The sequence below is a fragment of the Cyprinodon tularosa genome, unplaced genomic scaffold (genome assembly GCF_016077235.1).
Source record: "Cyprinodon tularosa strain WSP-4 unplaced genomic scaffold, ASM1607723v1 ctg90, whole genome shotgun sequence".
NCBI classification, from domain to species: domain Eukaryota; kingdom Metazoa; phylum Chordata; class Actinopteri; order Cyprinodontiformes; family Cyprinodontidae; genus Cyprinodon; species Cyprinodon tularosa.
In genome coordinates this window covers 1,957,881-2,029,969 of record NW_024039674.1, presented here as the reverse complement: position 1 = coordinate 2,029,969, position 72,089 = coordinate 1,957,881, and the positions used below count along the sequence as shown (strand labels likewise).

General features: G+C 38.7%; 1 protein-coding gene and 2 non-coding genes across 11 annotated transcripts; all 3 read right to left on the bottom strand.

Moving 5' to 3' along the window:
* Positions 1-23,217: 23,217 nt before the first annotated feature.
* trnai-uau lies at positions 23,218-23,311 on the bottom strand. The gene is made up of 2 exons: positions 23,274-23,311; positions 23,218-23,253 (listed from the first exon to the last, which is right to left on the bottom strand). It is a non-coding gene; the product is annotated as a tRNA-Ile (tRNA).
* Positions 23,312-24,182: 871 nt separating this feature from the next.
* Positions 24,183-24,276, bottom strand: trnai-uau. Its single transcript has 2 exons — positions 24,239-24,276; positions 24,183-24,218 (listed from the first exon to the last, which is right to left on the bottom strand). It is a non-coding gene; the product is annotated as a tRNA-Ile (tRNA).
* A 10,465-nt stretch (positions 24,277-34,741) lies between these two features.
* On the bottom strand, positions 34,742-69,781 carry rhbdf1b (rhomboid 5 homolog 1b (Drosophila)). 9 transcript variants are annotated; one of them, XM_038274204.1, is made up of 20 exons: positions 69,585-69,781; positions 54,873-55,014; positions 54,623-54,789; positions 54,264-54,410; positions 45,907-46,138; positions 44,027-44,233; positions 42,178-42,300; positions 41,834-41,976; positions 41,462-41,716; positions 41,267-41,378; positions 41,109-41,183; positions 39,397-39,558; positions 39,213-39,313; positions 38,208-38,271; positions 37,892-37,986; positions 37,636-37,711; positions 37,355-37,455; positions 37,097-37,250; positions 35,870-36,093; positions 34,742-35,785 (listed from the first exon to the last, which is right to left on the bottom strand). In XM_038274204.1, the coding sequence occupies exons 2-20, from the start codon at positions 54,999-55,001 to the stop codon at positions 35,590-35,592; spliced, it is 2,763 nt and encodes a 920-aa protein (XP_038130132.1). In that variant the 5' UTR covers positions 55,002-55,014; positions 69,585-69,781; the 3' UTR covers positions 34,742-35,589. The 9 variants fall into 9 exon arrangements, with proteins under 9 accessions (XP_038130132.1, XP_038130134.1, XP_038130133.1 ...); XM_038274206.1 differs by having other exon boundaries at positions 46,030-46,138; XM_038274205.1 differs by having other exon boundaries at positions 54,659-54,789.
* Between the last annotated feature and the right edge of the window lie 2,308 nt (positions 69,782-72,089).

Genomic DNA, 72,089 nt, shown 5'->3' with positions numbered 1-72,089 from the left:
TCGAAGCTCTGAGTGTGTGTGTGCGGGGTGTGGGGGTGTCTTTGTGTGTGTCTTGGCATCCCGGATCTGGTCAGTAAAAGACATTCTTACTCTGTAGTTTCTGTCTCTGTGGTGGTGGGGAGAGGTTGATTGTCTCACAGCCACACAGGGGGAGGACACACACACACATGCTCGGTGGGCTGTACGCAGGGCATCGTGTCTGGACATTGGAACGAGGCTTACAGATGGAATCGAGCCAAAGCTACTTGAACGGTGTTGGTGATCACACCAGGGAGAAAACCAGAAAACAAGTCTGGTCTAACCTGTACAATCCATAAGGCCAGTTTTCAGCCAAAAAATTCACTGGTTAAGGTTTTGATAAGATCAATCTTTTAATTTAAAAGGGATCTTTGAACTATCCCTGAAATCAGTGGACTGATTATTATCCATTTTCTACTTTTAATGCCCGTAAGTGTTATGGTCTTGGTTCTGTTAAGTTTTCTTTGAGTTTTCAGTTTCATGATGATTAATGTTTTTCTTTGTTTTCAAGTTTATTGGTTTAATTCCTTTGTTTTTTTTATGTATTTGAGTTCTTGGGCTTTTCTTTGTTGCCCTCTGTTGCCCTCTTGTGTTTTCCTTTTCCCTAGCTCTTTTCTAGAAGCCTCTGTTCACACCTGCTCCCAATCAGCTTGTTAGTCCTGCCTTTGTTCATCCATCCATCCATTTTCTTACACGCTTAATCCCAAGCGGGGACGCGAGGGGTGCTGGTGCCTATCTCCAGCTGTCTATGGGCGAGAGGCAGGGTACACTGTGTACAGGTCGTCAGTAGGATTTTTAAGTAGGATTTTTTTTGGATTCCTGCCTCTGTGACCTGTGATCATTTATTAAACCTTCAAGACCTAAGCCCTGCCTCCCTGCCTCTGCATCTGGGTCCTCAAACCTCAGCAAAACATTGTCCACCCTACAAACTAACATTATGTAGAACTGTGACGTAGAAAGAAAGCAATGCATAGTCTTGTACACTTTAACATTTAGACTGTGCCAACCATTTTACAATCAATAGAAATCAAACATACCGCCCACTAGTGGTTTGGCAAGAAATCTACACAATTCTTAGTAACCTTGTGTCCATCCATGTCGTGATTTTGAGCAAACTTTTAAAAATTTCAGAAAAAAGAAAATGTAAATAAGACGCATTCAATCCATTGGAGCAATTAATGAGGCGATGCAAACCAGGAACAGGAAGTAGAGGTAGTAAACTATGGACCACAGATCATTATAGGGCTGAGATTTGTCATGCAATCAGACGAGTTGCACCTGCTTTATCATGTCAGCAGGTATTTGTGATGGTACATTATATCCAAGACCGAGGAACCCAGCAGACAGGATAAGGAGCAGGTTCTGGTTCAGTCTGGTTCTAAAACAATCTCCCAAGCTTTGAATATTTCCTAAAGCTCTGATCAATCTATCAGTTAGACCAGAGACAATGGACTAACTGCTTGGATGTCCATCTAGATTGAGAGGCTGGAGGAGGAGAAGCAGCAAAGATGCAACAAATATGTGATGGAAGATGCTTTGATTTTTCTGACCATCTGCTGAAACTCAAATTATTATAGTTAGCTATAACTGCACATCACCCTTAATCATCAGTCTCTATAGAGAATCAGGAGTAACATAGTGGATACAGGGTCATGCTGTGGGGATGTGTTTCTTAGGCAGGGACAAGGAAGAAGGATAAAGCTGAATCGTCAGTCCTGGAAGAATTATTGCTAAGATTAAGTTTATACTTGTCGCCCTGAACAGGTGTGTGAGTGCACACGCTAACAGTGACGCAATTGCATGACCCCAGTGTATTGGTTGGTACCTCTAGGTCAGGCACTTCAGATTTCTTTATATATTTTATAGGTTTTAAATATAGATTTTTTTTACTATTTTTCAAGGCTGCACTTTAAAGAAAATATGAAATTGTCCAGAGAGCTGTTCCAAATTAAATTTATTTTGGTTTTACACTTGTGTAAACAAAATGACAAATAAATCTGTCTAAGTCTTTATGTAACTCAATAAGGGTTGGACACACTGCGCCGTATTAGAAAAAAAACAATATGCAAAGACTTTACACAGACATAAATACTTACATGGTGAACAGAAGGATGACAATAAAAGTAAACTGAAGCAACAAACAGAAAAAGGTAATATGAACATAAATGTGAGTTATACCGACCACCGTTTGTAGGAATACTGTACTAATGTCGGCATTAAGGATAAATGCCTGCAGTTCTTGTTCAGACTCGCACATCAAACTCTGTGACCTTTCAGCACGACAACCACACCAAACATCCAGCCAGAAATACAACGGATGGATTAGATCAGAGTAGATTTATGGGATATTACAGCCTAAAAGTCTAGACGTTAATCCAGCAGCGAATCTATGGTACATTTTTTTTTTTTAAGATTGATATAAGAAGATGTATATCATCATTTCTGTGGGCATAAAAAAATGAAGGTTCTGATCTTATTCAGGCTTGTAAAATCTTAAATATGTAAAGTTTTCAGGTGTAATCTAGACTGAGTGAAAAAAGCTTTACTTACTTATGATAAATGTACTTTTATTCTCTCTGGGTAGTGAAGGCCAAGGAATTGGACTAAAAAACAAAAGCTCACGGAAGTCAGAGAAAAAGCTAATGGATATATGCTTCATTTATCTGCTGTACCAAAGAAAATGAATCAGTGCTCATGTGGAGGTGTATATGTCCTTCAACCCTTCAGTCTCGATCTCTCTAGAAGCCACTACACTGCCTCCTCCACCCTTATATGCGGCGCTTTCATTTGTCATCCTGCGTCTGTGAGCTGCTGAGGGCTCTTATTTGATTAGCTGAGATTTGCTTTGTGAAGCAGTGGAGCATTTGGCTCAACGGGAAGATGGACACAGCAGATTAATATGTGCACTTTCTAATAATCACACACGTAAATCCAAATACAGGATGTATGCCCAACAGTAGCACCATTTGGTCCTAACATCCTGCCCTCATTGAATGCTGTGTGAGCAGTCAAGCAAAATAAGGGATGAAGTAAACCTGCAGAGAAGAGCAGTTTGGTTAACAATGCTGTGTCATTTAACATGCAGGGCTGAGAAAAAAAGTATTTGCCCCCTTTCTTCCTAAATCAAAATAAGAAGCCCTTAGCATAGCAAAAAAGCAACTAAAAAAATTTAAGCTATATACATATCTAAATGATCAAATAAAGCTATTATTTGGAATATTAGGTCAATATACATTCATAATTTAGGAATTTTACATACTTTTAACTTAACTTAAAATTACAGTTTTCCATAAAATCAGAATTACAACTCAAGAAAAACTGATTAATTGAGGTGTAAAAAATTTGTAAGTATTTTTTTGTTTTGAAAAAAACATTTAGCAGATGAAAACTTGGATCCTATCTCAATACCACTGAAGCTATCAGCTTTTTGTTTTTATATAATTAGTGAAAATTTAAAATGTAAAATATTTTTAAGAAAAAAAGGAAATAAAACCAAAGGACCTATCAGTGGCCATGTCTGTTCCAGCACAAATCATCATTAGAATTTCTTTTAGGATCATGTCTTCGGTACAGGGGCCATAACAGGGGCCAGGACATGATCTTCAGGGGCACTGGAACCCGTTGGCCCCTGTTTAGACTCGCCCATGAGACCAGTTGGAAGAGCGAGATGCATGAGAATTCTGGGACCCTTTTTCCTCCTGGATCCACACTCTTTTTCACCCAAACTTGCCCCTTGCGTTTTTCCACTTCCTCTCCGCCTCTAGACCCACAGCTAGTTCTTGATTGTCCTTCTTGCGTTGTGGCGTGGAATAACATAGCGCAGACCATGCTTCACTACTGGGCATAAATCAAAAATGTCTGCGTCATACCTGCAACAAGCTCACCGCGACACACTGCTGTGGGAGTATAACCAGCACTTAATAGGACTCGTCTAGCAACATGAAGTAGGCAGAGATATATAAGATCAGATGAAAGACAACGTCTTTGACATCTACCAGTACAGAGAGGGTTAAAAAAATCATGTAGGCTTTGGGTCTCCATAGAACCACAGACAGACTACACATGGATAAAAAACGGAATGGTGAAGAACCTTCCCAGGAGGGGCTGCCCCTCCAAAATCATAAACTTAACAACTCATCCAGAAGCTCCCAAAAGAACCAAGAGCATCTAAAGTTCAGGAGGCATAACTGCTTCGGTTAAAGTCAGAATCCACATTTTATGGGTCTGCTGTTCTGAGGCAGAATGTCCATCAACAGGCAGGTGCTTGGGTTTGACATTCAACAAGCACTTTATAGCAAATCATAATTTTGAAAATGCATTTTATATTTCTTCAGATCCTCTGTATTTAGTTTCAAAAGTATTTCAACAGAAACTTTTGAGAGGGACAAAAATTCTAAATTAATATGAAAGAGGGGAAGATATTTTGCATTGGCCATAGTTCCTCTATCTGAGAGGACTGACAGAGGAACTCATCTGTTCTTTAACATCCATGACCTCATCCTGGTTTGTCCTTGAAAGAATCTCTGATTACGTCAGGATGATTATGGGCTGACACTCGATCTGCTGCTGGAGCCTCACCAACAATCAGTCCTTCAATAATGGATGGAGGATCAAAGTTAGTGACGATATGTGTCTTAGAGTGTCACAACAACACAGGCTATGTGTCAATGTCAAACTCCATGCATTGTTATGAGACCCCCCTCTCTCACACACACACGCACATACCTATTAGATGAGTAAACCTAAAAAACGTAAGTATAGAAGCTTTTTAGAAAACTTAAGTATCAAATGATGGTGTTTTTTTTTATTGGCCCTTTTAATACTTTCTGTCTTCACTTTGCATTTTTAAATATGAATTTTTATTCTAATCCCTCAACTCCAGCTGTAGCAATAAAAGTTTATCTTTTTGCAAAACTATCAGCAAAGCCAATTTTGGTCATTTTATTATCTTACCTTTTTTTTTCAAAACATTGCTTTTGTTTAATCCCATACATATTAAGATTATTTTGTGTTGGAATATTATTATATTCCAACACAAGGCAAAAAGAAACCAAGCAAAAACAAATCAGGCTGCAATGATACAGTCAAAACTGCATTTTGCAAAAAAAAAAAGATTATCTGTTTAGTTTAAACCGAATTGTAAAGACTCGAAGAAATAAACAAAAATAAATTAAATGTTTTTCTTTTTATCTAAACACATCTAGAAACATGAGGAAATAGAAAAAGAAATGTCCAAGGACCCTACAGGAGGATTTTTAAGTGTCAGTAATCCAGGACTTCATTTTTCAGTGGGTTTCTCTTGCCTACTCTATAAAATGGGAACGGTTATCTGATCATCCTAAAAAATTATCAGTATTTGACTTCCAAGAAACTATAATACAAAAATGATTCTCTGTCAGAGTTTAAACAACATCTGGACTTCCTCCATTCTGCGTATAAGTAATGAATGTTAAAGCTTTTGTTCACTCCCATCACCTGCAAAGGGTTCTGTATAAAATAGGAGAGGGGGATATTTTCATCCATTCTACTCCAGGTGTGTCCAAATAAAGATTCTTCTCCTCTTTTGGTCTTTTACCCTCTCATCCCTCATCCTTCCATCTCTCCTACCTCCATCACCCATCCTCCACCCTCCCTAAACCACCAGGGGTTAATTAAAACTGATTGGGTCCTCAGAGACCACAGCGGCCTCTGACAGGTAAGGTATCAAGCTCATATGAGCCATGTGTACTCGCGTGTGCATGTGACCGTGTGTGTTTCTGTGCTCAGCATGTTAAACCATAGGAACATTGTGTACTCTGGTGCTCATCCCCTTGGAGCACCTCAGTGATGAGTGTGTGTGCTAGCTTATGCATATGCATTGGAGTGTGGCCTTCCGTATTTAACTCTGGATTTGCATTTTGTGTTAATTCATCTCATTTGTGTGTGTGTGTGTGTGTGTTCTTTCTTTTCAGAGCCTCTTAAGGATCTCGTGCTTGATTAGATTCTGCTGACTGGAACCAATTGCTGCTTTCCTTTACCTTCACACCTGTCTGTCTGCTAGAGAGCCACTGGAGGGGGAGGCAAATCCTCAGCTTAAAGCTCATATGATCAATTTTACCTTTGCTCTGATTACAAAAACACCATAAAGTGCCATATGCTGAAGTATTCTTCAGTTCTATTCTGAAAGATAACAGATTAAGCCTGCACACATCCATATCAACAATTCAATGCATGAAAGAATCAATGATAAAAGCTGTTTATAGTACATGCATGCATGCATATGGGTATGTCTGCTGGCAACTGAGGTGTTTGTGTGCAGAGGTAAAAGCAAGTGTTGTATAACAGGAGGCTGGCAGGGGAGACGTGTAATACACACACATGCAAGAGAGCTCCCACTGCTAAACTGGCAAGTAGAACAGTCAAATTAGCCACTGGAGAACAAAGCCATCCACAATCTCCACTGGGAAAGGGAGAAGACAGAAAAAGTAGGAGTTGGAGAGCATCAGATTGAAAGGAGAATTTATTTATTTTTTTTTTTTAGAAAGAACAAGGTACGATAGAGAGGGGATGAGAGACAGCCCCGTGAGGTCCAGGTATGACTGAGAGCTACAGATGTATCCAAGATAATAAAAAGAGCACAAGTGGAAGAATATGAGAAAAATAAACTGCTGAAGGCAGGGATGCAGGGAAAATAAGAGGAACATTTCTATTCATGTACAACATGATGCACAAACGGACTAAAACTAATAAATTATTGTCATCCCAGGTAATTCCACACCACCTGTATGCTTTCCTTAAAACTAAAGACATTTTCAATTGACCAGCTCTGCCCTGGGTTGGTTTCACCCATAGAACCCAATGAAATATGCAGATTTTTGAGGATGTAACATAAGGAAAAGTGAAAAAGGTTTAGCTGGTTTGAATGTTTGACTGTTTACATCAGTTTGAAGAATACCTGTAGAACAAAAGCAGAAAACTAAAGCCAGAGGCAATTATTTCAATAGAAACTTCTGTTCTAAGACATTGTATACATTAAATTACACAGGATTCAGTGTTAAAAATAATATACCACCAGTTGAAAAAAAAAGAAAGTAAACTCTGGGATTGAACATACTTTCCAAACATCTTGGTGTTTTATGGGATGTGCATTGTTTGTTTATTTTATGTTTTTTGAGGAACATTTTTTTCTTCTACCTTCAGGAAGCCTTTTTTCAAACACATTGCTGAATTTATCTCTCACAACTTTGCAAGGCATTCTTGTAAGTTTTAAATCTCTTTAGAAGCAGTTAAATGACAGTGTTTATTGGAGCTGAGGACATTTTAGAGTTCTTGATGAGTTTCCGGGTCTGTACTCCTCCTAAATATTATATTGTCTGGGTTACAAAATAAACAAAAAATGATTGGCAACAACGATGCAAGGTGAAAAATCAGGGTGCAGCATTTTAATGTTAGCCATACAATGCTGTGATATACATCATTCCATCAGCTCTACGATGTCAGCACATCTGGGTAAATATAAATTGGTCTCTAGCGATCAGAACTGGGATGTCTGAAAACCCAAGAGCAGCAGATTTGCTTTTCTGTCTAATATCAGCCAACTGGTGTTGTTTAAAAACAACCTGATTTTGTTAATCAGTAACAATTTATTTTTTTTGTTATTGCAACTTTATCTACTTTTAAGAATAGGATTAAAACCTGGCATTACATCAACCCTTATATTTAGAGTGGCTCAGGTTATCCCAAGTTATATCTATAGTTATGCTGCTATAGGCTCAGACCGCTGGAGGACATAAACACAGCTCTACTTCATTGTGCTTCATTTTATCTCTATCTCCCAATTATGCCTTTTTTTTTAGTTCAAACCCTGACTTTGTGTTCTCTCTGCTTTGCTCTTGTCCTTGTAGCTTCATCAGGTCTTTTCCTGTTTGGCTGTGACACCATACTAGAAAGACATATCAAACAGCCATCAACACCTTTGAGGCTTCAATTATAGATGATAGACTTTGGCCTTTATCTCAGTGCTCTCCTAGACATGGCGATGATCTCAGCTTTTGCTATGACTAACTATATGTGCTCTCTTTCATCTCGTTTGGCATAAAATCCAGCACATCTCTTTAACTGTTTATTATTTAGACAGAGCCACCTTTTGGGGCTAGTTTACTGTTAACATTTCTAACATAGAAAGTATTTGTGGATCAGTGCTTCTATGTTCCTCATTTTTGTCTGTTCCTGTCACCTCAGTCAACCTCAGCAGTAGGGCACGTACACTGAGCCTGTTTATGCTGAAGGTTTCTTCCTCTTAAAAGGAAGTTTTTCCTCTCCATTGTCGTTGCATGCATGCTTGGTGTGAGGGATTGCTGTAGAGTTAACGATAAAACACAAAGTCCATGACTAGATATTATTCATGGTTTTATGTTTTTTTTACGTTTTTTGCCCTAACCATCCCTAGCTACTACAAAATATTTTTATAATGACAAATAATTATCTGGGCTAGTAAATAACTCTCATTTATAGAAAGCAGATGGAATTTTTTCAAATACTGACAGATCCTCTATAAACTTCTTCCTTGTCCTACTATGAACTTTTGTTTGATGTTTCAAAAATGTGTTTAATACTATGTGCAGTGTAATGAACTTAATTTATCATCTTAATTTTTTTCAATTATTCTTATTCTAGGTGTGAATTAGTTCCATTGTTGTCAACATCGTATGTGCATTTTTTGTGCAAGGAGAAGTGAATTGGGAAAAAGTTATGTTTGAATGATATCTTCAAATAATGCACACTAAAAAAAGGAAAGTGACTTTTTGGTCGGTAGAGATGAGCTTTTCTGATTTTCGATCTTTTAACCAGTTTGTTCAAAATGTAAAAAAAAATAAAATAAAAATAAAAGGTATGTTTGTATCAGAATCAGAATCAGAATCAATTTTATTGCCAAGTAGGTTTGCACTTACAAGGAATTTGACTTGGTGTTGTTGGTGCAGACAAAAAACAAAACAAAATAGCAAAATAAGATAGAATATATATAAAATAAATATATATATATACACAGAAGCTATATACAAACAGTAGACTGTGCGTTAATGTAACGCAGAAATCCTGAATGGGGGAGAGAAACATTGTCCAGTGTCACGGGCGGGTCTTGGCCTTGTTGATAAGGCCGATAGCAGATGGGAAAAAACTGTTTTTGTGACGGGAGGTTCTGGTCCTGATGGACCGCAGTCTCCTGCCAGAGGGTAGTGACTGAAATAGTTTGTGACTGGGGTGGGAGGGATCAGCCACAATCTTCCCTGCACGCCTCAGAGTCCTGGAGGCGTGCAGCTCCTGGAGAGATGGGAGGTTGCAGCCAATCACCTTCTCTGCAGACCGGATGACACGCTGCAGTCTGCTCTTGTCCTTGGCGGTGGCACCAGCGTACCAGATGGTGATGGAGGAAGTGAGGATGGACTCAATGATGGAGGAGTAGAACTGCACCATCATTGTCCTGGGCAGGTTGAATTTCTTCAGCTGCCGCAGGAAGTACATCCTCTGCTGGGCTTTCTTGGTGAGGGAGTCGATGTTAAGCTCCCACTTTAGGTCCTGAGAGATGATAGATCCCAGGAAGCGGAAAGACTCCACAGTGTCAATGGTGGAGTCACAGAGGGTGATGGGGGTAGCTGGGGCTGCGCTCTTTCTAAAGTCTACAACCAACTCCACTGTTTTTAGAGCGTTGAGCTCCAGGTTGTTCTCCCTGCACCAGGTCACCAGATGGTCAGCCTCCCACCTGTAGGCGGACTCGTCACCATCGGAGATCAGTCCGATGAGAGTGGTGTCGTCTGCGAACTTCAGGAGCTTGACAGACTGATGACTGGAGGTGCAGCTGTTGGTGTACAGGGAGAAGAGCAGAGGAGAAAGAACACAGCCCTGGGGGGAACCAGTGCTGATGAGCTGTGAGTCAGAGAACTGTGTTCCCAGCTTTATGTGCTGCTTCCTGTCCGATAGGAAGTCTGTGATCCACCTGCAGGTGGAGTCAGGCACATTCAGCTGGGAGAGCTTCTCCTGGAGCAGAGCTGGGATGATTGTGTTTTTATCATTTCATAATAAAAAATCTATTTCATTTGTAACCTTGCATCGTCCTTGATCCAGACCCTTAACCCTAGACTGCTTCTCTGGCGCCGCACATTAACTGGCAGCCCCAAAAAATATATTAATAAAAAAAGTTTTCATTGTGCCCCCCTGGGCGCCCCACGATGGCAGCCCAGTACTCCCCAAGGGGATGGGTTAAATGCAGAGGTAAATTTCCCAAATTTGAGAACAAAACATTTCTTTTATTATTATTTAAAAAATAATAATAAAACAAAATGAATATTATGCAAATTGTTGCACAAATTTTGTTTTGTTTTACAAAAGTAAAGAAAATTAGTAGGATGTTCATTTCCAAAATATTTTTGTGTGTTTCTGGAGTTCTTCTTTAGAGATTATCCTCTTGTGCTGAACAAATCTTCATGACGGTTCTAAGTTGGCTCTGAATCAGTACAGCTGTCTCTCTTTTTATGTCAGCCCTTTAGTGGACCAAAGATTCGTCCCCCTGGACAAACATCAGGTCCTGTGAAGGAGCTTCAGCCAGCTGGGATGCACGGTTCTGTCTTTTAACTCATTTAAAACCACAGAACCAGCATTTAAAACCCTGGAGATGAAAGAAAAGAAGCAATGGAGAAAAACACTGCAGAATAGACGAGCATTTACTGTGTGAAGACGGAGGCTGAACCAGAGCCAGAACTGGACTAGAACCAATGTTGCTATATCCAACTAATTATTCAACATTTCAGACAGCTTAGTCAGACCGAAGGCCAATAGCAGAAAAAAAGGACAGAAGACAGACAAACAGGGAGACGACTGAGACAGAGTAGGTGACATAAATAGTGGGGAAAGAGGAAGATGTGGGGAGAGATGAGGTAGCAGAGAGGGGACAGGGGAGGAGCCAAAGCAGGGGAGTTCATTCATTGGTTGTCTGCTGTTGCAAAAGCTCTCTGCCTGTTTACTCCTTAATAAAAAGGAGACAGCTGGGACATGTCCAAGCTGTCCTACTGGTCAAACTGTACATTTTCTCTTAGAGTCAGTAAGGAGAACAAAAACATGTTTTATATGAACAGATATACAGTTTATAACATTTCTTTCTTGTGGGAAAGTTTCCCTTGTAAATGAGAACTTCGAGAGAACTACGTCTCTGTAATGCTAAGTTTACACCATAGCAAAAAGCATCAAAAAAGTGCCTGCTGCTTCATTTTTGATGTTTGTACACAAAAAGGTCAGACACGGCTCAACAGCATATTTGACGCCCCTGAATCCGTCTAGTAAAATGTGTCCAGATGCGTCTGATTCTTCTGCTGCTCCTGTGTTCAATGGCAGAGAGCCTCTTTGCTTTATTTGTGGGTAAAAATTAGTTTTAATATATTTACATGTGAGAAAGTCAACCTCAAAATGTCGTCTTGACGGTGCACTGTCACTGGGAATCCCCAGCAGGGGCTTCAGGCCCTGTAGATTTTCGCCTATTGTTCATGTCAACTGGAAGTAGATGTTTGAGTTTTTCAGGTATGTGGTCCAAACTGCAGGCACCAGGATAAGAAAAGCAAACATATTTTGGTTGCATGTGTCGACATTTTAGGTTAATTTAGGTGTTAATAAACCATTTCAGGGAAGTGATCATAGCAACCTGCATCAGAAGTGCTGTGTCTGTCTCCCTGCCAGCTTACAAATCAGATTCTCTGATTGGTTGATGTGGTGAGTTGAGCAGCAAAAATTAAATTCTTGTGACATGCTTCTTGTGAAGTCACATGCCTCAGATGCGTCAAGATGCACCGCTCAAGCTGCTCAAGTTTGTGCGACAACGGAGGGACAATGAGGGCGAAAAAGAGCGAGGATCCAGGTGGAAAAAGGGTCCCAGCGTTCTTGCGCACCTCGCTCTTCTAGCTGGTCCATCTTCACGAGTTGTTTTCCACAATGGCGGTCATACAAACAAAACAAACCAGTAAGGTACCTAACAGGAAATACGGATAATGTAGAGCGGACGTAGATTTGACCAATTTGACCAATCAGAGGCCTCCTGTCTGCGGTCAGCTACAATTTCGTAGAGGTGCACCAGAATCTCTGCAGATGGAGCGGGGGCAAATTTGCGTTCACTACGACACACACGCAGACAACCTGGTTTCTGAGTATAAATCAGTCTTTAGTAATTAAAGATATTTTTGACTGAGAAGGAGCAGATTTTAAGTTGCATGAACTAAGTTGGTGACTCCAGATATATGTTTCTATTTTCATCAGCCAGACACAGTTATTAATCTTGAAGCAAGCAGCAGCTTTAACTCATACAGGAAGCATCTCTGCTCAGCCTGACCAGAATTCATGAAGACTAAGCTATTTATAGTCAGCATAATGGTGAGCCCTAAACATAAGGAAGGGAATAGAGAAAAAGTAAAAAAAAAAAAAAAGAGTCTTTCTGTTGCTGTGTAACGAACAGCAGGAGTAAATTAGACGTAGAATTTAAAAAAATGACCCGCAGGACCTCAGCTGGAGGTTTACCCAGACAGCATCTTCAGGTTTGTCTTGTGAGGAGAGAGAGCAGAGGACATTCGACCTGAGCTCTAGGTAGTTACTGGTAAGAGTCAAGGGAGCCATCGAAACATAATGATGTAAAGAAACTTATTGCCATTTATGCTGTTAAATGTATATATAGAGTAAACATTTCAATACAAAGGGAGTAGAACATGTAAATAAATTATTCAGATCAGCATATAGCCTCTTGTTGCTCTAGCTAAACAAAAACAAATGGATCAGAGGAAACCTGGAAAACACAACTAGGCCTAATCAACAAAGGTTTAAAATCCCTGCATAATAAAGAGAGAGTATTCTCTTTTCAGCAGCTTTGTCTGTTCCTTTGATAAAATCATGGCACACATTTTCTCCATATCCCATAAGGAAACAAAAGGCAGGCTCTACACTTGAAGGTCTGGTTTCTCCATGTCATCCTCACCGTGCTTCCCTGTGATTAGGTTCAGAGCACGTCGCATGGGGGCGAGGGGCGTGAAACAATTTGTGGTTATAATTATGGCTTCTCCTCTCCAGAGCAATAATGAGCTATTAAAAGCCACCCTTAACTCATCACGACCAACAATACCAGTTAACATCGATGTTCCCCAGGGAGGCTGTGGGGACCAGATGAATTACCTGCACATGGCTCCACAGCCCTGGATACGCCTATGAGGAAACAGGTAACATTTAAGAAAGAAAATCTGGAATTAAAACAGAAGGAAAGCGTTGCCTATGCTAGAATTCCAATTATTCTACCTGTTGCCTTAAAGAACTTGAGACAAAGTTAGGTACTGAAAAGCAGGGAGCTATAGAAGGACAGGAAGTTGCAAGCAGCAGCAGTCCAGCTGATGCCGTCCTCTAGCCCTAAGAATAAAGGCTCCATTTTACAGCAACAAAGCTAAAACTAATGAATATAAGACAGAGACTTCAATTAAAGCTTATATCCAATCCGGTAAAGTCCATGGACATTTTAACAGTAACAGATTTTGCAAGTACATCTCAGACCAGTTTTGTTCTTTTTTTAGATATGAGAGGAGAGGAGAAGCGACACACGACAGACATGAATAAAACTGTCTTTTCTGACCATTAACTTTTTTTCTCTCACTTTTTCCCCCTGAAACTTAATCATGATTTTAAGTCAGCTAGATTTAAAGCTTATTTATTAAACAGCTTTTTATGGTTGATGGTGATTGATTTATCTGTGCTCCAGAATATAAACTGCAGTCTAATTGCAGGAGAAGAGAACTCTGGATCCTGCAGCAGTTTCCATGGTGGAAATGTTCCCGTTGTTGGCGAACCCAGAGAAATGCTTGGAAGGTTTCACTTGATTCATATTTCTATGAAACCCCCGCTCTCCTGTTAAAACTCTGACTTCAGTTTTAAACACGTTGCTTTTGCTGAAAATAGCTAAGTGACACCTGGTACCACTTAACTATGAAGGGTTTACCAACTGGGTTCCAAATGGCCAGTCACCAATCAGGGTCAGTCAAGCTGAAAATGGTCCAATTTGTTTCACTGCAGGAATATTATTTTTTCACATCTGCCATCCTGACAGCCTGGGCCACTCATGGCTCTTCATTCTCTTCACACTGGCTCCTTATATCTTTGGTCTAAAATGATATACAACTGAGTGTCTCTAGGCTAGTGTCATGCAATATATATGTGGTGTTTACACAACAGAATGGCCCTAATGGTAGAAGGAACTGTTGTTTTTTCTCCTTTTTTTGTCATTTTCTTTCTCATTAAATTCCAAACAAACCACATTCTCCCAATATTATAGAAAAATAAAAGCCCCCTTTGAATTAGTTCAAAAGAAACAATACATTTATAAATGTATGACTTTCAAAAGTCTGGATGCTGTGGAGGAAAAATATAATTCAATTCAATTCAGTTTATTTATATAGCGCCAACTCACAACACATGTAATCTCAAGACACTTTACAGTTCAACCAGATCATACAGTCAAATTGACTTAAAGTTTTCTATCTAAGGAAAACCAGTTGTTTGCATCGACTCATTGACTCAAATGCAATCCCTCAGACTAAGCAGGCTTGTAGCGACAGTGGAGAGGAAAAACTCCCTTTTAACAGGAAGAAACCTCCAGCAGAATCAGGCTCAGTGTGAGCGGCCATCTGCCGAGGCCGACTGGGGTTCAAGAAGACAGAAGCAGTGATACAAAAAGCAGCTGTAAAAGGCAGCCTGGTCCAAGAAACACACAGCCATGCAGACGTGCTCCGAGCCAGCTCCCATGTCAGAGGATGAAGAGAGCACATCCAGCCAGTCACAGTCAGAGAAACCGGACTTCACTGGAAAACAGGCCGATCTGCAGCAAAATATAAATATGGCTCATTACGCTGTGCATGTTGCTCTTGACAACCTGGGGGTTTAGAATTGAAATATTTACACTGATGTATGATGGAAATCATTCAACAATAATTTTAGGCAACATAAAGGAGTTGTTACCAAAATGAGCAAAAGTATAACCATCTAATGTGACCTGATTAGCATGGAGCTAGAAGCAGCAGATTTCATCTTCATTATGAATTGATTCAGAAAAAGGATTTTTTGTCACATTATTGAGAAGTCAGTAATCTATGCCAGACCAGAGTCAGACATGTCCACAATTATTGGGCCAGATCAGCGCACCATTGCAGTAACCCAGGGATGCACGATATAATCGGCCCCCTATCGGTATCGGCCTTAAAACTGAATATCGGACATTGGCCACCCCACCGATATTTAACCCAATATTTGACCAGCTTCTGAGTTTCTAAAGTCTAAATAAATAAATAAAAAATACTACTTCTTCTTCTTCCTCAAAAACTTCTTTTTTACAGACTTAAAAACTTCTAAAGACGAGGGAAAAAATATTGATACATTAAAATATCGCAATATCTTAATATGCTGATATATTGCCATTTAAAAACACCATATCAATCTCTTTTACTAATGAAATATTGCTATATGTCATCGTTATGCTACGAAATCTCCCCAAAATTCACGAAATTTTGCCATATTTTTATATGTTGATATATTGACGCGGTATCGATCTATTTTACTAACAAAGTCTCACAAGAACTTGCAAAATATCACGAGAGTTTGTAACAGAACGATGAAATTTCACAAGATTTTGAAAGTAAAATAGATCGATACCACGTTTTTAAAAATCAATTTGATATCAGCATATGAAAATATATTTGAGTATATTATTTTTCAAAGTGTCAGAAATGGATAACAAAACTGCTATTTTCAATGACTACTTATTTTTGTCCAGCTTTAACATCGGTATCGATATTGGTTATCGGCTAAATGAGTTTTAAAATATCGGCATATCGGATATCGGCCAAAATCCCAATATCGTGCATTCCTACAGTAACCGTAACCTTTTATTCTTGGACGCAGCAGAAGAGTGACTGGTTGTCCTGTATAAGTTTGACATGTCTGAATCCTTTTTCTTTTTGCGATGCAACAGCAGAAACAACAACGCAGCAGCATCATGGGAGCACTTTAAAGCCACTTGTAGGGTAGAGCTTTAAAAGCTGACTGTTTTTGGCCAGTATTTACCTTAAATGGCAGTCGCTGTGTCACAGCGATAACTGCAAAGCAATGAAGGAGAATTAATGTGTGCGTTTACTTTATTGAAGAAGAACCTTTGAAAGTTTGTGACTGTAAAAGCACAGCAGGATGCAGGAGAAAATGAGCTTCAAAAAAGAAAAGGAGTCTGAGGAAGAGAGGGGAGGGGGGGCGACGAGGAATCTAAGGAGGGAGGTTTATTCTGTTTTTTTCCCTCCTCTGCTCTGTCCTTTCCCTCTTTCTTCACCCTTTTTAAAGTGTGTGTATGTGTGGCATACTTGAGTCTTTTACTGATTAGCTTGCACACATCACATCTGTCAGGAGGGCCCTTAAACCTGGAGGATTATCAGGCAGCCCGGGGCCTTTTAACTGTTGGCTGTTTTCGCTTTCTCCCTGTTTCCTCCAAGCAGCTGATAAGAAAGCGTCTGTTCCATCTGAATCGATATGAAACTTTTACTTTCACAGCAAATAAACACCAAGCTTCAAGGTGGCTCAGTGAGACCAGAGAGCCCAAAATGATTCATACCCAGAATTAGGTGTAGAATTATCATTATGGCTACTGATAGGAAGTGATGATAAAGTAATGAAAAATTAGGACAGATTTAGAATCTATGAATGTGCATTTAGATTATATAATAAATAGAAAGTCAAACATTTTCTAAATAATCAGATATACTTTTTTTCAGCTTCACAGCAATCAGAAATTTCTTTTAACAGCTGAGCAGCATTTTTCCCTCTGGGTTCTGAAGACGTTTCATTGGTGATGAGCTCCATGTCTTTCAGGCTGAGCTCCTTACCATCACCCTAATCCTTGGCTCCCTCCTCAGGTTCAGATCCAAGTTAGAACTCAGACTGGACCTCTTTAAATAATTCAAATTAGTCTTGAAACATGTGAGTCACATTGAAGGATTACAATAAACCTAAATCCAGTAATCGTATGAGTAACTCAGGCTTTATGTTTGTGATCCAGACTTACAGGTAGAGTTAAAGTCTATTTCTTTTGGAAATAATTATTTGAATTTCACTTTTTTTTACATCACAAATGTGTCTTATTATTATTTTTTGAATGAATAATGAGTAGAGTGTATATTCATCTGGATCAGAACGAGTGTATCTCTGCCATCTGACATGTGTGCCATCTCTGAGGTGGTCGGGTTGTTTGTCCGCCCTCCCTCCCCGTCCTCCTCTATTTTATGTGTGTGCGTCCTGCCCATCCTCTTCCATTCAAAACCCAGTTTACCATGACAATAGCTGCCTGCCGAGAACCTCTCCTGTGTATAACTGGACCACTGCTGGCTACTGGCAGGGGCCCATTCACTACTGCAACCCATCCCAGGCAATAAAGAGGCTGGCAAGGCGACAAGGCCCCCCTGTAAACTCCGTACGCTGGACTTGTTGTGTCTGTCTGCCACGCCACCAGTGAGCTGGACTTGCTGGGTTTATGTACTGGGTTTTGTCAAGAGATGAAACAGGAGGAGTTTGAGTTTATATACCTGGCTGTGCATGGAGACAGTCTGAATGGAGAGGAAAACTGCTGAGGACATATTGTTCAAAGCAGGAGGAGGAACAAGAGGAACAGAGAATATTTTTTTTTTCTTTAAGCAGATCTTTAAACATTAGTGCTCCTTATTACTGCAATGCTGGCTATGCTAAGTGAAAAATCTGAGCAGCAGAAGGCATTAAAAATATCCCTGAATCTTGAATCTTAAAAGACAACTCAGCAGGTGTAGAGTTGGAGCAATGTAGAGAGGAGGATAAGCACCAGGAAGCAAGCAGATCTAACAGACCAGTGAACCCAAACCAGTCTGCACCAGAATTTGTTTAGGTTACATTTTAAAATGACCAGTGTTGTATTTTAACCTGGACCCAAATCCAGAATATTCTTTTTTCTCATAGAGGACCTGATATCTAGTGGAATTTTACCTTATTTTTCTTAAGTGTAAAACATATATTTTAAATTCAATCATATCATCATCCAGGCATTAATATGATGGGTGCTTCTTTGATAAATCAGTGGGTAGGTTTCTGCTGTTAAACTAACTTATAGACAGCAGCATGTAATGTTTTTCTACTCTACTCTACTCTATTATTAATCTGTATAACAACAATATATATAATAATCTGCATCCTTCTCTGCATCACATATTCTGGAATCTGAGTCCTTTAGCCTTTCAGTAAAACTTTCTGAAAAATCGATGTCGGTTCTATCCTGCTTTAATGAAGATTACAGTATTTTTGAAGATCGTCTTCATTTTATCACTCAACCGGCTGATATGTCTTTTTTTTATTTATTTATTGTTCTTACATACCAATTTGATTTCCCAAAATATTTTCTGTCAGCTTCTCAGTTGACCTCCTTTCCATTTTTATTAACTTCCCATCATGTACACATTGGTTCCTTTCTTTGACATTATTTATCTTTAAGATGTCATCATGTTAATGTCCATTTTTCTGTAACAATGAAAGTCCCCTTGCTGTTCTAGAGTCTGCAACTCTTCCTCTGTGGTGTCTAGATATGCAGAACCAAAGCCTCCTATATTAAATTAGCTCCAACTTTGCTACATGTCTGTCTTTTTCAATCAGCATAGGTTTTAATGACATAACTTATTCACTAAACCGATCAGCTCTTCTTGTTACCATGTCTATTTTACCAGTTCAGTTGACATAAAATGAAGGGATTCCTTTATGTCCTCCATATTATCATTAGATATTTATTTTTTATTTGAGCTATTACCTCCTCTTGGCATATTTTTGTATTTAAGCATTCAGACCAGGGTGCAGGACTCTCTGCTTCTGCTGGTGTCTCTGCAGAGGCTGGTGGGTTAGCTTCACCTTCACCGCATGGATCAACTTACTGGAAAAACTTGCATGAAACATTTCTAAACTTATTTTGTAGTTACCCTCCTGAGTTAAGGGTTCTTACTGCTGTGTCATTTCAAGAGCTACAGTCTTAAATGTTATAAGCTTTCATAGCTTTGCTCCTCCTTATTTTGAAACTTAAGTTTACCCCACAAATCAAATATAAATAAACATGAGCAAAATTTTATTCATTTTATATGATATTTGATGAGATTTTAACCCTGATTTTAAAAAAAACAACTCAAAACTAGCATAACAAGAATATGATGTAGCAGGTGGACAAAACCTATGTTGTAGCACAGTGAGCTGTTGGAGGGTTGTTTTCCTTAGGATCCATAGTTGGATCCACGTTCTTCTTCTTTTTTTTTTTCTTTTTTGTTAGTTTGCTTTTTTTCTATTTTTTTCTATTAATATATACAGCACTCAATAGAAAAACAAATCCACCTACTTTGAAAGCTGTCAGAGGGCACCATATAATAGAAAAAAACCTGCAATTCCTGTTTTTGTTTGTCTGTATTTTGCTCATCTACTTTAGTTGTGCTGTTGTTTTTAATTGTTGTAGAGCCCTTTGTGGACCTTATTGACCTTATTAATGAAATTATTTTAAAAGTGATTATCAAATAAAGGGTAGAGGTATGGAAATGAAAATAAAACCTCAGGTGGGAGAACTTGGTCTGCAGCAGGTGCGGCAGTGAAGGGTCATATTTAATCTATCATCCTGTGGGCTTCAAGTTCAGTCCTAATTTAAAGAACACAAAGAAGATAAAAACAAATTTCGCCTCTTTTAAAGGACAGAGTTTAGAAGCTAACTGTAAATATTATGTTGTTACAGTTATGTTGTTTATGTTAGCATGTGGTGATAAAATAATTGAAGCATTAATAAGGTCTCTACAACTAAATTAAATTAAATCAAACAATAAATCATCTCCTTGATTTTATTATTACAAGACAAGTTAAAACAAAATCTGGAAGAGGAGGAAATCAAAGCCTCCATGGCTTCTCTAATTCAGAGGCAGTTTCTCTCTAGTCATTCATTTAGATGGTCTTCATCCAGTGTGTGTGTGCGTGTGTGTGTGTGTGTGTGTGTGTGTGTGTGTGTGTGTGTGTGTGTGTGTGTGTGTGTGTGTGCATGTTTGCATGCATGCCTCAGACCCTGGGAGGCCCGGCTCTGCAAGCCCAAACTTGTCCCTGCTAGTAGCACAAAACCTGCCAAAGATGAAAGATGATGGAGGCAAATGAGGACATCCTGGAGTAATTCTTATGAGAACAAAATACACACCCCTCTAAAGCCTGGATATGTGATACCAATGTGTTTATCGGCATTTGCTCCATTATAGAATCTTTATCACTGCAGTCCACAGAGGGAAAGTTGGGGGGGGGGCTTATCTAAAGGAAGACTCGCATCCAGCCGTTATTGATTCAGGTGACCCACAGTAAACACAGTGCAGAGTCACAGATAAAACAGCTGACAATCCAACTCACGTTTATCCTGAACTGCGTGTTCGCTCTGCCTCACACAGACAGATCTTCAATAAAATTTGTCCTGAGCACAAACTAAAGGGGAGATTACAGATGTCTATAGATAAGAATGAGAGGAAGTGACCCTTTGTTGATTTAGCCTTAATCCCTTTAAACGTATTGACTGAGGTCCATGCAGAGCTGAGGACCTGTCGAGGTCATTGTGGAATTTTCCACGGCTTTCTCCCTCAGATTTTTCCTCTCTGGATTGTTTGGGACTCCGAACTCTTCCAGGATCAGCTGATCACACAAATTCAAAATGAGTGGAAAATTCTTAATGCAAAAGGGCTTTTCAATAAGTAGGAAAGGTAACCCATCAGCTGGAGGAGAGGCACACAAGAAGATAAAAAAAAAACAAATTATATTCAACAGCAAATATCCTGCTATGGAGGCACAGCTTGGTCTGTGCTACAAAGCAAAAAAGAATCATTAACTTAATTATCAACTCTAAACATTAACTTAAAAAAAAGTGTTCTATGGCTTATCTGAATGTATCATTTTAATCAACAATATTGCTGATAGATTATTAAATTCCCAATTGATTCACATTATTTTATAATTTTTTTCTTTTATTTATTTTAATTATTTTCAGTTTTAATGAAAAATACAAAACCTTAGATTAGAATATTACATAACATAATAAAATGAAAAGTATGTTTATCACCTGCTTAACTGTTTAACTTTTTTAAAATACAACTAAGTTTTTATTGCTTTCTAGGAACATTTAAATTTAGGGGAAAAAATGGTTTAACCCAAAATAAGTCATTTTAAATTAATTAATTTATTACAAATCAACCTATTCACCTTTTGGTGTGTATTTAATTTCTCAATGTTAGGTTACAAAGTAAAATCGCTTTGTGAAACGTGCTTTGTGGATTGTTTCGGATCTATTTAGGAAAAATCTTTTTTTTTTTACATGTTTGTTTGAGAATTTACTTTATTAAGAAATGACACAAAGCAGCTTCAGAAAGATCTTTAATATTATTCATTTTAGCAGTTTTCCAAGCAAAGCAGGTTAAAAGATATACACAAATCAAAACAATTATGATGGGTGCTTCAAGGGGGCCTTCGGTGGACCAGTGGTTAGTGTGCATTACCCATGTATCGAAGCCTTAGTCCTGGACGGGGGCGACCCAAGTTCAAATCTGTCTTGTGGTCTTTTGCTGCATGTCTCTCTGACTTTCCTGTTGCCTCACTTTTGGGAAAAACAAACCCCTAGTGCTGCAAAAACCCAGGAAAAAAATGGTGGGGATGTAAACAAGGCACAGTCAAATATTATGAAACTGTGGAAAAATTTAAAATGTTCCGATCAGAAGACACATTTTCTAATCCGTCTGAACTCTGACAGCGAGTCATTTGTCTTCATTGACTACTGAGAGCAACTTTGTGTTCTGGCATCATCTAATCAATTCAATTGTCATGCCATCTCAAGGCACTTTACAGTTCACCAGATCAGACAGTCAAATTGATTAAAAGTTTTCTATCTAAGGAAAACCAGTTGATTGCATTGACACATCGACTCAAAGGCAATCCGTCACACTAAACATGCTTGCAGCGAGAGTGGAGAGGAAAAACTCCCTTTTAACAGGAAGAAACCTCCAGCAGAACCAGGCTCAGTGTGAGAGGCCATCTGCCGAGGCCGACTGGGGTTCAAGGAGATAGAAGCAGAGATACAAAATCACAGCTCCTAGAGGACAGCATCACACCTAGCAGCGGCTTACACTGGTAGAAAAATATTTTTTGCCTCCCTACTTAGAAAACAACTACCGGATTCTCTTTTAAGCCCTGATTCCTCAGTGATTATTTCAGGATAAGAAAGGAGGTCTCTGAAAGGAAGGCTTTAAAAAAAAAGGAAAAACTCTTGCCTTTCTGGACAGGAACAAAAATTTAAAACTTTAAACTTTTCTTATTTAGATATTTTATCCGTTGCTTTTCAGGGCAAAAAAAAACAACAAAAACATAGAACTTCTTTTATGTTGATTCTTTTTTTTTTCTCACTAGCCATTTAGAGCTTCCGTAGTTTATACATGAAAATACTCTCGTACATATCCGAGGTCCTGCAATTACGCTGTAATGCTGCCTTATAGTCACACCCTAACAATAGACAAAAACACTGGGCATGTACAGACAGCTCATGCAAAATTAACAAAGCAGCGCAGTAATAAAACGGTGTATGCAGGTTTCACAGGGAGGCTGGCGACAATATTATAGCAAAAAATAAATTAATTTAAAAAAAAGGCTGTTCTCTGTTTTTTTTTTCTACACTGGGACCCAGTTCAGCAGTTGGCTAGCTCAAGTGGTAAGTCACCTGTCCTGCAGACAGGAAGCCTGGGTTTGTATCCTAGCTGGGGATAATGAGCTGCCTGCTTTGGGGAGTGATGGTGTAGTGTTTAGTGCATTGTGCTTGGAATCCTGAGGTTCTGAGTTCAAGCCACAGACTACCACTCTGGGTCCCTGAGCAAGACCCTTAACCCCCACATGCTCTTTGCTTGTGACAGTGTAATGATAATAAAAATGCTGGGGGGAAAAATAGTTTATGCTTCCCCAGAACGCCATCTCTGTTTGGATACTTAGCTGAAACAACCAAATGTCTTTCCATTTGCACCTAATCTCATCCCTGTGTGGATAGGTCCTGACAATCTATGAATTTTGGCCGTGATCTTGAAATTTAACAGTCAACATTTAAAATATAGAAAAAAACAAAGGTGCTCCAGGTGAGGCTTGAACTCACAACCTCGGCATTGCTTTGCTGGACACTGTCTTATAAGTACCGCGCGCTAACCGATTGCGCCACTGGAGCTGATGTCGAACGATGAAAGCTATCGGTCTATATCGCTAGATTTATTCTTGACTTAATTATCAGGAGTTCAATAAGAATCACATGGTCTTCCTTTACAATCAGGGGAAAGGTCCCAACAGCCCTTGGTCCAGTCAAAGCAACCTTTGATTCTGCAATCACAGCTGCATAGGCTGAATACTCACATGCTCCATGACAGGGGGGTCGTGGTTGTGTGTTTCTGAAGCTATTTAGAAGTATCTACTAGTAGGTGGGCTCATATTTTGTTTAAAAAAAAAAAAACAAGATTGCATGTTGTTCATCAGATTAGTTTATTATATTAGCTGTGTAACTGAGTTTATTAATGCATGAAACAAAGCAGATGTCTTGTCGTTACTATTTCCACCATGTAGTGATGAAAGATAACACCTAAAAATACATTGTGGTCTTACGGTTTAACTAAGGCGAAAGGCTGGAGCTGTTTGAATTCACAGCCAAAACTCTCCTTACATTCACCGACCTCGAAGGATCCAGTACAGATAGACCAGGTCCTTGGAGGATGCAGCCTTTAAAATTGAACACACCCAAAAACACTGGGCATGCACAGACATCTCATGCAAAATAAATACAGGAACACGGTAATAAAAAGGTGTATGCAGGTTACACAGGTAGGTTGAGCCACAATAATACAGAGAAAGAAAAAAAAACGCTGTCCTGTGTTTTTTTACTCTCTGACCCAGTTAAAAAATATATTGTTTATGCTTCCCCAAAACGCCAAACAACCAAATATCTTTGTGTTTGCACCTAATCATATCCCCGTGTGGATAGTTCCTGACAATCTATGAATTTTGGCCTTGATCTTGAAATGTAATTTTCAACCTTAAAAAAAACCATGTGCTCCAGGTGAGGCTTGAACTCACAACCTCGGCATTGCTTTGCTGGACACTGTCTTATAAGTACCGCACGCTAACCAATTGCGCCACTGGAGCAGATAATCACCCCTGTAAGCTAATGGATTACATTGCTAGATTTATTCTTGACCCAACTAGCAGGAGCTCAATGAATATCACATTGTCTTCCTTTACAATCAGGGGAAAGGTCCCAACAGCCCTTGAGCCACTACCAACTGTAAGGAGCAGACAAAGGAGGGCAGAATAATCCAGAGGGTAAAGCCAAAGATGGTGTCGTTGCTGGTGATGCGTTGGTAGTCAGAGCCAGGAGATCAGAGGTCCTAAGAGGTACCAAGGGAGAATCCAGAGAATCCAATTCAATGGAGTCAGGGAACAGTTCCTGGTTCAGTAAACAGCAGGGATCAGGCAGGAGTCGGAAGACAGGTCAGGCAAACAGAACAGAATGGGGACCGGCAGGCACAGCGGTCCAGAGGCAGAACAGGTCAGGATCAGGCAGTCAGAAACAGTCAGTTACGCTAGAGAACTCTCACCAAAGGCTTGAAATAATCTGGAACTGATTACTGGAAGCAGATGATTGAAGCTGAAAGTTATCCGTTTCTGTATTTACAGAGGTGTCAAGTAACAAAGTACAAATACTTTGTTACTGTACTTAAGTACACTTTTTAGGTATCTATACTTTACTCCATTACTTATTTTTCTTCCAACTTCTACTCATTACATTTTCACACAAGTATCTGTACTTTCTATTCCTTACATTTTTAAAACACACGTTACTCGTTACTCTTGGCTTCGGTTTAATGCAGAGGTCACGGATTAGCGGACCGCAGTCCAGTGTTATGCTGAAAAGTGCATGCCTGCCGAGATATGCATCCTCAGTCGCGGGACTGAGCCTCGCCTCTGTACAACTGCGACTATCGACGAGGAAAAGGGATTAAAATATGACCAATGGAGCTACTTGTTGTTATATTAATGATATAAAAACACTTAAATATACCTCTCGTGGGAAAAAATTTTTGGTCATTTGGTAGATTCATAGATTCATACAAAAGTACGGGTGGTATGAACAAGATTAAATCCAAAGATTTTGTTTGAGGTATGGCTGATGTATTTGTTGTAGTCTCTTGTTATTCACAACAATAAACATTGATAGCCGACGTTTGTTTTTAAACTGCAAAGGTTTGTCTAGATTTAATTGATGATTTATTACCTGGTTGAATTGACTCTGTAAAGTGCCTTGAGATGTTGTGTTTTGAATTGGTGCTATATAAATAAACTGAATTGAATTAAAATTGTTATCCACTCATCGTATGCTTAGCCAGAATTGGATTGTTTAGCTCAAGTGATCAGGAAAGTTAGAACAGGTCAGTATCTCGTCGCAGGTAAGGTCTCTTTCAGATGGGTTTGGATTGGCGGCTGTTCCTCCGAGCCTCAGTTTCACCTCATGCCAACTGGCATTAAGGAAGGGGTCACTACCAATGTGATTCCCAGACCTTAATGACGAACAACCACAATTAGAACAATGCATAATAGAATTTCAACTGCATCCATTTTACAAAGATATTAGGTAAATATTTAGCTCTTTTTATCAATCTTTTGAGACTTGAGACTTAAGGGCAGAAAATACTTCTGCAACCGCACACATCAAATGTCACTTGGAACTGGTGGCGAACCAGTTTTGCTGGTATGCTTCTGCACCGTCGGTATGGAATTTCTAGGGACGCACAGCAGTTTCCTGCCAAAGCGCAAGCGGGAGCCTATTCAAGAACTCGCAAGAACTTCGGCGGATGGTCACGAGAACTTCAGCGGTGCCAGCAGGAGTGTTTATCTTCCAAAACAACAATGGCACGTCTGCAAGATATCACGGTCACAGAGATGGATCTAGAGTTGCTAGACATCGAAGAGGATATATTTATTTATAAAATTTGTCTGAGGCATCGTACAAGTGGTTGTTCTTCCGAACCTCCGAGATTAACCTTTCATGGTAGTTGTCCATTGTTCCTCGGTTTTTAAAAATGGCGCGCCCCGGCGCAGAATCGAGAAGGACGACCACAAAGACAGCCAGAAAGGCATACCACGGACCAATTACAGCTTCTTTTGTCTGCGCACTTCTACTTGAGGTCTGGTCGTGTTTGCTACCGTCCGACACGTAGTCAGGATTTTTTGAGGTGCGCGACAACGGTTGCAGAACCTCTGCCCGGGGGTCGTGCACATAGAGACATATTTGACGGTGGCAGAGGCTATGCATCAGAAGTATAAATTGGCCTTAAGGAAACGTGTGATGAGAATCTTTGTGGAGACCAGGAACAACAAAGTGCTCATAAACTGATATTTCTGCCTATAAATGGTGACCAATTTGAAAGGAAACTTCCAGCAGGTGCTCTGATGTTCAGTCAGGCCCAGACATGCCTTGTTCAATGATTAGTCCTGCTTGTCTTACACCAAACACAATGTCCCCCCACCTTTCCCTCAGCTATGCTTCCCTGTTGACCAATCACTAACTAATGGAACACAACAAGTAGAGAGAAGCAGACCATTTTATTAAGAACGACAAAAGACTTGCTATGTGGGGGAGCCACATTCCACAGCTTTAATAAGTTTGTGCAAAACTGGAAATGTGAAGGACGACTTAAAGCTCCAATGTATTAACTTAATGTGTCTAAAACATTTATGTAATTTATTGTGCCCAATTGTGAAGTGGAGAACTGGGGCTGTTCTTAGAAAGCTTTTTATTTTTATCTTTTTTTTTTTACTTATCACAGAATTTGAGATTAAATGACAATTGTGGCAAAACAAAAATGTTTAAACGTGCATTATAAAGGGAACAGCTATGCAACCAATGGTTTGCTCTGCAATTGACTGTGTTCATATATTTTATGTATATGTCAAAACTCGTCAGAAAAAAAGAAATCCTAGAAACATCCTGTTTTTGTCAGCCATTGTTTTAAGGAGGGCTTTAATGTTGTTAGTTATTTTCTTTTAGATTCTAGTGACCATTCATTTTTAAAAGTAGGCAGACAGTAAAATGGAGAGAGAAGGGAATGACATGTGGAAAAGGTCACTAATCCAACCAATACCCTACACCACCTCGGTACCCAAAACAGGTTCAAGTTGCTTGCTGCCGACTTGTCTCTCCATGCAATTACTGCAACCTCCTGGAATAGAGCAGTAATAACGATCACAACACATACTTGACCTGAAAATCTGTATATGTAGTAAAATGTGTTGCTGCATGCAACAGAAATGCCTGGAAAAACAAAAGTGCTGCAAGAATTTTATAGCTCAAGCAACTGCTTTCCAACCCCAGACACTAATACACTTTTTTCTGGGAGGCAAAAAAAAGGTGAACTAATTATTTAGACTCCTTAACTTTGTGCATAGATATCAGTGTCTAATCACATGCTTCAAGATCAATGTGAGCATTAATGTGAGCATAGCTTAAAAATGTAGCTCAAAGAACAGCGAGCCTAATACCTCTCCTTGAGATACAACCAACAACCTTTGAGCTAAAAGTTTGCTTGATAGCTTTGAGCACTCTATGTTTGCTGTTTGACTTAATGTTCTAAACCGCTCTTGTTTTTGGTTCCCAGAGTGTTGTGCAATTATCATGCAACAATTCCATAACAGGGATTCTTGTGAGACTCAAACCAAACAGGAAGGAGGAGAGAGAGAAGCGGTTGGATGTATGCAGAGACAAGGGAGAGAGAATTACCATCAGAGATTTTTTTAGGAGGGTATCCAGGGAAAATGTATTGTTGAAGTGATTGCTAATGAGGTGTGTGTGTGTGTGTGTGTGTGTATGTGTGTGTATGGGACAGCTGGAGGGCACATGGCGATGAAGAGGCCTTACCTCTGGAGATGAAGGTGAAATGTGTGTTTGGAGGGCGGATTCCCCTTCGAGAATAACAGCATTTTACGTGGCTATGCGAGATCCTGCCATTTTCCCTCAGGCTCCATCCTTGTTTTCTGTTGGTCTTCTGCAGGGAAATGCTGCACAAGACTTAAACATCAACCCCAACATTTAGTACAAATTTGTTTTCCTCCACATGTCATCATAGCATATGCTCACTTTTTGACACTGCAGAGGCAAAGATGTAAAAAAGTGACACCTCCCAAAGTTTGGTCAAAGCCAGTCATTTTAAATTAAATAGCAGCGGACGGCATGAAAAACCACAGCTTATGGTTTTATGCTCTTGGTGTTCTAATGCCAAGATCATAAACAAACTGATACTACAGCTCCCAGCATACCTTGTGTTTGAATGGCCTAGTCAAAGTCCAGACATAGAATCTTTAGTAATAAGTGAAAATTGTTGATTTCCATACAACCTGATTGAGCTGTAGATATTTTACCATAGAATGGGAACCCCACAGACCTGCAGCTTTTGGGAACATTTCATGTTAACGATATTGTGTTGGTTTATAATGATGATGTGGTGCAGCGTTCTGTTAGCAGAATAGTGAAGGTTTCCACTGTGGACCTAAATAAACCAGCAGACAGCTCGAGGAGGTCTGCCTGTGTCATTCCAGCTGGTCTATAGGACCACATTGGGAGAGCGGGGGGTTACTATAACATTACCCTGTCATGCAGGGGCTCATCAGGCAGGTGTAACCCCCCCTCCCGTTCTCTCCTTCACCTGACAGTAAGGCTGCTTAGTCTGAGGAGTGTGTCTGTGTGTTTTTATGCATGCATGTCTGTAGGTGTGTGTTGGTTGTTCCAGGCTCAGTGAATAGAGAGGGTCTGTCAGTGGCCACCTGTTGGCCAGCTGTCAGGGTCCCATTTCAGGGTTGCCTTTCCAGGTAAATACAACTCCTCTGTGTCTATCATTCCCTTTTCACTCATCTGTTCATCCCAACACCAAGCAGCCCAAAAGTGTAAGTTCAATACACATTCTAAAATCAACCAAAAATGTAAATGATTAAGTGAAAGGCACAATGAAAAGGAAGCAGGAAGGTGTACATCATCTAAGTGATACATGTTTGATTCTAATCAGTATAACATGCTCATCATGTGTTGTTTCCATCTCTAGATGAGCCTCAGTGAAGTATCAGGGAGGAGCTGGGAGGTGAGAAAAACACAAACTTAATAATAAGTGAGCGATGGCAATGAGGAGACATGAGATGAGCTGGAGAGAGAGATGACGTGATGGTTTTCTTCTGTAGAGGAAGGAAATAAGGAGGTTGAAGGCAGAAGGTGGAAACAGGAGGAGAGATAATTCTAGTCGAGGATGATGGATGTAGAAATATCAGGTTTAAAAGGTCTGTGTGCAGCATCTATCGAGAGCCAGATGGAAAACTAGGATCTATGCTGGAACGGTTTCAGGATTTCTGTTTGGTCTGTTAATGAATTTAAAACCATTAACTCTGGAGCTAGTTCATGCTTTAAGAAATAAAGCAGATAAAAGCATAAACACAAAATTTTAAATAAAGTGGCTTTTCTATTGGGCAAATATTTAATTTCTTCAAACAAATGTTAATGTGAGACTAAAATAACCAAATTGAATAATTAACAAAAGATTTGCATAAAAAAAGGGAAACATTCAGACCAAACTGAACACAGAATTGCCAAGAATCAAGTATATTCTTTTAATCCCACATCCAAACTGGATTAGATCCTTCTGACAACATGAAGTAACCCATCAAAGCTCAAAGGGGTTACAATATCAGTTTTAAAGCTTTAAGACTCCATCAGAACCATTTTACTACAGTTTGAGAATCCAACCCTCATACCTCTGCTTTATATCTCCCCTGTCTCTCGTCACTATTTCCCGTCAGCATACTGTCAATTGAAAACAACTGATGCCAAAAAGACAAAGAAAGAACAAACTTGTCTCACATTTACATATAAAATTATTATTTCCAAGACTTTTAGGATATATATATTCCAAGGATCAATGAGCCGAAAGCAAACCTTTATGTAAGAGTAGTGTCCAATTACATCGAGTTTGTAAAAAAGCATTTCAGAAACATCACAGCTACAATTAAACATGGTAGTGGTAGTGTGATGGTCTGCGTGATGAGCATGTACTGTTGACTCACAGTAGGACCTGCACAACTAAAATCTCCAAAAATGTTTTATAGTTATGTGTGCAAAATAGGGTAAAAAGCTGCAGAAATAAATTGCTCTGATTTGTATCATAGGTAATGCATGATCTGAACACATACAGTTTATGCATTGGAAGCCATTTATTGCTAACAATTGTTAGCTAAATTGCTAAGAAGCACTCGTGGAATATTTCAGTGGCTTTGCAATGTGGATTATTCCCAGATTTACCTCATCATCAAAAACAGTGCAACAACCAGGGATAAAGCCAAGCCTTATTTTAACAGAACATGTGGCTGCAGCTCAGAATGCTTTATTTCATGTACATGGCCTAAATAATACATAACTGTGATCATATCAGCTCCTATCCTTGCTTTTCCGACTTAGAGCTAAGTATTTCCTGCTGACCTCATGCAGCAGGATGAGTTAAAGGTCAAATTGTGTAGCATTTTCACAGATTGATTACCCTATTATTGTCGTCCGCTAACTTCCTCATCTGTTAAGTGTATTTTTATAAACAAAGAAAAGACATTTAATCATAATCCCAAATATTTAATTTATATTTCTGCCCCAAAATATTGTGACATATATTTTACACTGAAAGGAGAGCTTTAATTCTGGCAAATATCCCTTATGTGATTAATTATTTTGATGCATTTGTTTCTAACCGGCCCTCTGCAGCATTCTCCATGCAGATCAATAGCAGGGTTTCTGCTGCTTTGCCTCTCAGGTTCCCTGTAACGTGATTATTCTCTTTTATTATCAAGACAAGGCTTAATGAATGTCAGAGCAATCTAGTCTGCGTGTGCGCATGTGTATAAAAATGTAAATGTCGTTGTGTGTGTGTGAGAGAGCGTTTGTGTGTATGATCCAAGGAAACTGCAGGTCGGTGATATAGGGAGCACCATGAGGGTTTTGCACTGTAACTGGTTGAATACATTAAAAAAACCAAAAGAAAAAACAAGACTGTTGCTGGAACTCATTTAGTGTTAGCAGCAGACAGGTTGAACCTTTTTAGCAGTTTAATGAAAGTCTATTAGTGCCACCTGGAGGTGATGAAAAGGGTCATACATTTATTTTATGGGTATAATCTAAGTGTAATCTGCCATGGTTTTAGGAAACTATATGAAACAATTTACAATATTCCAATGAAGAAAGTCTGTTTTATTGTTAGAGGTTACAGGAGAGCAGCAGCTTCCTTAATCTGGAATGTTCATTCTGCATAAACACAAATCAAAGGAGCACAGTAGACATTTTAGCTTTCCGTCTCTCTGATTATGGATAAGAATATGGATATATGGATTATAATTAAGAATGTGGATAATAATGCATGGTGAAAAGTCTCTGCTCAAACTCCTTAAGAAAATGACTTTTTAGCTCCTGGTAGGAGATTGTTTTTTGGATCAACATTTCGGACACTTGCATCTTTATTTTTCAACCTGATGTTCTAAAAAAAGTTCCCCTTCTTCTACTATAATAACAGACTTCCATCTCCAGATAAGATGTTTAAAAATCAATCCTGTTTGCCAAATATATTTGCACACATGCACACTACTTGACTTAGTTTAATGAATGAATTATAAGCGTATCAGTTCTTCTACAAAATTGATAGATTTTTATGTATTTGATTATTAACATACGTACATTTTGTAATGTTTAATTTTGGAATATGTATTACCTCCAAATTCTTACATTAACTTTTGTTTTTTTTTCTTCATTGTTTATCTGGAATTCCAATTTTCTTTCTTGCAGAAGGAGGAAAGTTAGAAGCTGCATCTTTACTGTGGTTTTAATAAATGTTTCAACCTGAAATTTTCCCAGGAGGTCAAAGCTCAGAGAGATTCCATTTATTTAGCAACAATCCTGTAACAGCGAATGTTATTGTAAAAACCCTGTACAGTAAAATACTCTGTTTTATTTTCCTGTTATTTTTATACACTTTTCTAAGGTGCACATTGTGTGACCAATTCTACAACAGTTGCTGCTTTAAACACCACAATTTCCCCATTTAGGGAAAATAAATGAACAATTAAAAAGAACAAAATGCTTTATGGTTTTCTGCACAGGCTGGCTTCCCATTAACTTATAAATAATAAATAAATAATAAAGGTGAAACCTGTTATCAGAAGAGACATGAAGAAATACTTATTGCAGGTTTTCTTCACAGCAGAAACAAAACAGGTCTTAGGTCTTCGCTGATTACTGTAGTCAATTCTCTCCCTCAGTCATCCTGAGGGTACCGTAAACTGGACTACATTTGTGCTTTTTTGAATACATTCTGCCTTTAGGTTCTGTTGATTGACCAGAGATTGCAGCAGGATGTAGTCAGTGACTGACCAGATTATCCGTCAAAGCCTTAAGTCTGAAGAGAGAGCCAGCCAAGCATAATTACAAATAAAAACACATAAAAGTTTTTCACACTTTAAGAGAAAAGACAAACTATGTAAAAAAAAAAAAAAAGGAACATTTTATTAAATCAGCCTAAATAACATTTAGTTTAGAAGGCTCAATCAGTTCATTTTGAAGATTGGAAGGAGCTAACATTGTCAAAAGTATTGAAACTCTGATAAATATCAATATTCTGTATCCGGATACCTGGCATGCTAACCATACTAAGTACAAGTGTTGTTTGGATATTTTTGCTACTTTTAATCTTAGATTTTTTTTCTTTCACATTAAAAGAATAATACCTTAAATAACCTTAAAATATTGTTAAGTTGCGTTACAATTGGGTTATTTACTTTGCATTTATTTGCAAACTCACTAAACTAATAAAATCTGTGATTGTGCTGAGAAAAAAAGCTCCATGTTCAGATTGACAAAGGTGAGTTTTTTTGATAATTAAGATATTTTTATGCTGCTAATTACCAAATTCAGTCAACAAAAGAGATGGAAAGATGCAGATTATTCTGGGAAAAGAAAGTATACCAGTTAACATGTCTATAATGCACAGATGCAGATCAGCAGAAGTCCTATAAATGATTTGTAAATTAAATGTAACCAGAAAGGAAAATCTGCAGACAGTCACACCAGGCCATCCCACTGTCTGCCTCGTCCAACAAATAAAATTTGCAACAAACCAGACCGTTTTTAGCAGTACAGAAAAATATATATATATATTTGAAATAAAACTGTAACTTAAGCCTCTTCATAAGATTCTCCATGAGAGTAAGGAGGAAGTCATAAATCAAAATGACCAGATATTTATATCTGAGAACAAGCTGGATTTCATTTCCTGCAGAAAGGAACAGCAAAGGGGTCTTCTGAGGCCCCTGAACCTGGAAAAAAAAACATAACTTTTTCTACATTGATAAAAACGTGTCAAATTTAGTAAAGAAAAGCTATGTTTTTCTGTAATAGTTCAGTGGTCTAATAGGAGGCGGTTTGGTTTAATAAAAAAGATTTTAAAAAACAGTTTAATCCTCAGAGATCATTTTCTGTCCCTGCTATAAAGCTGATAGGAAGAGGACCTAACCCTGCAGCAATGCACACTTTTTATTAGTGAGGCACGTCATCCCTTGCTACCAAAATCAAAAGGCAAAGTATGAGTACCAAGAAGTAATGATCTACTTTATGAATGAAAGGATGAGCTGTTAGGAATGCAAGATAATAAGATGAAGGGGATTTTGTGTCATGATCTTGGCACCAAAGGCTGGGATTTACCCTTTTTCCTCTTATCTGTTTTGCTCCGCCCTGCGCTCATTATCACTTAATAGAACCACCTGTTTCTGCTGCTATTTAAGCCTCCATGTCCCAGCCATTGGTGCCAGATTATTCAACCCCCTAGCAAGACTAATATTAGTGTTCCTGTTTGTAATATGTTCTGCCTGTTTCTGCCATTGGACTTCTAAGTATTGGCTACCCCTGTTCTGCTCTTTTTGCCTGTCCTGTGTTTCTGAACTATTACCTGGGTTCCGCCTTCTGTCGACCTTGGACCTGTCTTCTGACCATGGCGTGGATGATCCTCCTGGTTCCTCTGCAGGCACTGGCTGCTGCAAGACGGTGCTCCTCTTTTCTCCTGGATCTCTCAGTAACGAACAACAGAGTTCAGCTCCTCTGGATTACACTCCTTCTTCTGGGCACAGACTGAACTTTGCCAGTTTCCAGTGAGCCAGACGAGCAGCAGCACGCTTCATTGAATAAATGCCTTTTAAATATATCATATGCATAAGTTCTGGGTCCAACGTTCTGAGCCTCCTGACATTTTGTTTTATTTTTATAAATCATCGGTATCTTCATGAACACCAATGACAGAGAAAAGCTTCAAATGAAAAAAGCTACATTAGAACAAGCTCTACTGGATTCAGATAAAACACTAATCCGAAGAAAAAAAAATGCTTGTTGCTTGTTCATATCACTTTAAAAGATATGGATAAGAATAAAGGTGAATACAACTGGTCAGACTTTGATCCTTCTCGTTTTAATTTCACAATCTGAAATCATCAGGATGTTGTTTCCAAATATCACCTTTTCATTCAGAACAAAAAAAGGTCAACTCAAGCTGAGTACAGTGTAGCTAAAACGCTACAATCTTTAATAAAACATCACACAGGAAGAGTCATTACAACTTCAACAAATTTTCACAGTTTTTCAGCTTTGAGTGCTTCATTCACAGGAGGAATATTTACATCAGGATAGATATAAAAACAGAATCCATTCATGAACAAAGTGTAGAAAAGTCTGAGAAACAAAGTAACCGAATCAGGATTCAGTCACTAAACACTAAGATGATATTTTACAGGATTCTTTTACACAAGAATCTCCGAGCGGGGTAGTTAGAATGATACGTTTCTAAACAATAACTGTATATATCATGTCGTACGCTAATGTTTGATAATAAATTAGAGCAGTAAGGCGTGATAAAGGAGCTGCATGGAGAAAAAGTGGGATTAAAAGAGTTTTTGTTTCCATTCAGTGCTTTAAAAATGATGTCTACAGCTTCATGTGATACAGTTGATAGCCTGCACATAGGCAAATAAATAAAAATAAACTAAAAACTGCTAAGAATCTGACCATGTTATGAAATTAAGGCACATTTAATCATTTCTGCATCTTGTCTACAGAGACTTCTCCATATGTAATAAGCAATCGGACCACTTGGGGGCGATGTGAAGGTACATCCTAAATGAAATCAAACACTTCTCCTTCAGTTTGCCTCCAGCCTGTCAAGGTTCAGTTTTATTTTGATCCTTGTGTTCAGGTGGAAATTCATTTCCTCTTTTTTTTAATGCTGAACCTATAGATTCAGCTAAAATGATGACTTTATTCCAGAGGAAGGGTTCCCTCTCTTTATTTTCTTTTTTTAACTCCATCAATGCACTGGCATCCCAAAACTGAGGTTCCAGTTCTGAAACTCAGAGGAGGTGTGCGTTCAAGTCGTACTTTTCGCAGAACTTGTCTGTGACCGGGATGCAGGTGAGGTACTCGCACCAGTCACATTTTACTGGATACACATAGAAAAGGACGGCCAGGGTGGAGAGCAGGCCCAGGAAGATCAGCAGGAAAACGCAGATCTGGACCCTCTTTCGGTACATGTCGGAGCGTCCGAAGCTAAATGTTTAAAATACAGAGAGCCATGAACAGGAGTAAGGTATCCCCCTAAACGCTCCTTAAATGTTTGTTGAGTTCACTTACCTGATGTATGGCAGGAAGGCAAATGACAGGAAGAATCCTGACACAAAGCCGCAGACGTGGGCAAAGTTATCGATCCATGGAAGCAGACCGAAGGAGAAGAAGAAGACAGAGATGGCAAAGAGTTTAGCAAACGCCCGCCATGGGCGCTCCAGGATCTGCCAGCTCTGAAAGAGCTCCACAAACAGACAGGCCAGGATGCCAAACTGGCTGCCTGCAGGACCCACCTGGAGGAGGAGGATGAAACAAGTTTTAGGGATCCACCAAACATAAAATCTGTCCAATTTTCCAAATTCAGCAATGCATTGTACTATATAACAGTGATGTGACAAATTAAATAAAGCTTAACAATTCCTTTCTCTTCAGTGTGACAAACCAAAACAAAGCTGAAAGTCATGTTGAAAGAAAAGAAAAACATGTTTAGGAAAACTGCTGCTCGAACCTATTGGTTCTAATACCGAGAGACAAAGACTTTTGCTGTCAGATATCAGATATCTAATTAGTGATCAAATTTCATCTTTATGGAACACAAATTTAGCCAAACTGCAGCTCATCTGTTTCCTCGGAGGTTCTTATAGAACATTAGAGAGGAACAAGCATCATGGAGACCAAAGAACCCAGCAGACAGAAAGTTCTGGTTCAGTGTCAGCAGGGATAGGCTCTAAAAAATCTGTCAAATGTTTAACATTTCCTAAAGCTTTGTTCAAACAATCATCTGAGGATGGAGAAAAGATGGACCACCTGCAGACCTGCCAACAAACAGATGTCTACTGTTAAAATAATTATCACTGATGTACGAGTTTATTACACCTTAATATTAGCTGCCTGTTGTGTGTCTGAACTGATGTTTTCCACAATAGTTTATCTAACTAAGACAGTTCCTTATTGTAGGAAAACTAAAGCTCTACATCAACATTCCCACATTGAGACATGGGGATGTCAGCATCATGCTCTGGGACAGAGAAGCAGGTCAGAGTTTATCTCAAGAAGGATGAAGCTAAATCCCTGGATCATCCTGGACATCCAATCAGAGATATAATGATCCAGGCAGATTCAGGTATTACGATGGTCTAGTCAAACTTCAGGCTAAATCTGACTGAATGGTGCAGCCCGTGGAGCAACATGGTTTAAAAGTTCTAACAGGAAACATTTCCTTGGTGTTGGTTTGTGGAGGGTTGTGGTTACAATAGACAAAGATGTCAAAATGAGGCGCAGTTTACAGACTAGTACCTCTGCTCTGTAGGGAAGGAATATAGCAGAGGCTAAGTTGCCTGTGATGCCGCTTAACATGTAGATGATGGAGATCCTGAGCCAGCCAGCCAGCTTCTCCAGGTCTCTCAGCACGGTCATCTGGAATAACACAGACACCAGGCAATGCAGGACGCTGCAGACACACAAAGACACATCATTCAGCTTCAGGTTTGGTTCCTTTTCACTAAATTTAGTGTCGTTGCAGATAGTGAGTTCAAAAGAGAACTGTTCAGAGACCCAGCATGAAGAAAGAGAGACAGCCACAGCCTGGAGAACTGATCGGGGACCTCTGGGTTGAGGAAGGGTAGCAAACCACAAACATCATCCATACAGGCCACCTGGAAGACAGAATGAAGAAGAAACACCAGCATACATAGAGGCATCAGTGATGCATTAAGACCTGCAGAGCCAAGCTCCAGTTGCGAGTTAAAGCCCCATCAGGAGCGTTTTGCGCTTTTAAAACCAAGGAGCTGTTACTATGCATTGAAGGGAAGAAGACAGAGAGTGACTGGATCTACCTGTGAGCAGAGTGTAGCTTCCTCATGAAAATATCCGTGCATAAAGTCACAGTACTCTCTGGAAGTGATTTCACATCTGCAAAACAAAATTCATGCTTTACCCTCCAGCTGCCATCAAACAGGACAAATAAATCCTCATTATTTTTTAAAATCCTGAACCAGGAAATGTGTCGAGCACTCAGGAAAAAAACTGGCATTCTGTTTTCTTTTCACATTGAAAACGAGATGTTTCAGCTTTAGCTCGCTCCATTCTCACCGTCCTTTAGTCCCGATGCAGCAGGGCCGGCCTGTGATGCTGCAGTCTATGTGGGGGAGGTTGGTGTGGTTCCCAGAGTTGAACTTTGTGCAGATCTACAGATACCATCAGAAGAACGGCCAAAATGCTGTGACTGAAATCCTTTTTAAAATCTAGCATTCAGGTTACTTCAGTTCCATCTAGAAACAATATTTTATAATTCTCTGATCAAAATATAAATTTTATGGGAGCCTGTTGCCTTTACTAAGAGGTTACAAAACAGTAACTAAATAATAGTAAAGCATTTAAGGCTGAAATTTCTGGCTCTGGGACCTACCGGCCATCTTGTGATGTCATCTGACCACTCATGAGGGAAAACTGAGGCCGGTTCCTGACAAATTCTGCACATGCAACAGAAAAAGGAAACATTACAGTAATATCTGCTGGTGATACAGATATAAAACCTTCAGCAACCAGGCTACAGTCATAGTACAACGTAATTATCCAACAATACACAACAGATAAGACATCTTAGATCAAACAAGAGGTAAAATAAATAACTGTTGCATGATTTAACAGGTGATTCAGCAGCAGTTTTCCACCTGTAATCATCGGATGTGGGACGGGTTCGATTTTCTCTGTTAATACCATTACAGTTCTAACAACACCTTGAAATAAGAAACTGATTCCTTCTTATTTAGACATTTGTAGATTAGCTGCCTGTTTGTGAACGTTGTCCATTTGATAACGTAGTTTGGACCAAGCTTCAGAGGAACCCATGGTCAGCTCAAAGCTGGCAGCAAAACAATTCTAAATCATACCTCCGCTACCGTGCCTGACAGTTGAAATGAGGCACTTGATAAAACATGAATTAGTTGAAGCTGAAACTTTGTCTGTTATGATTACAGAGAAGAACTGTCGCATTATAGTGAAAACCCGCCTCTTATGCTTAAATTAATCTGGTCAGGCTGTAGATACTGGCCATTTGTACTAATTAGACCTGCCACCAGAGGAGCACTTTTAGAACTTGATTCAGCTGGTTTCTGAACAAAGTACCAGCCAGCAGTACAGTTTTTCCAAAAGATGTCAATCATGCACCTTAACATCCTCATATCTAATAATCCACAGACGATCTCCAAGCTCCCTTTTTTTTTTTTTTTTTTTACCAAACTCATTAAAAAGTCAGTAAGGAACTTTGATGGCACATTTCGCTTATGGTGGATTTTTAAACCTCCAATTGCTTGTAATTTCTCCTCTAGGGATATAGTATCCAAATAAACCCCCAAGAATTTAGAAAGGATTCAGATTTATTTTTAATGTTACTGTCTGGCTATAGGTTTACCTGGGATCCTGATGGCAGACTGAACCATTCTGGCGTAGTTTACCATTTAAATATGGAGCACTGGGGTGTTGAGGCCACTTTACCCATACTGCCAGGGTACTCTGCAGGCAAACAGAAAGTGGTGTTTTATTGGATGACTGGATGAGAAGGGTGACTGAAATGATCAGAAGCCGGTTTTACTGACTGAACACTCCTCCTGTGATGTCTGCAGGCAACCAGAGCGATCGTTTCGAACACAGCAGCCCGATTCTCTCTCTCTTGCTTTTGTCTCCTGGATCAGTTTTTGGATCTCTTCATCTTGACGCATGCAAGGGGAAAACTTTGCCCCCAGGTGGATCAGCGCCTCCTGCAGTTAGAGAAATGATGAAAAAGTGATGAATGATGAAAAAAAGTTTGGTGAAAAAAAGAGGAATAACTTAAAATCACCTTTAGATGGTTAACTATGCAAGAAGAGCTTAATATAACAATCCAATGGATTTTCTTCTGCTTTACCTTATATTCACTGAAGGTAACCAATGTTTGGAATTCAAAACTCAGTTAGAAATAACAATAAAAGCAAAAACTTAGAAAAATTAAAGGACAGAGACTGAAAAGTTCTGTCACATTAAATAATAACTATTAGAGGAAACATAAAACGGGCCTCTAAGCAATAACAACAATAAACAACAATAAATTACTTTTCTATTGACTGGGCGGTTCATAATGTTATCATAAGTTTGACCCAATATTTTTTAAGGCAATAAGTACATGTTTCTAATTTTTAATCCACCGGAGGCCTTTTTTGGCCAAATAAATAAAGGAGACAAGAGAGCCCTGCAGAGGCTTCAGGTTCCATGTTGGCCCAACAGAGGGCGCTGCTCTGTAGTATAAATGGAGAGTACAGAGTGGAAAGCAAAGAATGTGCTTTACAAGGAAAAAAATGAATGAATACATCCACTCAAAGGTAATATTTTAATAAATACTTTAGATAATTACTGCTATTACTGCTCAATCTCTGATTCATGACCTAACCTATAATCTAGCTGTGAATAAATATCTGATGTGAATGAATCAGGGGATCTGTGTAAGTTAGTTGTAGGCCTATGAAAAAATTATTCCAAATCAATTCAAAGATAAACCTAAATAAACATTCTTACTTTCCTTGTCATTGCTTTACATTGTAAATTTAAATAATTAAGTCTCTAGCAATTTCTTCTCAAAAAGTGTGATTTTGATGGTCATGACGAGCAGAAATGTCCTTCCCAATTTCCAGTTTTACCCACTAATAAGCTCAGAGCAGAATAATCTTTCTCAGTGTCAGAGCTAAATGAGTGGTAGCGTTTCCAAGGGGCTCGTTAAATATGTGGCCGTTTAATCTACCACACATGTAGCATTAGCACTAAGTGGTATTTTAGATACAAAGGCGTTCTTGGAGGAAGAGCCGACCCGACAGCAGCAATGTTCTAGAGCTTGCTAATATAAAGCATGCTTGCGGATTAGTGTAGTAGGGCCCAACATGGACCAGAAATAAGGCTGGGGATGTGTTATTTTTCTGTTTCTTAACAACTGAGTTGTTTCTTAAAGCTTTAGATAAAGTTGTCTAAAGCTTAGTTTAAACAAGTTTATCTAAAGTTTTTATTACATTTTCACTTCTTAACAACATTTAGATACTTCAGGTTTTATAAGTTCTAATATTTGTGCCAAATTGCATAATTAAATTAAACCTTTGAGGATGAATGTTACATTTAGCATGTATGAAATATTTTCATATATATAAACAAAAAGATTTCTGCTCTTTTTGTTGTTTAAAAGTATTTTCAAATAACACTTTTGAGAGTTTGAGTCCCATTAAAGCCAGCCCTCCATCAATCCTTTATTATATCCTTTTCTCATAATTTGAAGAGTTTGAACACTTACAGAGCTTGGACCCACCCAGAAGTTCTGTTGTTGCACAAACTTGACGTTTTCATAAACCCCTTTATTTCTCAGCACCTTAAAAAAATAACATTTAGATGAAAATAACTATGTGTGCATAGCCAATAATAGTCGTTATGTGGATTGTTGAAGCTACTTACCGAGTCCACCGTCTCATGCTGGGTGAAGCCTATTGGAGCGATACCGTAAATAGAGACAGCCAGGACGGTGATAAGCAGGTGGACGAATGTGATCCAGTAGGTAAAAAAAGGCCTGAAAAACATAATAAGTCACTAAGTCGGAGTCTAAACTGATGCATCAGCCATTAAAAGAAGAACAGAAATAAAAAGCGATGCCTGTGGTCGTCCATGTCTTCAATCTGCCGTTTTACGAAGCTGTCTAGGCGTTTGCGGTAGGTCCGGTTGGTGAGCCGACCCACCATGCCCAGCCCGTACGGCCTCTTCTCCCGGGCAAACAGTTTCTTCACAGGAACTGTAATCCTCTGTCCTCGCTGCTTTTGGCTGCTTGCACTCACCACCTCCTGCTTCAGACGCACTTTAGGCTGGACTAGAGAGCCATCCTTCGCCTTCCTCCACCCTCTCTCTAAAGGCCTGGATTGAGACGGAGGAGTGTAGATCAGGAAATGGACATTAAATAATATCTAAAGTTCTTTTTGTGACAGTGCAGCATTTGAGCAGATCTTTAAAGATTTCAGAACATCAGCCCACAGCATGAGATGAGTCCTCTCCAGTTTGTTCTTATCCAGGGCACTTCCTGTGAGCACGCTCTCATCCAGCTGTTTCAGGTCCGCCTCAGAAGGTGTCTCAAACACATCGTCAGCAAAACTGGATACTTCTTCCTGGAAAATGTCCTAAATAGGTGAAAAATTTCAATAAGATAAATTGCACCTAATCTCAGACTGAGTTTTGGTAAAAGAAAACTTTCCAAGGCAGCTTTGCAGATTTTAAAACTATGATTTTCTATTTAAAATTGTTAAACAAGAAGAAAAAATGTTTTGCAGCTCTATTGTAAAGTTTTCTGGTTTTGCAGACGACGTCTTTGCGTTACTCACTCTGGTGAAGAACGAGGTGTCCAGCTCATCTGGAAAATCCTCTGTGTCCTCGTCAAAGACGCTGGGAGGCATGAAGCTTCGTCTGCGACTCCTTCCAGCTGCGTTCTCACCTAACGTTCGACCCTAGACGTTACAACGACATACACAAATCACTTCATGTCATCAGGTTTTATGACTTAGAAGAAAGCCCTCCATCCTAATGAGGAAAGCATGGTGGTGGTGTCATTGTTCAAGGAGAGCACTGATGTTTTAAAAATCTTTAACTGTGCATCAATTTATTTAATAAAATACAAATCTACCAAGCATGGAAATAAATATGAGATATTTTACTTAATATAAACACTGAAGCTCTGAAGCCTTAATTATTGTTTTTTTATCTCTGGATTAGTTGCATGTCTAGCGTTTGATTATGAGCAAAACCTGAACACTAGACAATTCCAAAACTTCTCTTGCTTGCTACACATCTGATGCATGTGAATCTATCAACAAAAAACAGTTTCAAAGACCTTGAAAACAAAATAAAACATACTGTGGATATTAGAATCCCTTTATCCCCCCCAGTCTGAACAAAACAGACTGTCATGGGGCCATTATGGTCTGGCTGTTAACCATGACTACTGCACATCCTCTTTCAGAACCTGCTTCTAATGTGAAAATGTTCTGGTCTGGGATCAGTTTCGAGCCTTTAGGTGTATTATTAATGGCTCGCAGAAAAAAAAAAAGTTTCACCAGAAGACATTTTACCTTATTTTGAAATTCCTGCTAGACGACTAGCTAACGTAAATATCTAAGAGGAACAGGAAGGTCACTGAGCTCCTGATCAGCCTCAAAAACATCTAAAACATTTAAGTTCATCATATTTAGTTCTTATAACAGCAATAATGAATTGAACATGCTGTTAGTCTAAAATCGTAAATGCTTTATCATTTTTTAATATATTAATTATAAACGATGCTGCTGTCTGGGTTGTTAAATTAGTTACTCTGATGAGTTTTTAGCTTTATGGTATTTTTCAGGTTATATTTTCTAACATTAGATGTAGTGTCCTTATAGGTTTGCCTTCTGAACGTCCCATTCTGGTTCTGGTCAAGGAGTCAGAGGCTGCCCAGCACATCTGGACATCTCCTAACAGTGATGTCTGCATGCAGCAGCAGCCTCTGAGCGTGAGTGGATTAGCTCTGCTTGTATTTTCTGACCTCAATCCCAGCACAGAGCTGAGCATTCGTTGTGTTTTATCACAGACCATCTGGTGATAGGAACTCCCACTTCAGGCGAACCCGTCCCCCTCGCCGCCCCATCTTACATCCAAGCCTATTCGCATGCATCTGCGGCGAGCTCACAGAGAGGCTCATCTCTACTCTACTGTAACATGTTTTTATCACGGTTTTAATCTCCGGAACACAGATACACACAGGCTGACGTGATGTTTTACATAACGCGCCAGTTCATACAGGAACACACATACTTGGTCGATTTCCAGGAATAAATTACAAAGCAGTTATGGAAATAAAGAGCATCTAAACCAAAGTATAGAGGTTTAAAACTGTTTAAGCATTTTTTAGCATTAAGAGCACAAGCTAATGCTTTATTGGTACACAGTCAGTCACTGATAGGCAGATTGGTTGGTTACTTAGGGAAGACAGGAAGATATATATTAGAGGATGATTTCTCTGCTCACTGAGCCACAGTCCATCCTCTGGATGTAGCAGTGGGACATAAAGGTGATAAATTATAAAATAGATGAGTGAGTTTTAATAAAGCTTTGTACCAGCAGATATCTGAAAAAATTATTAATCAAAGAGGCCGAGAGTTTACCCTTTATTTAAACTATTAATAGAGTAAAAAGTACCCTCATTAGTGCTGCTGCAGCCTTGATGCTCATAACGGCAACCGAATCCCGCTTCCGTCGCCGTGGCAACCTGTTGAGGGCAGAGCGGGAGCTGGAGAAGGAGCAGAGGGACGCTGTGCCCGGTGTGAGCGGAGTCTGCGGCACGCTGAGCCCATCCACCTCTTCCACCACGCGGAAGGCCCGGCCTCGGGCCAGAGGGTCTACGATCTGCACGCAGACACATGGGACGCCTCTGATCAAACACTGCGACAGGAAGCAGCAGCGCAAACATCGACACATATCTGAATTGAGATGGATTAATGTTATTAGCATGTTTGTAAAGTTAAACTAATTAAAAGTCACATGTTTTAACTCTACTCGGGTCGCCCACAGTAAACAAGTCTACAAAGAGGTCAAAACCAAATACTGACTCCTTCCTACATGGCATATCAGTGGCACTTTACATTCAGCCTAAATGTTTGATCGCTTTTTGCTTTAAGATTTCTTAAGAAACATAAGAATTCATTAAAACAATATCTAGTTTTTATTAACTTTTCTTTCATCTACTTTAAACGGAGATGGATCACTTGTCAAGATTATTTCTATTTTTTTTTTTTCTTTGGATTAGTTTAGTTATTGTCTTAAAAATTAACAAAAAAAAAATTTTTTTTAATTGAAGAGCTGCTATTCATCTATAAACACTGTAGATGGAAAACAGGTGCAAAGCTGGTGCAGACTGCCCTGTTCAGATGAGGGAATTGTTCTTGTAGCCGGTATGAGGAGAGCAGAGTAACAATACAAAAAAATGCTTTTTAAGGTGCTAGAAAAAAAACAGTAAAAATATTTTTAAAAGATCATAGAATTTACTTTTTACAGCAGAATAAAGCTCTGAACAACTGGATTAACCTCCAATGAATCTCTAAATAAATATAGAGGAAATATATATCAAAATAAATGTTGCAAACCACAGGAAGCCAATAATGATTTAATAAAACATAACTGTGCTTCGGGGACAGGCTGTAAGGAATATTGAGTAGGAATTTTAAAAAAATCCTTGTTTTCCCCCTCACCTCCAAATGAAGGCTCTGATGTTCTGCAAATTCATGAAGGCACATGTTAAACTTTAACACCTGCTGCTTTACTCTGTGCACCTAGTTAGTAGATCAGCTTTGCACATGCTATCAAATTAATACATGCAAAGTAGTAGTAGATCATGGCCTTTGAGTTTTATGTTTTAACTCTTTATTTAATACAAGTCTTTTGATCATTAGATCTGCTTGGGGTTTTGTTCTGGTTCATTAATCTTCTTGCCCCTTCCTTGTTTCTCAAGGTTTTTTTTTTAAACATACTAAACTTGATGTATAAACTCTGGACTTTTGGGAAAGTAATAGCAAAGTCTTCTTCCAAATTGGAACCATAAATGATTTGGGTAATCCAAATTAAACTCAAGCAGGACATAAAAAAATATATTTGACTTCATTCTATATATATAAGTGTCTTGTTTTAACTGATCTGTTTCGATTAAAACCAAGAGGCAAAATGATGGTGCTATGCTGCACTTTCAGGTCTTTAAGCAATGTTACACCTAGCATCTATTCAAATTATCTTAATAAACTTTTGAATGGGACTCAGATCAATGCAGCTTAAAACATCTATACAGATTTTTAACACAGATTTTTATTTAAAATTATATTCAACATCCTGAAGTTTGCAGATTAAAGATTTTTTACAGTTTTACACCCCAGCTGGGGGGCAAGGGAAAGAAAAAGTGTTGGCAGAAAGTATTAATTCGTAAATGAGGAAGTGAAGAGGGGAGACTGAGGGAGGAAATGTGATGGAGAGGAAAGTAAAAAAAAAAAAAAAGCTTTCTTCTCTGTTAATCCCCAAAGATACTAGCCTACCCACTGCATCCCACAGTGACGCTGGTGACCGGGGTGGTGGGGTGGGAGGTAGAGGGGGGGAGGGGTCTCAGTGCTGGCCAGTGACAGATTGTCCTGGCTGGTCAGCTCCATCTCCCTCATCACCTGGGCCTTCAGCCCCCCGTACAGCTGGCTGCAGTGCTGCAGGCTCCTCCTCCTCCATCTCTGGGTGCTGTCGCTGTCCTTGCTCACTCCGAACCAGTCAGCGGTGCCCCTGCAGCGAGGACACACTTCTATTAGTAAGAATCTCATGCACTGAAGCCTGAATTGAATGCAGAGTAGAAACATTTCTAGCAAATTCGTCACTCCTTCACAGAAGCATGTGGCAAAGGAACTCTAATTTCTGTTATGTATGAAGGAAATTAAATAATATTCAGTGTAGAGCTCAGTTGCGTGTTTATTGCTATTAAAATGTAAAATATAAATTATTTCAAATCAGTGGAGCATTGAATTGATCACTTCAACTCTTTGGCAGAGTCTGTGTATCACTTTAGGTTGAATAGAAACTAAATATTCAATTCAATTTCATTAATTTATATAGCGCCAACTCACAGCACATCATCTCAAGGCACTTTACAGTTCACCAGATCATACAGTCGAATTGATTAAAAGTTTTCTTTCTAAAGAAAACCATTTAATTACATTGACTCATTGACTAGAAGGCAATCCCTCACACTAAGTATGCTTGTAGCGACAGTGGAGAGGAAAAACTCCCTTTTAGCAGGAAGAAACCTCCAGCAGAACCAGACTCAGTGTGAGCGGCCATCTGCCGAGGCCGACTGGAGTTCAAGGAGACAAAAACAGACATACAAATAAAATCCTTCCATAAGTAAAGAAAATTATAAAGAAATAAGGCACATAAATTATTCAACAAAAGGCCACATTCTCCCTACACATTCAAATTTTCTGGGGGGGTTTCAACATTTTGTATGTATTTTATGGGATTTTACATCACAAAGAGAATCATTGCAACAAAGATAAAGGTAGATAATTCATGATTTAAGAATTTGAAGGGGTGTGGTGTGTTTAGGCTCCTTTCCTCTGATACCCCTTAATACAGGTAAATACATCCTAGCCAATGTGAGTATTTGTTTTACTGCTCCTTTTACTTCATTAACCCTACATAAAATCAAGTGCTTCAGAATAAAAATAATTACATGATAAGCTATTTTGTTTGCTTTTTGAGTTCAGTTAAGTTTATTTTTTCAGACATCTTAGGCATAGAAAATACACAAATCAACATTTTTCACAACGTCTGAAAGGAAATTGGCAAAAGTCAAAGCTTATTTCACCCATCCCCACTACATCAGACAAAATTTAGAATTTGAACTAGCTGAAAAATCTATAAAGGATAAGGGATTAAACAATAATAAATGTACAGTACATTTTCACAGTAGGTACCAAAATAGATTCAAAATCATTTCTAACACAATCATATCTAATTATTTTAACCCGTTTAAACAGAACTGTGACTTGGCTCTGAATTTGGTTTATTTCCCAGCAACAGAGATACGATGCTGCTTAACATTTATTTTAAATTTGTATTTTTTTCATATGTCACAACCTGGAAAATTATAAACAAAATCTTTGCTTTGAAACAATCTTTGGATCTTACACTTAAAATTATACATAAAACGTTCAGTTTTACATTTAACAAAGTCTCTAAATGCAAAAGCTTTTATCCTAATAAAAAAATATATATATATCTTTTATAGACCGATTTAATTTACCCCACATCTCTAGGCCATAGTTCATGGTCATTACAAAGACGTGGAGGCCCAACTATTAGAAATGGGATTAACTACGTCCAATAAAACCTGCTGAATTTTGTTGTTGTAACATAACAGCAGTAAAAATAAAGAGGATCAAAACCTTTGGCTGAAACAGACTGTTGAGGGAGAGTCTGGTGATGGAAAAGAAAAGCAGCAATTAGGGAGAAAGAAGGGTCACAGCAGAAAAAAACCCTTCAGAAGAAATGACAGCAGAGAGCCAAACTCCCCTCCATCGTCTGATAAAAGCTGCAGCATCACCTCCTGTTTAATTTCACAGAATGTGGCCAGTTATATCCCATAATGTTTGGAAGCATCTGGGACCTCTTCACCAGCATCAAGAATGTGGATGGATAGAAAAAAAAATTTAAATTATCTCCTTTATGGGCTGTTATTCCTTCTCTAGATCGTCTCACATCCAAGTTAATTACACTCCATGTTTAATAGCAACTGCACAATATGCCGTATTGAACCAGGAGGAGGAGGAGGCCACACATTGGCAGCATGTTTGGAGAGCACAATGTCCTGGGATAAACTCTCAGGACTCAAGCTCAGGACGCCTTTTAAGGCTGAACACAAGGCTGAATAAGGGTGAAGTAGTACAGGGTGCTCCTCCTCCAGAGAGGAAGGTTCCTAAAAGAGACACAGGTTTGGGAAAAGCAAAAGAGAATAACCAAGAAGTTCTTGAAGGAAAGGGAGAAAGAGAGAGCTCTGGTTTCTGGTTGGGGGAGATAAAAGGCTAGATAACAGATTTGTTTGCACTCATGCACTGAAAAACATGAGTAACCCAGTTACCCCTAAACACAGCATTCAGCTCTAAGCAACACTGAACCACTTTAACTAGGGGCCACATCCTGCAGGTCAAACATGTTTTTGTTTGGATAAATGGTCGGGCAGCAGAGGGGGAAAAACTTTCCTCCATCTAAACAGATGGAGCTAATGAACAAACAGGGTATCTGCTGAGGTTTAGCAGCAGTGCATCGTGGGCTGTCAGCTATCAAAGGATTTCTACACACCTCCAAAATTGAGGCGGTCCAGTATTTTACTGTGGTCCCATTTAGCGGAGATGTTGATGAGCAGATGTTACTGTTCAAAACCAGTAAAAATACTAAAAACTGTCTTAAGCACTACCAAACACTGTTCGGTGTAGAAGCTGTTACTGAAGGTTGGTTTAAAGGTTAACCGCATTTAGTGGCAGGTGTTTAAAAAATAAATTCATAGTAAACGTGGTAAATTTTTTAAAGGAAGCTTTGTTTTCTGTGAGATGTGGAGGAGTCTGTAAAAAAGATAACAGGAAGACGGAGTATCCTTCTGCCTTCACAATAAGAGCAAAACTTTAAGGATGATCTTAAAGAGCAAGCTTCTTAAGATCATCAAAATCTTCTCTAAAGAGGAATTTATCAGAAATATTTGCCAAATAAATGGAACACATCTAAATCATTACTTTAAGGTTGAATCATTTTGGTTTTAACTCAGCTCTGCTTACACTCACCTGTCCTGAGACCTCCAGAACGGGTTCAGGGTGTGGGTCATACCTGACAGGTACCGTTCCTGCGGAGGTGAGTCGACTCCATCAGCATCACCAACACAGTAATCCAGTTAAAACCCTGACAAATCCTCACAAATGACACACCCACACTTCCATCAAGGATATCCTGATATCTGAGCCAGTTGTGCATCAGTTAAGACAAAACCTAAAGTATCAGCACCTCCGGAATCTGTTAAATCCAACTCATGTATTTCAGAGATCCTGGTTGGTCAAAAGCTGAAAAGTGATGGTGATCCTCCTGGTTCAGACGGCTCTAAACTTCTACTGCGATCTGTAGGGAACGTCTACATCTCCTCCAGCTGAACTGGATCACTGAGAGCACAGTGAACAAGAGGATCTAACTTCTACTGTTGTCATGAGCTCAGAGCGGGGTCTTCCATAAGGCTGAGTGCATGTGTCAGCAGCTGGCGGACGTCCCAGTGTCTCCTTGAGAATTCAAGCCAAAAGGACCTGACATCTGGGATGAAGATGACAGAAGGTCTGGTTCTCGTCAGCCTGAAAACCCCCAACAACCCAGAACCCCAAAGATCTCTATCAGTGAGGTCATTCTCTCCTTGTTTATGAGGAAAGAGACGTTCTTCTCTTCGAAGACACTGGCACGCCACAGGAAACGGAAGCTTTAGGGGACGGAGACAAGAAGAATCACTGTAGACATTAGGAGGGCACTCAGACAAGCCTGGACTTGCACACAAACACACAAAGGTACTGAAACAGCAGAGACACAAAGCTCCTGGTGGAACTCCTCCTCCTCTTCAGGCTCAAACATTCACGTTGGGTTTTATAAGCAATCAAACTGAGACTCTGCAATCCAAAACAGCTACAATTATGAGTATCTGTGTGACTAAATAATAAATCACAAAACGTTGCGCTTTGAGCTTTCAAAATGAACGGTTCCTTCACATGAGGGATGACTCATGAGACATCTCAGCTCCTGCTCCAAACAAACATCAGGATTGCCTCCCAGATACTCGACAAAGAATGAGCAACAACACATGCTCTGTTTAAACTGAGCAGATACCGCTACATCTTTAACCTTTCTCAAGAAGCAGCCATCGGAACAAGCCTTACTCTAAATTAAACATAAGGAAAAGCTAAGGAACCTCAGGATTATACTTCTGGGTTAAAGCAGGTTTTACTTTCATTGTCTGTTTGGTTCTGGACAGGTAATGATAAACGTAATCTATTCTTTATGTGTCATAAACATTGAGAACTCTGAAACCGAAGACGGAGAAGTGAGAAGCTGTCGAAAAGGAAACTATAGCTGTGGTTTTGTGTTGTCACACATCTATGTTTAACAGGACTATTGGCTTCATTAAAGAGCAGAGAGGGTTTTTGAGTCATGCACAACAGAGAAAGAGGTGGGGGGAATCTTAATGTGGAACACTAACTGGGATGATGGTACATGAATATTTAAATCATCTGTGGAAAGTAAATAAATATACAAATGGAGACACATCTGCTGATCATTTAAGCTGCAAGAGAGAGCCAACCTGAGAGGATGAAAAATGTTGCTTTTGTTCATTTTTCCTAAGTTTTAACCCTGTTAGGTTGTAGGAACATCAGCTTTTATGGTAGGTATCAACTTTCCACATGCTTTATATCCTAAAAGCTATTATATGACTCTAAAGACCAGTTAAAATGTTAGTGTTATATTAATCATGCCTTTTCTTTTAAGTTAAACTTCCAATGCTGTTTAATACAGTTTTCAAAGAGGAATCAGATTCAGTTTAAATGCAGCAGATTAAAGCTTAAGACAAAGATAAGAAAATGATCTCTAAACAACTTACTTTGATTAACTTATTTGTTCTTATCTTCCAAGGTTACATAGTCATATTTTTATGTTTATGCATTTAGCAGACACTTTTATCCAAAGCGACTTACAGTAACCATCAATAAGTAAGTTTTCTAGTCAGATTCAGTGGTGACAGCAAAAAGATAGAGGGACTAACAGAAAGAGTAGTAGAGGGGTACAGAGCTATGATGACTTAGTGTAGCATTGGAAGTCAATGAAAACAGCTTTTCTGTTTGGACTTATTCAAGGTACAAGATCATGCAACGGCTGAGAATCGAACCCAGATCAACTGCTTGGAAGGCGGCTATGCTCACCACTGGCAGCATGTTTCTGTAGCTGGTAAACATTTCCTCAAAGTGCTGAAAAACTACTTACTTTCCTTTTTCAACAAAACCATCAACATACAAAGTGTCAAATAATATTACTAGGATACCAGTCAATAATCCATTGTATGTTCATTATTCAAAGTGAATTGACAGCTTATATTAGTCCAGTTTCTATTAATTAACTATTGTCTCCCTGTTTGATCCATGAGCACATCAATAAAAACAAATTCAATTTGTCAATGTGACTGAAAGCATATATTTTTAAAGCTAAGTTATAAGAATCACTCACTTTAACATGTTTTTTTTTATTGCAGTGTTATGCCAATATGCCATGATCATACTTTTTGGACATTGGGAAGCAGTGTCCATATTTCATCCTGATAGGATGACCAGAGAAGAAAACGCAGCTTTGGTGAATAACAGCTGGGGGACTTCTGCAGCCCCCCTTTTTCAGCCAAAGCAGCCACAAGCAGTCACATGGAAGTCACAGAGGTGTGAAAACCTACCCCCCTCCCTGTGAGAACAGAACAAAACCACAGAGCACACAGGATTCTTTCTCTTTTGCTCTTCACCTTTTTCTCCCTCGTCTGATCCAGCCTGCTTCTGCTCCAGCTCTCAAAGCTGGGGCCCACTGTGGCCCACAGTGGAGATGCAGGCCCCAGGGAAACCAGATCCCCAGAACCATCAAGGATGAGTCAGAACTCTTCAGAACCTAACTGCTGCAAACAGAACCTTTGCAACACATTTCTCTTGAGTTTCAGAACTTACAGAGCCAAACTGGATGAAGACCATGCCCTGGTGTGAGACTGAGAGGACCCCTGCTGTGAGACTGAGACAAAGGAACCCCTGACTGCAGAGCTGCAAAACTGGATAAAACTCAAGCTTTCCAAACGGACATGGAAAAAGGTTTGCAGGTCTGGCATGATTAGGGACAGAACAAGCAATGTGTGTTTTGATGATGCTAATCATATCGTGTGTTTACTGCTGAGTAAAGACAACGCTAATTGATGCTAAAGAATGGACTGCATGCTACGCTATGCTACAGGAATATATGTTGAGCTGTTGTTAAAGCTTAGACAAGCTTTATTCACTAAGGATTTAAACACTGATATAACATTAGTGTTCATGTGCTCCTCAAATGCTCATTACATTTCCATTACCAAGTATGACCAAGAGTCATTTAGTGGAATCCTGATGTCTATTCACTGCTAGCTATTTCAAAGAGGGTAAAGAATCATTTAACTAAAGGTTTTTGGTTCTTGATTAAGCAAATCATTTAATAAAACATTATTTGGCCAAATAATGTTTTATTCACCTCATGGATTTGCATTGTCAATTGGTCTGAAAACATTCCAATTTCTTTAAAATTAGTGAAAAGCTAATTTGATCATATCCCAAATTCTTCCAGATAAACTTTGGTTTCAAACACAGAATCCATCTTGAACTGTAATATGTTTTTCAACCGTTTTCCCCTTCCTCTTTGTACATAGTAGTTAGTTTAGTTTAGTTGAGTTTTACTAGTCTTAGTTGAGAGTGTTAAACTGAAATATGTTTGACTTGGAGCTGAATGATTTTTGTTAATAAACTCATATTTTGAACAGAAGTTGTGGTGAATTTATTCCATGTATGTGCAGAAATAACTGTTTGACCATGATTAGAGCTCGAATCACTCTTTCATCTATTGTTCTAACACACAGTTAGTAGGACTGTGTGTCATAAACAGTATATAACAGCTGAAATACTACCTGATTAAATAAGATATTTTACCACCCCTACAGGGGAGGGCAATAAATATCTTAAAGTATCAGAAACATAAATTCCCAGCGGGCTGGGAATAGAATTTAACTATAGAATCACAACAGCAGTATTCAGGTTTATGGAGCTTAGGCAAAAAAAGTGAAAAGATTTTGGTTTTGTGCAATATCAATTGTATTGAAGTCTTCATATATCTATCTATCTATCTATCTATCATCTATCTATCATCTATCTATCTATCTATCTACTGTATCTATCTATCATCTATCTATCTATCTATCATCTATCTATCTATCTATCTATCATCTATCTATCTATCTACCTAGATTTAGAAATATATCAGTGGTGCAACTAATGATTATTTTGCTAATTGTTTAACCCAACGATAATTGTTTTGATTAATGGATTAACAATCGGCTAGCTAAAGGCTCCTTACTGAAGATTTATTATAAAACACAGACCAGGTAAAAATAAAACTATTCCACTTGAGGAGCACTGGATAGAACAAACTCATGGACAAACAAGGTTTTGTTTATTTTAAATGCAAAATGTTCATATGTTTCTTTTTTACAATGGAGGCTGTTCTGTCAGTTACAGGCATGTTTAAGTGTCTTTGTACGGCAATCAACAATTTATTAACTAATAAATTTAGGATAATCTCAATATTTGATTAATCATGATTTATTGCTTCAGCGCTAATATACACACGTATCTCTCGTTGCCAAAATAGACTCCTCCAATGAAATCCTCCCCATAACACTGTTGAATTACTGAGGCCAGTAATGGACTTGGTAGGTGTTTTGTAATTTCAAAGTTGTAGGTTCAATTTCAGCTTCAGCATTAACATTAAGCTGGTTGTAGCTCAGTGAGCCTGTGTGCGGTTAGATGAATGTGGATCTAGTGTAAATTTGAATAGTCAGCACTAGAAGAGTGCGATCTTAACTCTGTCCATTTAACAATTATCAGTTTTATTCATAGGTTTATTGCAGCACTCTGATTAGTCATCTTTTCTTATATCACGCATCCCTATTTTCAGTTAGTTATTTCATGCAGGTTTCAGCGGAACAATATATCATCTTAACCCATGATGAAGTGAAAACCTCCATGACAAACTGTCGGTACCATGTTTCCATCCATCTCTCTTATACCTGATGATCTGTTTAGGTATAGACGAGCGGCGTCTGGACAGTATTTTAGGGACACAGGAGCGTCTTCGGATGGTCGACGCCCTCCTGGCACATCTCTGGCCTTTTGGAGGGACTGTGTTGAGGCGGTCAAAGTGAACCCTTTTCTCACTTCGCACAACAGGGGATAGGTTGGCAGCAAGGCAGGGTGGAAAAGAAGGTATCAAATAAGGTGAAATTAAAGGGAGGAAAAAATAGAAAGATTTTTTAGATGCAAAAGTAAAGGAAAAAGATGCTGGAATTTTTTTTGCAAAGACATGAAAGATATATTAAAACATGCAGGAGTGGAGAGAACATAACAAAAGGGGGATTAAGCTGATAACCTTTCATGGAGATGTGTCAGTTTGTTTGTGTCGAACCTCTTGATGGACTGCATGAAGGCCGCCCTCTCCACAGGGGGTTTGAGGTAGTTGTTGGAAGTTTCCAAGGCAGCAATATGTGTGTGTGGATTTTCTCCTGGCATGCTCACACTGCGGACTCGCTTCACAGGCTACAAAAAACCCACAAAGGATGAAATCAATCATCACCTGAATCACCACTGAATACATCGCTACTTCCCTTCTTATGTCTCACCTGAGCGATCTGCGGCGTGTCATCCGGCGTCAGCTGGATAGTCGGGATGTCCAGTTTGAGCCATGGTGGCTTCTTCCTCTGGAAGCTGTTGCCCCTGCTTCCCGCCTCGCCCATGTCCTCTACCTCCATTTAGGACTGCCAGCTGGACAATAAACACAGGAAACAAAGATTATTAAAACTAGCAAGAAGTACAAAAGACTGCATCACTTTCTTTTGGACCCGGTATCATGCATCGTCGCACCAGATGAGCTTAAAATGATTTTATTTTGTTCACATAGAACCATACCTAAATGGTGTGATAGGAGGGTGAAGGCAGTGAGCCTTTTAGACTTATAACTAAGCTTAAATAAAGCAAAGCATCTGTAAATATACAGCAGATATAATAGTGTGTTTTATTTAGTCTGAGTTTTAAAGATTTTCTTCTTTTTTTTTTTAAGCAAAGACCCTTTATTGTAATTATATTGATTACTTATAGCTGAATTATTATTGCCAACACTTAAGATATTTTGGCTTAGTGTTTATATTTTATTTCGGCTTAACAAAAACTGAAAGGTTATGAGGTTCTTGTAAATCTTCTGCTCCCAAATCCAGCAACACTTTGCCTCAAATGGCTTTTTAAAAGCAGCGCAGCGACCGACTGAACCACTTCAGCTTCTGGACAGAACATAATCTGGCATCATTTCGAAGGTCGAATCAGACATTTCTTCAGCAGGGTCACAGCTTGGGCCAAGCAGCGATAATGATGCGTGAGCAAAAGACCACCTCCAGATAAAAAAAAAAAAAAACACTTGGGTGGCCATCTGGGGGAGAAGGAATGAAAGGAGCAACTCCTCAATATCTCAGCTGTGAATCATTCTGGGACTACTAGCTGTGAGGCTAATCACCGTCTCTCTCTTCTCTAGCCAAAAAGCCATTAGCAAAACATTCATGTCCTCTATCATACATGCTGTTGGAGCCCACATTCAAACGGTTCTGATTCTGGCCAATTCTAGCAAGCTGATAGACGATCAGCATCAACAGCTGCAGGACTTCCTGATGCACAGTAATACCAACTGGACTGAGAGCCCCCCAGAGACATCTCATAAACAAAAACAAACACCAGCTTTGGGATAAAATTTGTGTCACTTCTGCACTAAAATTGTTTGATTCTATATATTTAGTGGACTGAGTTGGAAGTTTAGTAAATTTTTGCAGCCACAGTAAAGATGGATACTTTTTCGTTTCCAGGGTTCTGCTCACTGAGTGTCCACTGGGAAGGATGCATGGCCCAAAAACCTTAAAACTATTTATTTGATTTTTAATGAAGTCACTTAACATTTGCTAGGTATATTTTAGGTTTTTAAGTTAGTTTAATTGTCTGAGAATCTATTTTAGAGACGCTCATTTTTTTTAGCCACTCTTCAAAATAAAAATAACAAAACGTGAAAACATCCTATTAGAACAAGCTTCTCTTTGATATTCAGAAAAGTCAAAGACAGGAAGTGATGTATTTTTCTCACAGCATTTATGTGATTTAAAAACAACTTTAAAATGGAACCGCAGCAGCATGCCTTTCGCTCTGCATATTTATTTCTGGGCTGCCATATTCAACTGATGTTAAAAGAACAATGTGCCAGATTTATGTCAAACCGTTTCACATTTAATATCCAGGGGGAATCTCTAAAATAGTTATCTATAATACAACTCTTCCTTGTGAAAACCTCAGGTAGTCAGAATGGATTTCTTCCCATCAACGATGAACATTTAAACAAACGTCCTCCTTCCTCTGACAAATGACACATATTTTATTCCTTTTTACAAGTTTGCTGTTGCAACTACAAACAAACCAACCCTTAAATCTAGAATAAAGATTGGGGATGAATGAAACTTAATTCTTATTGGGAGAAACTCTCATCTCAGATATCATTCATGTGGGAAATATATATTAGTTTGTTCTTTTAATTAAAGCTCAGATCGGCTTGCCATACACACTACTGTGACACTCCAAACAAACAGCTGTATGGCATTTACCAAGTAGTTTGGTTCACTTAAAACTGCAACAAGAAAAGGGAAGACATCAAGCTGAGGTGTGAAGTTTTTTCAATCCAATCCTTGGTTCTATTGGGTTGAAAAAACTTCACACCATTAAAAACTTCACACCTCTTGGTGTCACACTTAAAATACAAATCTGCTGTTCTCTACCAGACGAAGGTGGCTCTTCAGTGGCTTTTTTAATAGAATAGGGATCAACATTCAACCAAAGCGACACATTGCCTTCTCGGTCTCGAGACCCGAAACCCACAGGAGCTGACGCCCAGGATTCAACAAAATCTAGCAAAACCTCTCAATATTTATAATTCTTATGCAGCTTTGCTAAATGTACTAAAACATGCTTATAAATCCTACGTCTGAATAAGGGATCAGAGTATTTCCATTCATCTTTGGATGTAGAGTTTGGAGAAGGTGATTACGCTGTGACGTCAGCGACTGATTAGTCAGTTGATCCTGGAGCAACATGACGATCACGGCAGACAGTATTTCTGCTCTTTTGACATTCTAACAAACATTAGTCACACTTTAGACTAAATTTTCAGCAATGAATAAAAAGTAATTAATTTATTTACAAGTTAAAAAAACAGCTAAATGGAGAAATATGTTAAGTTTTGATCCATTTAGTTGATGTATAAAAACACAGCGAGCATCTCTTCTTTGATGGAGAGAAAGTTTAAGCTAATATTGGTTTTTATTTCATCTACCAGCCTCTCTTATCACAGTTTGGGCTTTCGGGGCCCCAAACAGAAACCCCCAACATCCTCAAGTGTGTCTGGGTTCACTCCAACAGGATTTGAGCCCTAATACTAAAATAAATCACAAATAATCACAGCAAACACACTCACCAGCTGCTGCTTCAGCCCCCACCCCACTTCTAGAAATTCTCCATCAGGAATCATTCACATCTTTTTCCATCTAGCGTTCCACATCCGCCATTTGTCCCTCCTCTGTCTGGTCTGTATTTCTCCTCTTCTTGGGTTTTCATGACAGGCAGATTAAGAGCTGTAATCCCAGCACTGCGCAACACATGACCCAGCCCGACTGGTGGGACTGTGAGGCTCCAAACCGTGCCTGATCAGACCTGAACCGCCACTGTGTCATGGAAGTGATGATGACGGCATATCAGGGTACCCATAAACAGATCAATGATATATAAAACAGCTTAGGTTTTCTGTATGACATTTAGAGATTAGAAAATGATGAAGCCAGTATCTATCTGAGTGGATCTTTGATTTAAATCACAACTTTTAGTATTTGGACAATATTTATACCACTAAATGCCAATATCAGGGAAGCAATCTAATATTTACAGTATTGTAAAGACCAACTACGTCTCTGAACATCCTCAGAGCTCCACCAAAAGCTCGAATTAGACAAAACTAAATCTATTATTTATTTTTAAATGAAGACCAAACGTCAACACTGAATTTCAGAATAAAAGTCCTTCTAAATTGATCTTTTTCTAACCTGTAATCTCTAAATAATGATATGGAATTTATAAGACCGAAGGTTAAGATGTTTTACGACATTTTAATAATATTAGAAATTTATCAAGGCTGCACAAAAGCGCCTGTAATTCCTGAGGAGGATGAGGAGAGCCCACCTGCTCCCACCTATCTTCACAACCTTCTACAGAAGCACAATAGAGAGCATTCTGACCAGCTGTCTCACTGTATGGTATGGAGGCTGCAGCGTCTCAGACTGGAAGAAGGTGATGAGAGTAGTGAGGCCTGCAGAGAAGATCATCTGGGTTCCTCTTCCTCACTCATCCCACTCATCCCAGCGCTACGTGTCCCGAGCCCGTAACATTATAAATGACACACCCCCACCATGGACTGTTCTCCCTGCTGCCTTCGAGGAAGAGGCTTCGAAGCATCCGATGCAGGTCCAGCAGATTCAACAATAGCCTCTTCAACTCCGCCATTAGCCTGCTGAATGTTGAATAAAACGGGAAAAAAAGGTGCTGAATGTTGGAAAAAACTGTAAATCATATCTCAGTCTTATGTTTACATCTGATAACTATGTTTACTTTTTTATCACTGCTGCACTTTAACAAATGAAAATGTCTTGAGAGCTGTACTGAACGAAATTTCATTTTGTATACACTCTGCCTGTACAAAGTGGCTATTAAGTTTGTCTAAGTCTTAGTCTAAAAGAGCGCTACCGCAGGTCAGTCATCCCTGCTGCAACCAGACTCTACAATGCGACTCTACAACAGCAATAACTTGTTCACTGTATAATGTGCAATTTACCATTTGATACCCTGTACAATAACCTGTTTCTCTATATTTGGCACCCAGTGCAATAACTCTCTCTCTCTCTCTATATATATATATATATATATATATATATATACATATATATATAAATACCCATGTAATACCATGCAATAACCCTGTATAATTATACTTCTATTAAAAAAAAAAAAAACTATCATATGTGGATGTACTGTATATACTGTATATATCCTTCCCCCCTCCTTCCTTTGGCACATTCTTCTTCTTTGAGTTTTTGAGCTGATGTAACGAGTACATTTCTCCACTGTAAAATCAAAGTCAATTTATCAGTCAAGTCTTTTTAAGACCTATAAAAGGAGATAATTATTTTTTACAGTGGGTTTTCTCTGCAGTCTAGTTTTAGTCAGTTTTTTAAATCAAGGCTGAAGGAATTTGCCAGAAAAAAGAAAATTGTTATTATTGCAATTATTTTAAAATGTTACAATTATATCCATTTTCCTTTGCACTATCCCCAATCATGTCATGTTTCACTACAGGGTTTAGGTTCTTTCATGACCCCGAAGTGAGAAATTTTGCCACTTAATATTCTTAATTTTAATATGAAATGGAGTGCCTCTGCAATTTGAAAATTGCGCTTTGTTAAATTGCGATAATATTTAAAATTCAATTAATTACCCAGCCCTAGTTAAAATTGGTAAATACGCCTCTTTTTTGAAGCGTACTGTATTGCAGACCAGAAGTGGACAACTGTTCATTAATCCTTAATCTCTGACTGGGGAAAGCCTCCTCAGTCAGATTTCAATAATGTCCGCTTGGGTGGCTCAAACTATGAAGATGAAAATTAAAAGTTACAGCTTTAAAAGCACACCAAATATTCCAAATTATTACTTTCTTTGGTCTGAATAAGATAATTTCTGCAAACACTGTTGTAATTTCTCATAGTTGTTTAGTACATTATAAAGCGTTTGTTCCTCTTTTCATCTCTTTTCAGGAAACAATCAGGGAGAGAAAGCGTTAAGATGTTAACACAGAGTGTTCCAATACAAATGGCGTCTCCACCTGATTTCCAACCAGGAACCTTTCACTTAAGAAACAATAGCACCCAAGGTACCGCAGCTTTTCTGTACAGTAACTTCCCCTCCCCCACTTGTTGCTATGCAGCGCAGGTTGGCGTACTAGAAGAAGACTAAAGCACCAGCGCATCGACGGTCGCTCATGGTCAGTCATCCTCACAGAAAGCAGACTGCTACAGAGAGCCCCAAGAATCAATCAGATAATATCTATTTAATCCATTCAGAGCAGTACAACAGATAATCAATAATCTGTATAGGGCTGCAACTAACGATTAGTTTGCAGATCGATTAATCTGTCGATTCTTTTTTCGAATAATCGATTAATAATCGGATAGCCAAAGGTTCCTTAAAGAAGATCTGTTACAAAATCAAACCAGGAGAAACAAAAACTTTTCCACTTGATGAGTTCTGGATAGAGCATACTAACAGATGAACTAATATTCTTTTATCTTAAATGCAAAATGTTATATATTTTTTTTACAATTTTGGTATAATTACTATAATTTAAGTGCATCCCTCTGTCAGCTAAAGGCATGTTTTAGAGTCTCTAAACTCCAGCTAACTGTTACTCGATTACTAAATTAGTTAATGATTATTTCAATAATCTAATTGTTTCAGGCATAAATCTGTACAATCAGCCCTTAAAGATAAATCTTCTTTGTTCTGTTGCTTTAGTTTATGCTTCCAAGACATAAAACCATTAAAAAATTGTTAAATATACCAATATACCAATATACCAAAACTAGGGCTGCAACAACGAATCGATAAAATCGATAAAAATCGACTTTTAAAAGCGTTGGCAATGAATTTCATCATTGATTAGTTGTGTCGCGCGATTAATGCGTCATCCGCCGCCGTCGTCATCACTGCCACTTGATTGAATCGCGGGAAGAAAAAAATATACGGCAGAGCGAGTCAGCGCCGCAGGTGAGCAAAGGCTGTTTTCAAAAGGCAGTAAAGTGAACCGTTCTAATGACCGATACCGCAAACGCAAGCTGCGTCTCAATTCGCAGACAGCCTGCGCTTTGTAAAGCGAAAAAAGTCGTAACATGCAACTTTTGTAAAAACAAATTAACATGGCACGGAAGCACCACTGTTATGATGCAGCACCTGAAAAGAAAACATGTTGGAGAGTTCGGTGGCAGTGAAGAGAGCTGATCAGCAGGGTGAGCGACCATGTTTGTTTCGTTTTAAAGTGGGGAAACGTAAGTTAGTTTCTCAGGTAGCTCATCTGATGCTTTCCTTACCTTGTTAGTAGGTTACAGACAGTGATAAGGTTGGCTACTTATTTTACTTTTAATTTAATTTGAATTAGCTTAAGCAGCGTTTAGATTTTCTTTATAAATAAATTAAATTGCAAATTATGAGGGCAAGGCTTTTAAAGTTAAAATCTTCTGGCAAAGATAAAGTAAAGAAGATCCTGCAATTCATGGAAGTAAAGCAGAATAAAATCCAGCAAGATCAGTAATATGTCAATTAATTATATATGCCACATTCCCATGTAAATATCTTTCTTTGGAGGATGTGTTTTTTTTAACACCCCTAGTTCTCTAATTTTTATTCCAAATACAATTTATAATTTGAATCACAGGGTAATTTTTATCACTATGGTTAAGTATTTTCTCAAGTAGCAACTTTATCTGCTATACTTTCCTGTCTTAAAAGGCAGAACTCTTCTAGTAAAAAAAAAAAAAAAAAAAAGGAATTGGTTGAAATGGGGGGACCTATTGTTTGAACCCCTTAGGGGCTTTAAAAAACAAAAATGCCTGTCTCTTTTTGCGCTTTATGAAACAAAGTATCCTATATTTTGTGGATGTACAGCTACATTTCTCGTGTAAGTTTGCGTAGTTTTAACACAAACATTTATTTTTCATATTGCACCAGTACAGTTAATGAGCAACCTGTACTTGTGTGCTTGTTTGTTCTGTCTAAAATGTTTATTTTGGAATAAAGAGGTTAATATAAAAAACAGCCCAAATCAAAACTCTATAAGTCATATTGTATCATTTTATGCAGCAGCATAATATTCATTAGGCTACATCCATTAGATCGAGTTAGATGTATATATCTGTTTCCAATGTGTTGATAACAATAAAACATTGTTAACTGTGGCATTTTTACAGATGATTTTTATACAGTGAGAACCTCATGCTTAGCTGTCCGGTTTTACGGAGTATCAATTTACCGCCGATAAATTCCATATCATCCTCTAAAAATTCCCAGAATTTTTGATCCACATTTCAATTTTACTTGTCTAATACAAATCTACTGTTTGTCCATTATTCATTCATTTTAATCAGGAACACCTTTAATGGCATTTCTGAGTTAATTGGTTGGGTATTCGGAGGCAGATTATTCAAGCATGGCTCTAAGGTGGGAAAACTCTGCACTCCTAATGATGGCAAAACAATTCATCAGCGTGACTGCACCCAATAATCTCTTTCAGATAAATGTAGGTATGTGTAAGCTAAGCATTTAATGGAGCCAGGCTTGTTTATTAAATTAGTAAAACAATCTAATCTTTGTGGGAAAAGGTTGGATTTATTGGGTTGAATCCAGAGCCTTAACCAGCGTCTACAAACTGTACATCTGTAGCTCTCCCTTATGTAACAAGCAGGACTAGGTCACATGGATTAAAAGTGAATTCCCCCCCCCCCCCCCCCCCCCCCCCCCCCCAAAAAGCTACAGGCCCCCATCTCTGCCAGATGTTGAGTCACAACACAGGAGGTTGTTTCCTCAGTTTGCTGAGCTCTACTGTATGTAATCTGCTGCTACTTATACTAACAAACACTAATAAATGATTAAACATCTGCCCCCACAGAGGCTGAATCTCACTGGAGAAGAAATACCTTTAAATGAAGACAGTAAGGAAAAATACCCTAACTCCGCTCTTCTTTTAAAGTCTCATTCTTTGTCTGCATCTTCTTCCAAAATGGGCAGCTGTTGTCTGTTTGACACAATTTCTTTCTGCTAATTATCCATGCAATGTGTTGGACTGAGACTTTCAGCCACTGACTGTGTGTCTTAATGAGTTGAACCCATCAGTACAAACGCCGACTGTGTTATTGTCTCATCCTGTTAACGGATGACACACGCTGAGCGTCCATTAGTCTGTCGGGCAGCTCGCCTCCCATCAGCAGGCAGTGGGGATGACACGCATCCCACCCACATTCAAAGCCAGGCATAAGTGGCTGCTGCCGGACTCAGGATTAAACTTTCTGCACTTTGGCGTAGAAAAATACTTAAATATGTCATTTGGCTCCATTATTCATTCTTCAAGATATTCAGGCAGGAACAGCATTAAAAATTAAGGGATTATCTGGGATAGAAAACAGAAAAATACCAGATATCTAATAATTAGGCATGAATGCAGGTTTTTGGCTTAATTCGTTTTTTTGATTGTTTTTTTTTTTTTACAAATGTGTGCATTTTCTTGACGTTACCTTAAGATCTGGAAAACATCCATACTTGTAATTAAAAGTAAAATAGTAAAAAAACAATTTAAATAATTTGAAAGCAAAACATCCATTGCAAACATCTTAACATCTGATAGGGGTCCATCTGCTGCATATTATACTGTAAAAAGCACTGTTTATCATTTGCTCCTGTTTTATATTTCAATATTTCAACCAATAAAGAAAATATGTAAAGTATGCATATATTAAAATGCTTGTAATAACCTCATGAGCTTATTCAGGAGCATTTTTGCTATCTGGATGTAATAAAAGAGAGAAGTGGATGAGCTGCTTAACCGTAAACAGAGGTCGAAACAAACAGAGCAGGAGAGGCCAGACCTACATGCCCTTCTGTGTTCTGCTCAACCAATCAGCTCAGGGAAGCTCTGCCATCTTTGCAACAGATTTAACTTAACTTCAAAATAAATCAAGAGCTAAAGTGCAGCTAAAACTTCCTGTTTTATATAATCCAAAGGTTTAGATCTTTGACACAATAACAAAAAAAACATAATAAAAGTTATTTGACTGATATACTGAAAAAGGTTACAGCTGTTAAGAGTTTCTAATTTAGTTTAATCTCTGAGCCCATTGATGAGTAAGTTGTCAGCCCCAAACTGTTTTGGAAACCCGAAGCTGCATCTGACACACTTCTACACAGGAAGTAAAGCGACACAAAAAGCGCTGTGATCTTTGTAGAGCAAGCACCTGCAGAAAACCTCAACAGCCAACCAAAGCCCTAATTTTTTATACATTTAGGCATTAAAAAAATTAAAACTGAACTATTTTAAAAGCTGTCTGTTGAAAGTGAGGAGATAAAGGTAAAACAGGTGTATAAGAAAGACAGATGAGAAAAGAAGGGGAAGGCATTAAGAAGGAAAACATGCACCATGACTGAGATAATGGAAAGAAAATGCACCAAACAGAATTATTATATAAAGAAAGGAGACAAAGATGGATGAGAAACAAACAGAATCCATAGCAGGAAACTTATTATGGCAACCATATCCATGCTCTTCTGCGTACACTTGAAGATGCATGTTTACCCCTCTGTATGCATCTGGGGAGGACCTGTGTACATAAACCTAACCAACTGCAACAGCAGACATCGGCATCTGCTTAGCTGTTTTGGATCATGACATTTTACAATAGAGTTGAGAAATCAGTCATCATTCAGAGCTTGTTTACTGATTCCACAGCCAGAAACAAGCAGCCATCTGGGACAATGAATATGAAAAACACAAGACAATATGTAGACTGTTTTACTTTCACTGACATCTAGAGCTGGACTATAAGACAAAATGTATCCATTTCCAAATGATTGTAGATATGAAATAATCAACAAAACAAAAAAAAAGCCTCAGAAGGTCCATGCCTATATTGAAATTGAACTTCTTCTCTCTAATACTATAGGTTATATAGATATAAACAAAACCTGGAAATTATAAAGACCACAGATCATACTCGAAACCTAGTCCCCATTACAGACCCAGGTCTTTAACATACACATAATCTCTATAATCATACCTTCTACCATTTGAAGAACTGCCTGCTTTATGTGAGGTAGGTTAAAATATTGCAATGCCAACTCCCCATAAACGTAGCCCCTTTAAGCATTAAAGAAGGTTTAAATTGAATGGGGAATGTTTTTTTTTTTTTTTTTTACCAATTTATCAAATCTCTATGCTTAGGTTTATTTTCCAGGGAAATTAAAGATTAATGTTATTTCCCAACAAGAATTTATCAGACAGCTACACAGCAACACACAACAATAAGTGTCCAGCCAAGCATGAGGATAAATAGGCCTCCTCAGCAGCCTTCTATCCCTCCTTCCTGCTGTCCAACAGATCCACGCTGCGAGCGACACTACAGCAGCTTCCTCTATTGGCTTCTGTTGTATGAAAATCTAATGGTAATTGCCCACAGATGCCAAATCAAGAAAAAAAAGAAAGTGGAGACGAGAAAATTGGTTTTGAAATGAATGTTGAGAGGGTAAAAGAATGAGAGGCTTGAGGAGTTATTAATGATCTCATGTGGGCCAGGCTGGATTTCCCTTTAAAACAAGAGCTCCATCCATCCCTTTATACTAATATATTCTTGGAGATTTTATCCAAAACGGTTCATAGAAAATTTTAATAAATGTTATGACATGGATGTAAAAGGATCAAAACCTTTTTCCGTCCTAAGCAATAATCATCTGCTGTCCTTTAAGTTGTTCTAACAAGTTCCTACTTTCCTTAAATTTGGATTTCGAATGATGTTTCCCCTTATTTTAATTTGTTAATGGGGAGGGAGGTTTGGTGTGGAAGAGCTGTCAAGGTGCAGGAGGATCAACCTGAATGTAGGAGAACAGACAAACTTAAGAGCTGAAAAAAGTTAGTTTTTTCTCAAAGAGGGAAGCTGTTATTGGTAAATGACAATAATAAAAACTAATTTTAAATTAAAAGGTAATTGGTGTTGAAAAAAGCAAAGACGGACCACCTTCTCCTGCTTCAGACTTGATAATTCAGATCTACCTGAAAGCTTCGACGTCCCATCAGAACAGAGGTAGAAAAACCCTTCACTCTAGGTGGGATGAACCTGTTAAAGCAACTTTTATTAGAGTGGTTACGCCCCAACTGTCTTTGATTTCACCCAGTTTCCCCTGATACTCTGCTTCACCTCCTCCCAATCTGTCTGATTTATTCCTAAGTTCATTAACTTAAAATCCCAGCAGCTCTCCAAGAACTCTCTCTTTTTAACGGTCTGAAAACACAACATTAAACCAGTGATACATCATATACTGAGAGAAAACACCAGAGCCACTAGAGAAGATTACAGTGTGTGAGACTGGATTAAAGAAATCCCCATCTAGATCTGTTGGGATCAGCTCAAATCTTGATCATTTGGTCTTTGAGTGGATGACGTATTAGGATAAAAAAAAAAATAGCTGGAGGACAGCCTCAGCTTCAGCAACCTTTACCAGCTAGATTTGGTTAAACAATCCTAATGCTCCCATTCATTCGTTTATGCCTCAGTAGAAAATTACATTTACATTTTAAAATACAGGCAAAATACAACATGTGTTTGCAGTAATGTCCTGCAAACTCCAGTAAAACAAGGCAAGGTTAAACCAACCAAACATGACAGCATAAAAGGTCTGAGTTTATTTCTTTTTAAAACCCTGAATCAGGTGCACAGAAAATCCAAAGATGACTCAGTTAAATAAGCAAATGAAAGTGTGAGAAAACGTGTATTGCACACCAATAGGGGCTTTTTCTGTCCTACCATCACAAACATAAAGATGTAGAGTATATTAACCTGCACTAAAAAGGATGAAAACAATGATTTTTTTTTTTTAGTTTTCAGTTATCAGTCATTCTGTTTGTTGATCTTTATTTTCCATTTTATGTTTATATAAGCACTCTTTAGTTATTCTTTATTGCTCCCTTGTGCAGGGGCGGAGCTAGATGGCGGGACACCCCTTCCCTTTATTTCTTTCTAATACAGATCTCAAGTGGAATATTCAACATTTCAATTTTTCATACATTAACAATTACTTCACAACAAAAATTATTTGGTTAATTATGCACCTCAATATACTATCATTAAAGGTGATAAGTGCAGAATTCATGCTCTTTTCAGAAATTCAGAATGTTGTGTTGTTTATGGGGTAAAGACAAAATTATGTGTCTCTGCAAGTCATCCAGGAGTCTTCAGTGAAATCATAGCCATTTTAATAAAAATGTATTAGATAATCAATTAATGTAGATATTAGTCCCTGTTAATATCAATTTTAGGCAGAGTGATTCCTGATAAAAGTAGGTAAGTAATGACAATGGAAAAGATGTTTGCCCAAAATTCCCAAAAGAATTTTATCCACTATACCTTTTATCTAGAAAGTGCAGATGTTTGAATTTATTTGTCAGCAAAGGCTGTAGGAAAGTATAGTTTTTCTTTATTTAGAAAATATGGATGTTTTGCTTGTCATTTTCGTGTTGGAACAGTGTAGATTGACCGTGAGGGTCTGGTGCCCATCTACTTTCGGCTACCCCTCATTGTACATTATTGTCTGGCCACCCTTATAAAAATGTTCTGGCTACGCCTCAGCCCTTGCCTGTCTCATTTTCCCTAGCTCCCTTCTAGTTCCTTCTATCCACACCTGCTCCATATCAGCTGATTGCCCCAGTCTTTGTTCTGTCTCCCATATATACTCTCCCTGTGCAGTTCTTCAGTGCTGTTTTCTGGTGGTTTGTTGCTTCCTCGCCTCTGGCTCCCCACATGAGTTTTCCCTGATGTTTGCTGGTTTTTGGTTCTCAGTATTGGAAATTTGGCTCAATTCTTCTTCAGTAAACCTACAAAAACTCAAATCTGCCTCACTCATCTCTGCACATTGATATTGTCTAAGTAAAAAAGATTGAAGTCACAGCCAAAAACTACACAACAAATCTAAAACAGCGAGAAAAGCCAGAGGGCACCTGTCAAACAAAACCAGTTTTCCGTCTTGATGCATTTGACAGAAATGGGCGTGATTTCTTTTCTATCCCTCAGCCTGTTTCAACACGCCGTGAAGCATGAGGAGGTTGGCAATCAAAAGAGAAAGGAGATGCAAAGAAGTGCAGAAAAAAATATACCACAACGTCTGTAGAGGAAAACCATTTTCACACCGATTTCAACAAGGACAAAGTATCACCAAGTGAAACAGGATGCAGTCAGTTTCCTGCTGCTGCTGTTGAGCTCCTGTGACAAAACCCCATCAAACAGGCCTGCATGATGCATCAGATCTACTAAGTCATTAATGTAGGAAAATCTCTAAACCCTTTTTAAGGTCTTAATAATTATATTATGCATACCTGAGATTTATCTGATTTTATTTAATTATGTGTTAAAAACAATTTTGAAAGCTAAAGCTAGAGAAATATTGGTGCAGAAAATGGAAATGGGGGTATACCTGCAGTTGGATGGTTATATCACTGTGCAGGTTGGAAAACCTAGCAAAAATTCACATTTTAAAAATTAAAATTTCAAATGTTTCCTAGAGGCTCGTGTTAGTACCAACAGCTGAGCCAAAAGTGAAAAACTATTTCCAATCATTGGATGTTTGCAAACTGAAAATTTTTTTTTTTTTCTTACTGCAAGATCTTTTTGCAATAAAGGATTATTACATTTTTATTAGAGCAAACATATAGGTGTGGGTTCACAGTCAGGTCTTCTTGCTCCAGCCTGCTCTGCATACCTAGAACCAGAACTAAACATGGAGAAGCAGCATTTAGTTCCTATGCTCCACTTATCTGGAACAAACTTCCAGAAAACTGTAAAAGTGTGGAAAGCCTGAGTTCCTTTAAATCAAGACTAAAAACACATTTCTTTAGGATTGCCTTCGACTGTAGTTAAACAGTTCAACTGAAACATCCTTAGTTCAACTTTTTTACTTTCTTTAGTCCAATTGTTTTTATTATTCTTTTTTGTTTCTGCATTTTTTCCTACTTGCTTTGATTCTGTTTTATTTTCCTATATTTTAATCATGTAGAGCACTTTGCATTGTCTTTGTACTGAATTGTGCTATACAAATAAATTTGCCTTGCCTTGCAGGACGTCATCAAACATTTGTTCAGGATATTATAAAAAAAAAAAAAAATCAATCAATACTGAGATGTTTCTGCTCTAGTGTGCACAGACAAAAAAAAACTGGTTGAGATTTTTACGCATCCTCTCATTCCCAAATAGGGAATTAAAACAAATCTTTAAACGAACAGGTCAGAGGTTTAATGGTCTCTGAGTGATTACTTTCAGAAAACCATATGTCATTTCCAAAAACATGCATGCATGCATGGAGATCACTCTGCAATAGAACGGATGGAGATACTTTCATTTTAATATCCAGACTCTGATTCCATCCGCCTCTAGTGATGATGTCAGTCAGCCTTCCCAGGCGCTTACCTTCTACCTGAGTGCGTTTTCAGGCGCGCTGTCCGGCGCTTATTCCAGAGGTACTTCCAGCCTCATCCCTGCTGTAAATCTGAAGCTCGAACACCAAACGGTTGTAAAGCCGACCGGTGCTCACGTGCGTAAAAGCTCCACATTCAGTGCCTTAAACATGTCCGCTCAAACTTCTGCTCTTGAGTTTCAGTCCAAATGCGGTCCTCCCACCCGGCAGCTGCGGCGCGCGCGCCGCTCAGATGACCGCTCCTTAAGCGACACCTAGCGGCCAAATAAGGTAATCGCAGGCAAAAACGGAGGAGTAAGGTTAAAATAGAGGAGTTATATCTGTAGAGTGCAGAGGTAGCCAGAAAATTTTATAAGGGAGGCCAGGCACTAACCAATGTATACTGAGGGGTGACCAAAAGTGGATAGGCACCAAAACCTCAGGGTCAATCTAAACTGTTCCAACAGGAACAAGCACAACGTCCACATTTCTAAATAAAGACAAACTATAGTTTCCTACAGCCTTTGCTAACAAATAGATGCATATATTTAAACATCTGTCTAGATAAAAGGTATATTGGATAAAATTCTTTGAGGTTTGAATCATGGAGCGAACATCTTTTTCCATCATCATTACTTACCTACTTTTATCAATATCATTCTACATTAAATTGATATTTACAAGTACTAATATCTACATAAATCCATAATTTAAAATGTTTTTATTAAAATAGTTATTTACAGTATCAATGATTTCACTGAAGACTTTTAGATGTCTCCAGAGACATCATTTTCTCTTTATGGAATATAACAAAAAATCTAGTTCTGAAAGAGCATGAATTATGTACTAATTATCTCTAATGCTGGTACATTGATGTGCATAGTTAACTACAGTGTTTTTGTTGTCAAGTAGTTGTTAATATATGAAAAAAATAGTAGGGGTGGCCACAGATGTGGCCAATGATTGGCTAAGAGTGGCAATGGGCACCCCTGGCCCCCCATCTAGCTCCGCCCCTGGTACAGTGGATCCAGGCAGTTGGCACAGCACTTCATGCTGCAAAGATTCAGCTCATGTTTTTGCACAAAAACCCAAATGCAACCCCCACTAAAAAAAATAGGCTATAAAAATAAAATATACAAGTAAGTGTTTTGAGCATTTGCAATAAGAGATGAATAAATAGATAAACACAGATGCATCCTGTGGCTGCACTGTTCAACATCACATTGCATGATTTGTATGCAGCTGTTGTAAATTTAGTAGGTAATAGTTTGCCCGCTAGGGCACACTGAGCTAAACTAAAGCAAATACTTTGAAGGAATTGTGTGTAGAACCCTAAGAAAAGACTGTGTCCAGGCTGAAATGCATCAAAAAAAAAAAAAAAAAATATGAGAAGCACCAGGGTTTCATTCTATCAAAATATCTGCTGCGGAATCTACTCAGACACTCGAATAGATTTAAAGTACAGAGTTTTTGTCATGATCTTGCTGATGACTGGCTTAATTGCTTATTTCATTCACCTCTCTAACTCTTCCCCATTTTCTCATTACTGCTCATCTAATCCACCTGCTCCTGCCTCTATTTAAACTGCTTGCTCCCAGTCAACAGTGCCAGATTATTCTAGAGCCTTTGATGAGAGAGTTTTCTAGCTTTATAGTGTTCTGATTGCCTGATCCTGACCCATTTCTGTCACATTTCTGCCACTGTTCTGATCTTTTTGCCTGAGCTGTCTTCGCATTCTGTTTGATTCTATTTCTGGATGTGCCTCTTGACTGTTGATTATCCTGCCTTCCTCCGTCATCTGCTCGGATCTGATCTGCAGTCAGCTTTGTGTCCTTCAAGGTTTCAACGTCTGGAACTCTCTATCCGGCAGAGTCATTGCGACTTGACAGCTGGTCGGCTGGTATCAACCTCGTACTCTGGGCACGGGCTGAACTCTAAACCAGAGTTACCATCCTTGGATCCCTTAGCAGCTGCTGCTGCAGATCCGCAAACTGTTTCCTTCATAAACAATTTTTAAATTATGCCACTTTCTGTCTTGCCTGAATACTGGGTCCATCTGTTCTGAGTCAATACACTTTAGCAAAATTATGAGAAGTATTGAGAAAAAAGAAGTACTTTGTTCTTTCTACTTAAAAACATTGTAAAAGGTTTTGCAATATTTTGTACCTAAACACCTTCCACTATTATCTGTAAAACAAAATTCTTATTTTATGTTTTGTTCGATAAACCAACTGCAACATTTTGGTTCAACTAGCTCACACCAGCAGGTTTAAACAAACGCTGACAGACTTAACTGACTTCTTTTGTCAGACTTTAACCAGGACTCAGTATAGAGATAAGTTGAGGTGAACAGTTTACACATTGGATAAGATAATCAAATGGAGCCTAAATTGCAGTTTTACCTTTCCAGAATGTAAAACCAAATTTAACATTAGAGTTCAGTGGTTCCTAGCATTATAAATTGTTCTTTCAAAAAAGACACAAAAAAACCACCAGTGAGGCTACATTAATAGCATATA

Excerpts from the sequence above, each read along its gene's own strand:
- rhbdf1b (XM_038274204.1), bottom strand. The coding sequence starts at position 55,001 with ATGGAGGTAGAGGACATGGGCGAGGCGGGAAGCAGGGGCAACAGCTTC. Across the intron at positions 41,184-41,266 it reads AGCATGAGACGGTGGACTCG|GTGCTGAGAAATAAAGGGGT; the intron begins GTAAGTAGCTTC and ends TATTTTTTTAAG. Across the intron at positions 37,456-37,635 it reads AAGCTACACTCTGCTCACAG|GTGGCCTGTATGGATGATGT; the intron begins GTAGATCCAGTC and ends TCTGTCTTCCAG.